Raw genomic sequence first — 72,089 nt, 5'->3', positions numbered from 1 at the left:
TCTTATCCAAGAAATATTAATAAGGCCATGTGCTTGTATTTCACCTGTAGAATTGGAGTGAAGAAGCTGCAAGAAATGCCAGAATGTTGTCAAAAGATTGTGAATTGGTAGAGAGCAATGCACTTAAGAGGCGAATTACAAGTAGGTATAAGCCACACCTTTCTGCTCAAAAGTTCTGAGGAATTGTTAAGTAACCTGGTATGGGAAAAGTTAAGTCATCTAGCCTGCATTTACATTTGACCCATAAATGGTAGGAACTGTGGCCACTGCACTGTTTCATTATTATTAATTTTTGAATTTGGAAATTCAAATTTTCAAATTCCTGATTCTGATCACCAGAAGAAAAGAATCAAAGCTCTCACTATCACAGAAGAATTCAGTAATATGAGGATGACTAGCTGGAAAGCTGTATAGCTAGAAGGTTTCCACTCTATATATTTATTTCAGCTTCTCACAATATTACCATGGGGCTATCCTTAGCTTTGGAACACGAATACAGTTGAGAAGTGAGTTATATCCAACTCTACTGAGCTGCCCATGAGGACAATTTTAGGTGCTCAAAAATGAGTCCCTCTCATGCCATGTATATTAGGTGGATCCCTGCTGGTTTCCAGAAAAGCCGTCAGTACCTCCTATACAAGTAGACATGAATAACATTTATAGGATACTTGTTTATTATAAATATTTTAAAATATTAATGAAACTTCCATATTTACAGATCACTGGGCATCTTTGCCCAATGTTGTTAAGCAGTGAATTAGCAATGTTGAGTCTTCCCTGCTCCAGAGAAGGGCGGTTTACTCCCAAATATCATATTTGATCAAGGCCCATGTCACAAGAGGATGGGTGGTTAAATGAGCACATATTTATTTCAAGGTCTATTCATGATGAATACCTCGTGTGGCTGCTTTCAAGCCATGGGCCTGGTTACAACGCATAGGTTATTCTGATTGGTTTCACCCTTCTCCATCAGCTTGGACATGGCAGAGACTGAAATGTTGCTTGATCTGATTCCCAAGCTTGCAGATCATCTCCTACCGTCAAACTCTCAGCAAACTTGAGCACCACAAGTTTATCCATCAGTGAGACAGAAAATTGTTAGCAGAGATAGAGCTGAGTTTGCTTCCTCTTATCAAACATTGCTTGGATGCCCAGTGAAACATTCGTAGAATAAAAGTACGAAAAGTATCCTTATAAAGTATTTCCAAATTTTGTAGAGTATGACCTAGCCCTTTTTCCTCCTTTCAGATACTTTTTGTGGAGAAAATATGCATCTGACATCTTATCCTATCTCATGGTCAAACGTAATCAGAATCTGGTACAGTGAGTCTAAGTATTTCAAGTATGGGGAATGGACCTCGACAGATGATGACATGATGATTGAGCATTACACTCAGGTAAACTGTGTGCTGGCAAATATACCCACTGGTTAAGTGACTATAAGCATGCGTGTAAAATAGGCGAACGAGAACCATGGAAAATCATTCTATCCATTTTTTGCAAACTTACACCCTTTAAAGATTTTTGTTTACTTTTAGTGGGAAATAATATTTGGAAACCAGTATCTGGGATCTGGGTATGTGCAAGGACAGAGAAAAAACTAGAGAAGGGGTTGGAAAAGGAGGCTGAAACTTGATAAATGCAAGAGTGGAAGGAGATGAACACAGAAGGGGAGTGGGACTATGTCACCGGAGCCTTATTAGCTATCATCAATTTTACATTGTATTTTAAATGCAGTAGAAGTCATTAAACAGGTGAATGATTTAACCCGATTCATGTTTTTAAAATACCATCGGGCTTCAGTGTAGACAATAAATTAATTCTACAAAAATGACTTTGAATATCTAAATCAGGTGAATTATTTCCCAGTAAAAAATAAATTAACAAAACTCATCCAGAATGGATAGATTTAAACATTGAACATGCAAGAAATACAAAAATGGAAAAACAGCTATTGTCCCCAAAGCAGAAGACTCAGATGTGACTGCAAAATCTATAATAAAATTTACTTTAAGTAAAGCCTACTTAAGATTAATGTTAAAAGCTGACAAAAATAGAACCTTTAAAACTCATAGACTTAAATCACTTATGTATAGCAATGCAGACATTGCTAAGTAAAAGATTAGCAAATAGCATTCTTCTTTTAAGATTGATATCCTTGGACAAAAGCAGTATGTGCCAGGAATCCAAGAATGTTATAGCATTAGACCATTTATTTATATAATTTACTTTATCAGACAGAGGATAAAAACCAAAATAATTACCAAGAGAGCTAAAAATATGACAAATGTGTAACGTCAATTCCTACTTTCCATTTCTTTTAGATAAAAGTAGACTAGCCCCACTATTTCCATCAAAAGAGCTCTATTACTTTGGAATACTAATTTAATATTTCCTCTTCCAAACACTTATAAGGTTTATTATTTAATCCCCACCATATAGCTATGATGTAAAAGATAATATTATTATATTCCATTTTAGGAATAGGAAAATGAAATTTCAAGACATAAAGCAAACTGGTAAATACCATCCCACCAGGAAGTGGTAGAGACAGACTTTGAACGTGACTCAATTTTTTCTCGAAAGTCAGCTCATTACTCTCCACCATGCCAGTTTTTTGATAATTAAGTAAAGTTCCTTCCATGCTTTGATTTTTATATAATCAACAAGCAACCTTCATCAGGTTATTCCATTTGGATTTGGTAAGAAGAAGAGAATGAGTCAGGGTCAGCGATGGCAAATGAATGTGCATATGTATGTGTGTTATCTAGACACATGGGAATCTTCCTGTTTCTAGGGCTTCCTAATAAGCCATGCTCAAAGCATCCTAAAAATGTGTGTTTATTTTCAATCAAGGATAACAATATTCAGAGAGTAATCATTTAGCAAAATACCTAATTGTTAATAAAATAACCTTATCTTTACAGGTTGTTTGGGCCACTTCTTACCTTATTGGCTGTGGCATATCATCATGTCGTAAAGGAATTCAGTATCTCTACATTTGTCACTATTGTCACGAGTATGTATTTTACAGCTTAGTTTCACATAGCTTTTAGAAATATATTTCCCTTATTAGTTTCCCTAATTTAGTTTCTCAACCATTATAAAATAAAACTCAAATAAATATTTCTTTTCAGTTAAGAACTTTAGGGATACAATGTCTTTTAGCCAACACCTAAAACACGACACCCACATACACATATTTTTATTTATATTTTTCTAAATAAATCCTTATCTCAATATAATGTTCAAGTGTTATTCCTTTTTCAAGGAGTATTAGTTAAGAGGAACAAATTTCACCTAGCTTAAGCAAAAAAAAAAAAGGATATTTATTTTAACAATGCTCTAAAGAGTATTTTTAGAATGTAAGGGCAAAAATGCAGTGGAGTATCAAGAATGAACAAATGAAAAATCCAAGTGTTTTTGTATTTAGCGTTTTAGTATTGGCATATGTATTTCCTTTAGAAATTAAATTTACATGTTACCAAAGGTGTAAGCAACAACTCCAAGAGATCATCTGACTGCTCTGGTTAGGGACAGCTGTATTCCTTTGTCTTGTCACCTCTGGTTATGAAGCAAGGTCAACTTCAGAAAAGGTAATTGCAAGAACCCACAGGAAGGGACCCACCTGTGTGGCTTGAGTGGCGATTATCAGAAAGCAGGGATTGTTCTGAGCTGGATAGAAACCTCCATTAGTTTACTACAAATGCCAGTTTAAATGTTATTCTGCTAAGGAAAGATGTTGGTCTGCATATGTCTCCTTCAGCTACCTGTGCTTACTTATTCAATACACAAGTCTTTCCTCCATAAGATGAGCTCCAAGTATGCTATTTATTGAACTCTCAGTTCCCATGTGTGTAGCACAATAAAAGGTATGCAATATGAATCAATGAAATTGATTTCTCTCATAGTAAGTTACCATATTTACACTTTAAACGAGGTCTCTACTATCCCAGTAGATTCAATAGATGTAACATATTCATACAATAGCTCTATGTGAGCTCTTTTCTGGTTTTATCATGTCTTGATTTCAGTACTTAATATTTGTTGTGATTTTATCCGTGTGATTAGTACTAAAGACAGTAAGGTCTCCTTGCATATACAATGCATAAATTGTACTAAATCCTTGCGGGAGCTCATGGTCTGCAGTTAACTTCTGACAACACAAAAAAGCAAAGTAGAATACATGGGGCTGAGATATGAGAATTTTCTCAGCCAAAGATGAGGCCAAGAGTCTGACAAAACCCTTTGCTGAATTAAGTAATGTTTCTTTTATAAATTCAAATTTTAACAATTCATTCAAGGAGAAATATATCAGATAGAATTGTTTCAATTAGAACATTTACTTTATTTTTTATGTAATATTAAGTGAAAATCAGGAGTTTGGGGTTTTTTGAGCATGCACAAGCCACTCATTCTCCTTTCTTGGCCCTGCAATAAACCTTCCTCTACTCCAAAAGAAAAATAAAATTAAGTGAAAATCAGCCATAATCCCCATTGTTTTCTTAGATATCTAGGGGAAGACCAACTTCTCTGAAATTTTAAATTGGCTCAAAACAGGAAATTTTCATCTATTCTCTCTCCCCAAACTCCAACACTTTGGCTTTATCCATGTTGTTGTACTTTCATCTTTTATAATAGTGCATGTGCTTCTACAAATGACACTGACATATATCAAAATTCTCATGACATAGGGCAAGATGAAGTTAGAATATCTCCAATTTGACTCACGTAAAAATTTTCTTGCATTATTAAGAACCATGCCCTTTTACATAAATGTTTATCAAGTCCTTATGGGTATAAATAAGGATAAGAGTCCTATCATAAATGTTTCTAAAGCTCCCTGCTGTTAGAACTTGACTGTCCAAAGGGATTGCAGATTGTCTCAAAATATTCTTAGCACCTCAAAGTTACCTGTGGTATATTCAAAAAGATAAATTATTCTCATTCTAAGGCTAGAAATCTTACATGTCTTAGAGATTACATACAAGTGGTTACAAGTGGTTTTCAAAAATTGTTTCATTATTTTAAATTATTTTAATTGATTTTCAATAGTGAGTAAAATTTTATATGCATTTTTCAAACATCAATTTTATTAGGCCCTTTTTCTTTATTCTTTTTTAAGGGGCAATGATCCTGACAAAAAGAATGTACCTTATAATAAGGGAACTCCATGCAGAGACTGTCCAAATAACTGTGAAGATAAACTTTGTAGTAAGTTTCACATCTCAGTGTGCTTACTGTTGACTGTTGATCTGGGAGCCATGTGTCCTTAAAATCAAGCATGTAACAATACTGTACTTTTCTACTATTACTTTTTCCTCAATCATTCCAAAGGAAAAAAATCAACATTAGCTGATTTCCCTTCCCCCACCCCCAGAGTGACCCAGAAGACCACTGATTAAATCTATTGGATTGGAAATTAGAATGTCCACGTCTAAACTCAAGTTTCCACCCTAAAGCTTAAAGTTCCCACCCTAATATGGGCACCTCGGATAACATGTTAATATAAGTAAAAATTTTTCTCTGCTCTATAAAAAGTTTCTTGGCTCTCTTATTGCAGCCCTGAAGTTAGACATCTTGCTTTCAGGTTACCAGTGTTCTCAGATTACTTGCTGGCTATAAACTCCCTAACCTGCCTGACCACTTATCATGGCCGGTAATTTCTTACTGAGTGACCCTTATGCTTTGAAGTTTCCGCTGACACATTGGAAGATATTAGATGACGATCACACTGTCCGTTTATCGCACTTCCTTTTATTTCCTAAGTAAATCTTACCTAAAATGTAGTATTAACCAAATGAGTTCCAATTACGTGTTCATTTCCTTAGATAGCAAAAGTTTCTTTTTATAGAGCTTCCTGCAGGCATAATTCCTTACTCCACAGGGATATGTTTACATCATAATTTTCAATACGTTTGTGAAGAAATAACAAACCTCCCCCCCAAAAAAATATCCTTTACCTTCAGATTAGTAAGACCAAAAAACTTATTTTCCTTCACCTGACCAGGTCATTCTATTTGCTTTTTATTTATTTATTTTTTTTGCGGTACGCGGGCCTCTCACTGTTGTGGCGTCTCCCGTTGCGGAGCACAGGCTCCGGACGCGCAGGCTCAGCGGCCACGGCTCACGGGCCCAGCCGCTACTGCGGTATGCGGGATCCTCCCGGACCGGGGCACGAACCCGTGTCCCCTGCATCAACAGGCGGACTCTCAACCACTACGCCACCAGGGAAGCCCTACTACATTGTTTCTTTCTTTTTTTTTTTTTGCGGTACGCGGGCCTCTCACCGCTGCGGCCTCTCCCGTTGCGGAGCACGGGCTCCGGACGCGCATGCTCAGCGGCCATGGGTCACGGGCTCAGCCGCTCCGCGGTATGCGGGATCCTCCCGGACCGGGGCACGAACCCGTGTCCCCTGCATCAACAGGCGGACTCTCAACCACTACGCCACCAGGGAAGCCCTACTACATTGTTTCTTTTTTTTTTTTTTTTTTTTTTTTTTTGCGGTACGTGGGCCTCTCACCGCTGCGGCCTCTCCCGTTGCGGAGCACGGGCTCCGGACGCGCATGCTCAGCGGCCATGGCTCACGGGCCCAGCCGCCCCGCGGCACGCGGGATACTCCCGGGCCGGGGCACGAACCCGTGTCCCCTGCATCGGCAGGCGGACTCCCAACCATGGCGCCACCAGGGAAGCCCCTGTTTGCTTTTAAAGCAAGGAAAATGTAACCCCTTTCCCTTTACCAATTTATCTCACTCTTGCTCTCTCTCTGTCTCCCTTCTCCTTCCCCTCTTCCTTCTCCACATCCTCTTCTTCTCCTATCACTTTCAGTAATTCATTTCTGAAAATAAATGTACTTGGAGAAAGATCAAATATCTACTAATTATCTTTGCTACAGGGAATGGGGTAGGTTTTTTTTATCCAAGAGACAAAAGCAATGTATATAATGGAATTGAAAAATGCAACAGAAATAAAATGAGAGTAGAAAAGAAAAAAAGTATTACTTAATAATATTGACTATATAACACAGAATATACATCTCTTAAGCCGTTTACTCACCTATAAATGCATGAGAAGATGAGAGATGAGCTTTTGAGTCAATATTGGGTAACCCTGCGTCTTCCTTTCAGCGAACCCTTGCATCTACTACGATGAATACAGTAATTGTAAGACACAGACACGAGGTCCTGCCTGCAGCCACCAGTCAGTTAAACGACTCTGCAAAGCTAGTTGCCTGTGTCCCACTGAGATAAAATAGCCTTTGTTATTTGCAGCTGTAACGTGCTGTTGAATCATACCTTTGACCTTACTTTGCTTCAGCAGTTTCCCCTGCATTTCATGTGGTTTTAATTACACCTGAGATCTTAATTTTCACTAATCAAATATGGGCAACAGTATGTTTACGACAGTGCCCCTCACTCCTGTTCTGATACATCGTGAAGTAACATTGTTTTAAACTTTCTTAAAGCTGGGGTGAATATGATTGATGAAATATGATTGAACTATGAAATATGATTTAAATATGAGGCAGTTCAACACCTGCCTCATATTTAAATCATGTGACGTCTCGTTCTCAGGTTGACAAGATTCAGTGGATTGGATAACTGATTCAGCAACCTGTGCTAAAGGAGGGTCTTTCCCTGTTTATCTCCTTCCCCTGCTTTCCCAGGTCTTCAACCGCCCTGATGTTTGTCTTTCCTGTACAATTTACATGCACGAATAATTCTTCACTTCTTAACTTTACTTCTACCTTAAATCAACCATTAAAGCAATCCACAAAGCAAACAAAGAGTCCAGTCTCATTACTTGAAAGGTAAACATTGGTTAATTGGAAATGATTTAAATGTCTCATTGTTTCATTGCAGTGTCTATACACATTTGTAAAGCAGGGCAAGAAAACCGCGTGAGTGCTTAATTTAACAAAAGATGTATTCATCATTGATTACATGCAAGGGGTAATCCATATATGGAGGATATTGTCTCCCTCATTTCAAACCGAATTGGAACATTAAAGAAACCTGTGAGGAGGGCTGTAGTAAACAAAGAGCCCATGGCTCTTCATTGGATGAGTCCTTGCCAAGAAAGAAGAGTCCTTCATCTTCCTGGGCTCTGCTATCCTCACAGGGCATGAGAGCTTCCCCTTCTGGTCTCCTGACTCTACTTCATTGAGGGTTCTGTTTATTAATCTTTCACGAGGGCAACTTTTTGAATACTTCCCAACCTCACTCCAATGACCACAGCTTATCAGGAGTGTTTGTGGACACAGCAGCATTCTTACTCCTAGACTTGAAATCTCATGGTATGTTCCAGGGTCACCGTCAGGGGGAGTGTCAAGACTGGACTCAGGAACCCAAATACATTGTTCTATTAAAAACAGATGTGTGTGGAGACAGCCCACACTCTGTCTGTGGAACATGTATCTCTCTAAATAAACCTGCTTCCAGTTTAAAAAAACCCACAGATGTGTGTGTGTGTGTGTGTGACATATATTAATGGATGTCCAGAAAACCTGTAAAACAAAGGTAGTAAAGAGCATCATTGAGGGCAAAAACCTGATTAGATTGTCGGGTTTGTAGTGGAGAGCAAATGGGCACAAAAATGGATCCAGATTACAGGGAAACTTGAAGGAAAGACAAACTGAATGACTTGGATCTGATGCCATAAGAAAAGGTAATACACCCTGATTCTCAATTTTAAAAGCTCTACAATAAAAACTCATTTCTCTGCAGATGTAAATGGAAGCATGTGTAATAAAATTATCCAAGATATGAAGATGGACAACTGCCTCTATTAGGGGTCATTGTTCTAAGCATTTGGTAACCTGGTCATAACAGCTAGATTTCTTTACTAGTGAGGGCATTAGTATTCCCTTTGCCAGAAGATCTTATGCCCTGATTGGGTATTTTCTGTCAGTTCTACTCCTTCAGGTACATATAATTTTACAGGAATATGTCTTTTGGTGTGAAATAATTAAAAGCTGTAGAACCATGGCTTTTTCTCTGTGCCTGGCTGAGTTACTTCATTCATCTCAGGGTTTAGAAAATTCATTCGCATGAAGGGTAATTCTAGAAAACGACCACGAGATGGCAGCATATACATATTATCGTTAAACTTGTTTTGAAGCCAAGGAAAATTAACTGTTAGATTGATATCCTAAAATTATTCTAAAGAGTAGCTAAACGATTTGCATCAAAAGATTATAATAAAAACAAAACAAGGCAACCTCCACACTTTGTTGGCAACAGGTCACAGTCCTTTAAGTGGATGTACACACTGAAAGGACAATAGTGTTAGGGAGGTAATTCGTCCCACACCTACTGATTACTTGTAGAATAACTGTTGCTGATAACGACCTGATAACATATCTGAGCCTCAGTTTCCTCATTGGCAAATGGGGATAATAATAGTCCCTCCCTTGTAGAGTTGCTGTGAGCGTAAAGTAAGGGGAAAATATATACAGAATTCCTAACAGATCCTGGCATGTTGTGTTAGCTATTAATTTTTATTATTTTTATAATTCACAATTTTCCATTGAGATGCCTGACACTATAGTGGCTTCTAATCAAAGCTGTCATTTATTCATTGGGCTCATAGTACAAAATTTAGTATATCACAATTGTATTGCACAGAGTATCTCATGGTAATAAAGGTAATACACGGCCTTCATTAAGGTGAGGTAGTTTCTTTCTATTCTAGTTGTTGAGTATATCACAAAAGGGTGTCAAATTTGTTCAAACACTTTTGAAACAACAATTGAGAAGATCATGTTTTTCCCCCCTTCCTTCTCTTAATGTGGTCTATTAAGTTGATTTATTTTTGTAGGTTAATCCATCCTTGATTCCAGGAATAAATCCCACTTGGTCATGGCATACAATCTATTTAATATATTCCTGAATTCAGTTTGCTAGTATTTTTGAGGATGTTTTCAGTAATAATCCTAAATTTTATTGTAGTTCCCTTTTCTTCTAATGTCTGTTTATGGCTCTGATGTTAGCATAACACTGGCTTTCCAGAATAAATTAGAAAGTTATCCCTCCTCTTCAACTTCTTTGTGTGTGTGTGTGTGTGTGTGTGTGTGTATGTCCTCACCGTTGTGGCCTCTCCCGCCACGCGCAGGCTCAGCGACCATGGCTCACGGGCCCAGCCGCTCCGCGGCATGTGGGATCCTCCCGGACCGGGGCACGAACCCGCGTCCCCTGCATCGGCAGGCGGACTCTCAATCACTGCGCCACCAGGGAGGCCCTCTCTTCAACTTCTTGAATGAGTTTGAGAAGGATTCATGTTAATTCTTCTGTAAATACTTAGTAGAATTCACCAGAGAAACGTCTGATTCTGGGCTATTCTTTGTTGGGAGATTTTGCTTACTAATTCATTCTCTTTATTATGTATAGGCCTACAGAACTTTTTTATTTGTTCATGACTTAATCTTGACAGGTTGTGTGTTTCCATGAATTTGCCCATTTCTTTTAGGTAATTCAATTTTTGGCATACTATTGTTCATAGCACTCTCATAATCCTTTTTCTTTCTGTGATTCTACTTATTTGTCATCTTTTTTCTTAGTCAAATCTAGCTGAATGTTTGTCAATTTTGTTGATGTTTTTGAAGAACCAGCTTGTTGATTTTCTCTACTGTTTTTCTATTCTCAAATTTATTTATCTCTGCTCTAATCTTTATTATTTCCTTTTTTCTACTACCTTTGGATTTAGTTTATTCTTTTTCTAGTTCCATCAAGTGTAAAGTTAGCTAGTTCACTTGAGGTGTTTCTTTTTTTAACGTAAACATTTACAATTATAAATTTTCATCTCTGTTTTTCTTTCTCTGCAAACCATAAATTTTTGGATATTGTGTGTTTCGTTTTCCATAATTTGAAGACATCCTGATTTCCCTTGTCCCATTGGTTGTTCAAGAGTTTTGTGTTTAATTTCCACATATCTGTGATTTTTTCACTTTTCTTTCTGCTGTTGATTTCTAGTTTTATTCCATGTAATCAGAAAAGATACTTTTAATTATTTCATTTTTTTAACATATTAAGATTAATTTTGTAGCCTAATGTGCGTTTTCTCCTGGGAAATATGCTGTGTGCACTGGAGTAAAATGTGTATTTTGCTATTGTTGGCTGGCGTGTTCTTTGTATTTCCCCATTGGTCTTATGTCTGGCTGTTTTATCCAATATTGAAAGTGGGGTGTTGAACTCCTACTATTACTGTAGGGCTGTGTTTCTCTCCCTTGATTTCCTTCAGTGTTTGCTTCAAGTATTTGAGAACTCTGATGTTTGGTGAATACATGTTTATAATTGTTATATCTTCCTAGTGAAGTGACCCTTTTGTCATTCTTTGCCTCTGGTAACAGTTTTTGAGAGTCTCTTTTGTATGATATTAATTTAGTCCTCTTTTTTTTTTTTTTTTTAATCTTTTTAATTTAGTCCTCTTGTTGTCACTATTTGCATGGATATCTTTTTCCATCCTTTCACTTCAACTTTTGTGGGTCTGGAGGTGTGAAATGAATGTCTTGTAGATGGCATATAATCAGATTCTATTTTTAATCCATTCTGCCAAATATATCTTATTGAGAGGAGTTAAATCCATTTACTTGTATTTAATATACTTAGTGACAAATAAGGACTAACCTTAGGTATTTTGTTATTTGTTTTCTGAATGTCTTTGTATCCCCTTTGTTCCTCGTTTCTCCATTAATGCCCTCTTTATTGCTCAGCTGATTTTTTGACAAGTTTTGATTCCTTTTTTATTTCCTTTTGTGTATATTTTATTATTTTTTGTGGTTACCATGGGGATTATGTAAAACACCCTAAAGTTTTTAAAATATATTTTAAACTGATTCCAACTTTGCTTCAATTGCATAAAATACTCCGTTGCAACTCTGCCCCGCCTCTGTTATTGATGTCACAAGTCACTTCTTTAAATATTATGCACCCATTAACAGAGATTTATAATTATTGTTATGCATTTGTATTTTAAATTATGTAGAAAATAAAAAATTAGCTACTTTTAGGGGTGTGAGTCTCAGCCTATCAATAGTGATGCTATGGGCTAGAATGTCTGTGGGGGACTCACCTGGGCTCATATTATACGTGGGTTCTCACAAACATTTCCCTGGCCAGAGCCAGTGTTGTGGCTGGACTGGCCCCTGGGGTTCATATTATGATTGCAAATGCACTTTAGCAACAGCCAGCAGGGAACTTCGAAAAGGCAAGTTTTATTACTCACAAGTTGTGAAGAATACACAGCAGGCCTAGGACCACAGAGTATGCCCACAGCTAGAAAGAGAGAAAGGGAGTAGACTCAGGATTATGCTTTTACTGGGGTCAAGGATGAATGCCTAGGGTCTTGCACATTCACTTTTTATTGGTGAATGTAAAATGGGAATTAAAGCATGGGAAGGGAAAAGCGAGCGTTCATCAGAGGGTCCGTCAACCAGAGGTTTCCAAAAAGGGAACCTCATGGCTGGGACAGTTTGGTTCTCTCTCTGGTTGTATTTCTGGCAATGTGCTTCTTCTACATAAATGTTTCTGAAGTGGATGCTTCAGCAATCCAAATGTTAATGTCAGGTACTTACATTACAATCAAAAAAGCTAACTGTCAGGCATTTACACTACAGTTACAAATCAAAAATTACAATGATATATAAAAAATCGTGTTAACCGTAATAAGTGTGCCGTTCAGTGGCATTAGGTACATTCACATTTTTTTGTGTAATCATCATCACTATCTATGTCCAAAATATTCATCTTTAAACTCTAAGACTCAGTAACTCAATTAATGGTCTAGCTCTCAGTCCCTGGCAACTACCATTCTACTCTTGTCTCTATAAATCTGACTACTCTAGGTACTTCATATAAAGAAAATCATACAATAGTTGTCCTTTTTGTGACTGGCTTATTTCACTCGGCCAAATATCTTCAAAACTCATCCATGTTGTAGCATGTGTCTGAGTTGCCTTCCTTTTTAAAGTTGAATAATATTCCCTTGTGTGGATGTACTAGATTTTCTGTATTCATTCACCTGTCAGTGGGCACTTTGTTTGCTTACACCTTTTGGCTTGTGTATAATGCTGCTAATAAACATGGGTGTACAAGTGCCTCTTTAAGTTCTTGTTTCAATTCTTTTTGGAATATACCCAAAAGTGGAACTGTTAGTTGATAAGGTAGTTCTATTTTATATTTCTGAGGAACTGCCATACTGTTTTCCCCATGATGGGCTGCATCATTTTACATTTCCACCAACAGTGCACAAGAGATCCAATTTATCCACATCCTCAACATTGTCAAGGTGTCAATTCTATTTAACTAGATCAAGAGAGCCAATGAAAGGTATAGAGTTAAAATCTCAGCAAGTTATTTTGTGAATTTAGACAAACTGATTATAAAGGCTATATGGAGAAGCAAATACCCAAAATAGTCAACACAATATTGAAGAGAAGACCAAAATCAGAGGGCTGACGTTCTCTGACTTCAAAACTTACTCTAAAGCTACAGGAATCAAAAACATGTGGTATTAGTGAAATAATAGACAAATAGATCATTGGAACAGAAGAGGAAGCCCAGAAATAGACCCACATAGAGAGTCAGTTAATCTCTGAAAAAGGAGCAAAGACACTACACGTAAGCAAAGACAGTCTTTTCAACAAATAGTGCTGGAACAATTGCAAAATTCTATAAACAGGCTTTACACTTTTTACAAAAATTAAATCAGAATGAATCGCAGACCTGAATGCAAAATGCAAAACTATAAAATTCCTAGAAGACAACATAGGAGGACACCTAGATGACCTTTGATGTGGCAATGCCTTTCGAGGTACAATACCAAAGGCATGATCCATGAAAGAAAGAATTGATAAGCTGATCTTTATTAAAAGTATAAACCTCTGCTCTTCACAAGATAATGTCAAGAGAATGAAATGACCAGCCACACACTGGGAGAAAATGTTTGCCAAAGATACACCCGATAAAGGACTATTATCCAAAATATACAAAGATCTCTTAAATAAGAAAACCCAATGAAAAACTGAACCGAAGACCTTAACAGACAACCTCACCAAAGAAAATAGAAGACAAAAAAGCATATGAAAAGACGTTCCACATGATATATCATCAGGGAAATACAAATTAAAACAACAATGGGATATCACTACACACCTGTTAGAATGGCCAAAATCTGGAACTCTGACAACAGCAAATACTGGCAAATATGTGGTTCAACAGGAACTCTCATTGGTTGCTGGTGGGAAAGTAAAATGGTACAGCCACTTTAGAAGACCGTTTGGCAGTTTCTTCTAAAACTAAACATTCTCTTATTATATGATATAGCAATACCACTTCTTGATACTTACCCACAGGCTATGAAAACTTATAACCACACAAAAATCTGCACATTGATGTTTACAGAAGGCTTTTTCATAATTGCCCAAACTGGGAAACGACCAAGGTGCAGTTCGGTAAGTGAATGGACAAATATACTGTGATACATCCAAACAACTAATATTATGTAGTGCAAAAAATGAAAACACATAGAGGACACTTAAATGTAGTGTCCAATGTAGTAGCCAATCTGAAAAGGCTACTTATTGGACGATTGCAACCATATGACATTCTGGAAAAGGCAGCACTATGGAGATAGTAAAATCATCAGTGGTTGCCAGGGGTTTGGAGGTAGGAGAAGGATAAATAGGCAGAACACAGAAGACTTTTAGGGCAGTGAAAATACTCTGCATGATTCCATAATAATAGATCCCTGTCATTATATAGCTGTCCAAACCCAGAGAATGTAGAACACCAAGAGTGAATCCTAATGTAAATATGGACTTTGGGTTATTATATTAAGATGGGTCAATGTAGGTTCATCAATTGTAACAAATGTATCACTCTGGTGGGGCATGTTGATAGTATGAGGGGATATGCATGTTTGGGGGCAAGGAATGTATGAGAAATTGTACCTTCCCCTCAGTTTTGCTGTGAACATAAAATTGCCCTAAAAATATAAACTCTTAGTTTATTCACACACATACACACGGGTATTTTTCTTTACATTATATTTTTGTAAATAAATAAATATGACATTTATAGAATGTAAAAATTCAGAACTATTGCCAGTAGTGTTGCTATGTGCTATTGAATTTTTTTTTTTTTGCCTTGCCTTGCCATGTGGCTTCAGGGATCACAGTTCCCCAACCAGGCATTGAACCCAGGCCACAGCAGTAAAAGCCTGGAATCCTAACCATTAGGCCACCAGGGAACTCCCTGCTATTGTTTCTTGAAGTTAGTATTATTTAAGGCAAAACAATCTGAGCTAGCTTAAGCATAGAAGCAATGAAATTTATTTCAAGAATACAGGATTATTTTTAGAACTCAATAATAGCAATGTGGTAGAGTATCAAAAAGAGAAAAATCCAAGGGCTCTTGTACTTTACTTCAAATATTGGTTTATGTCTTTAATTAAAAATTAAATTTACATGTTGCAGATTTCATCAGAGGTAAAAGTCCTAATTCCCAGAAAAGATAATCTGATTTTTTTTTTTTTTTTACCACGACACGTGGCATGTGGGATCTTAGTTCCGCGGAGTCTTAACCACTGGACTGCCAGGGAGTTCCCAAGGATAGTGTAATTCTTTCAGTAGGGGCAGGGATACTCCCTTGACTCCTCGACAGTGGTTATAGAGGGAGATCAAGTTAAGACAAAGATGATACAGGGACCCATCTCTGTTGCTCAGGTGGTGATTATTAGAAAGGAGGGATTGTTCTGAGCTGGATATGGCCCCCACCATAGCTGACTACAAATACCAGCTTAAGTATCACTTCTGCTAATGACAGCTGATGACTGATCTACATGTCTCATTCTGCTATTTGTATTTACTTGGCCAACACGTAAGTCTCCTCCCTAAGATGAACTTCAAGCATAATGTTTAACCGCTGTCTTCTGGGCGTGCGGCACAGTAAAAGATGTTCAATATAAATCAATAAAACTGATTGATCATCATTTAGATTTTTCATTTGCTTATTTCCCCTAAAGATATTTGTTGTGTTCATTTTAAGTTTGTATTGACTTTTCAATAGTTCAGCTTCCTTTGGTATGCTTTGTCCCATTTTTGGCTTTCTCACATAAATTTTAAATATATTGAATTTTTTTTTTTTTTTTTTTTTTTTTTTTTTTTTGCGGTATGCGGGCCTCTCACTGTTGTGGCCTCTCCCATTGAGGCGGAGCACAGGCTCCGGACGCGCAGGCTCAGCGGCCACGGCTCACGGGCCCAGCAGCTCCGCGGCATGTGGGATCTTCCCGGACCGGGGCACGAACCCGCGTCCCCTGCATCGGCAGGAGGACTCTCAACCACTGCGCCACCAGGGAAGCCCTATATTAAATTTTTCCCTATGAATACCGCTTTATTTTTTCCTTTGTGTGTTTGGTGAAGTTGGAGAATTTCATCAGTTCTGAGAGGCTTTACATTGCTATCGATGGTCCCAGGCTCTCTATCCTCCATCCCCCCAAATGGACATTTCTTGTCCTCAAGATAACATCTCTGCTGCTCAGTTTCATAACTGCTCTTCTTCTTAATGGCTGTGTCCCTTTAACTGCTAATGGCTAAAGGCTGCCAAAACTAAGTATATTTATTGTTCTAGGTTCTTGGCTCCCTTCTCTAACTGCTTCCAGCATTGTCCCAGCATTTCTCTATAACTGGCAAAGGAAGAGCAGTAGATATTTGGAATCTACTGCCAGGACTTGTTTTCAAAGTGAAGATACCATTTTCCCATTCCTTCTTTAATTTCATGTAGTTTCCTTATTTTGCTGAGTTCTTTGATTAATTTCCAGGCTTAGCCGATACCCATCAAAGTTCACACCTCATCCAACTGCTACCGCAATTAAGCCCTTCCTGATCTTAGTTATGGCTTTATCTAAAAGGCATGAAAAAGAGAAATAATGCAACAATTCTATCCAGCAACCTATCTCCTCTCCTTGGACTTTGGATACTTCCCACGGAGCCCATGTCTTTGCGTCCATCAAGAAAACATCCAGTTCCAACCATCTTAGGAACCATCAACATTATATCAGTTTTATAACTGCAGAAGTCTCTCTTAGAATTCCCGTCTCATTTCTGTCATCTCTGGGGCTAGATGAGGGGTGAAGAATAAGTATTTATAGCTTATGTCTCCAGCTTATAAGAAACTTAGTGTTGTCTGGCCGTGTTTTGGAATGTACATATTCTTAAGGAATATTTCTATTAAGGTTGTGAGAATCATTTCTCTTTCTCTCTTTAGTGAGTATATCTAATAACTTCTTTCAATCCTACTTAATGCTGAAGACACAAAGACACACATTCTCATTCTTTGTCTTCTGATTAGCTAGATATTACATTTAGAGAAATTTAAAAGATATAACATAACTGTACTGAAGGATGGAAGTTTTTTATGTGAAAACTGAGTGATTAACCACGCTAGTCACATTCTTCTATTTCCTATTGGAAGTTGTAAACTCCGCAGGAATAAAATTTGTGTTAAGTGCATGAGACCCCTGGATGCATTTTTTAGAAGACAATTATGAAGGCATATAGAAGGTGTTTTCAAGTTTTGATTAACCAGTATATTACTTTATCTCATGATTTTAAAAACCTTAAAGCTAAATTTTTGAAAAATCATAGCAGTTTAAGTATCATTAGAAAAATAACTCTGTTACCATGAATTTGAATACTCTAGCTCCTAATCACTGTTTTGTTAAAGTGTGAATTGAAGGGATCACTTTTGAAAAACTTTCAAATCAAAACTTTTAGAACACAATTTCCTTATTATTTGTGGGGGACTAAGCCACATTTTGGACTCTAGTGAATATGAAACACCACCTAATTTCAGCAGCACACTAATCCTTTCTTAGGATTAATTTGAGCTGAAGATGATTAGTCTTGTTTATTTTTAAATGATTCTTATTTACATTAGTTTAATAAAATTAAAATTCCCATCTTAATCCTCACAGCTTGGGTTCAGCCTATCCTGTGCTTATCTGAGTTAATAACAGAGTTCCACAGGAAGTCAATATGCAAAGACATTTCAGAATATATATATTTGTCATTTGGGTGGCTTAGTCATTTCATTCTGTCTGTATATTTATCTGATGCCTTTTGCATTTAGTAAAAAACCAAAAACATACTTAACAAATAAAATTTAAACAATACTAAATTGTGTTCATATTTAATAATTGGTCTTATTATTTATGTAATAGTACTATATTAGTGAAAAGTATAGGTAAATAGATAAATCAACAGTGAAGGAGCTAGATAAAACAGGTATTATAAAGTTTCAGCCATTTACTAGTAGAAGAAATAAGAAATTGTTTTCATTTCTTGTATAATATTTCCAGGCTGATTTTTTTTTATGCCATTCTCTGAATTTAACAACCTTTACTAATATCTTCCCCTCTTGAGTTCACTCATCAGTACAGGGAAATAGACCTAGACTAGAAGCTATTAAAGGACTTGCTAGAGAAGCAGTTAGGGGACATAGCCATTAAAACAAACAAACAAACAAAAAAACCCTAGAAAACCTGCCCAAGAATAGCCATTAAAACAAACAAACAAACAAAAAACCCCTAGAAAACCTGCCCAAGAACAACAGCAAAATATAGCAGAATATATCATTGTCTATACATGAAACATAGGAAAAAAAAAATTAATGATTTGTGGTCCAAAGAATTATAAGTCTTCAATGCTGAATGGCATCCTCAACAAGTGGTGCAAGAATTAGACTCAGGCTATATATGCCCTAAATAGGGAAACAAATCAGGCAATCATTTGTCCAGCTCTTTAGAGTGACATACACAACTACCCTATATTTCATTTATTTCCCCACAGAATTTTCAATAGCTAGAAATTGTACTTATCAAATCAGTAGAATAATGAGTATCATGAAGATAATCATATCCTGAAGACAAAAAAGTCTTGGTTTCTCTTTTCTGCTTTACTGCTGGGTCTTATCACTCCATATGGAGAGGATTGGAGAGCAACGCAGGAAGGGAAGTAAGCACTGGGGCCCACACAGGTACTGGGCTGGCTTGAGCACTCTTCCTGGATGGTACTGTGGACTCTTTTCCATCCCAGACACAGGAAGGGGCCTTAGAAATGTTCACTCCAAAGCACAGTGGCCCCCTGATATCCATATCATAGCACAAGGAATTATTTTAACAATGGATTTATAATAATACTGAGCTCATTTACAAGGAATCCTTACTTTCTTAATTGTTCAATTTGTCAGTCTTTCCTTTGTCTTGCTTTGTAATCCTGTTTAAGGTTATTTCCCCATTTCTCTTGTCTGGTCTTGAACTATCTTAATCCTATGTTTTCTGGTGTCCATCCACATCTCTGTCCTTTCATTTTCCTGTGCTTCCTGTACAGAATGGTTTGTGACATTCTTATTCTTTTCAATACAAATGTATTCATTAAAAGAAGCTGCAATCATCTGACAATTTCACCGAGTCTTCTGGCATTATTGTGCACCAAAATTTTTGTATTGAAATATATGTAATACATACAAATGTATGTTCCATAAAATCTATTTTCTCAGGGTTTTGTATACCCTAGGAGAGGTCCTAGATATATTATTCCCTGAATTTATTTTCATGATAGTAAAAGAGGCGTTAAAAATATTTGTGATAAAAAGGAAGCATTGGAACAAAAGGTACAAACTTCCAGTTATAAAAGAAAAAAGTCACGGGGATTGCAATGTCCAAAAGAAAAGGAAGCATCATATTTGATAGGGTTGAGAACCACTATATTAGACTAAGCATTGCTGAAATTTTTGTAGGGAGGTATTACTTCTTATTTCTGCAGTCTTATTAAGGATTTCAGGAGAGGTCAGAGACTAAAGAAGTTTCTGAGTGCAAAATCTCTAAGAAGAAGAACATAATCACTGTTCTTCCCTTCTTACCAAGAATACTAGCAATTCCCTTGCAAATGGAGTCAAGTCGTGGAAATGGACCAAGAGTTCTCTTTACTAAGTACCTCACTGACATCTGCCAGGAGACACTAATCTCTTGGTTGGGGATCTCTATATTCAAAATATAATTTGCATATTAATAAAATTCATGAGCAACATCAACTTTGGAACAATGTCAAGAGAAAAAAAGCAAACATACCCCCACTGAAACAAATTATGAAGAGTTACAAAACCTACACTGTATCAAATAACTCCAAGAGCAGGAAATTTCTAGTGTCTCTGTGTTTACTGTAAAGGGACACAAAGATAGTGTGTTCACACCCATGCTAGACATTGGGTTAGAAAGCAGATGAAATTTAATGTGCTTTCAATCACTGATATATTATGATTCTACTTAAGTTCTGATCTTATTCTTTTGTAACTTATAGTTACAGGTCAAATCCAGAAACAGTTAGATACACCCATTCTAGTATTTCCTGTTTAATGCTGGCTGGAACCTCAGAAGACAAGGGTCAGGGATCAAGCCACATTCATTAAAGGTCTAAAGATATAAAATAAAGAACTCTTCTTCCATGCAATTAATGATGGAAGTCCTAAAAAATTAATTACAAATAAGATGGTCACATATTTTATGCTTTTAGTGTTCTATTCAGAGGAGAGAAAATCTTTAGGAAAGATGTAAAATAATTTTAATAGCAACAATGACAAAAATCAGAATGACAGTTTTCACGTATTAAGCATTCTGTGACAAGCAATATTCTAAAGCTTTACGTGTAAGTAAACAGCTTAATTTTCACAACCACCCCAGGGAATATTTATCCCCACTTACAGAAGAAAAAACTAAAGCATAAAATTAACAGTTGGTGATACAACTAGGAAGAGGCTAAGCTGAAGTCAGCACACAGGGCTGCACATAAATTTTTTCTGCAGCAGGAAAGGTATTTGAATATCTGTAAAAGTGTCCAACTTGGGATAGTTGTCATTTACCTAATGTTGATATTTTGCCTGAAAATTCTATTCTCACAAATCTCAAATTTTAGTCAGGAGACTCCCACATGTCATGGAGAACAAAATACTAAATTTGGAAATAAGAATATATAGTTTAACTTTCAACTCTTCCTGTTTATTAGCTATATGATCTTGAGATGTTTAACTTTTCTAAGCCTCCATCCTTGTGAAATGAAAATAGTCATAGTTTTGTATAACAGAGCTTTCATTAAGAACTTCTGTGTGGATGGAGCATCCCCAGGAAGGAGGGATGTGACTTTTAAGGGAAGCACAGGTGCTATTAGCAGAAGAGAACCCTTTTGAGTTTGGAGCTGATAGAGGGAAAGTCAAAAAAACAGATTAAGCAATAAAATAAAATAATGGGTGAATTCACAGCTGGCTCCGAACTAATCTTGAGAGCCATGCCTATAGAAGTAGTATCCTACTTTCAAATGTTTCCTGAGGCGAAGGGTACCCTTCAAGCAGTAGAAACACATGGATAAACAATCTAGAATAGCTGGAGACCCAACTCAAGACAGAGGAAAATTTTGAAAACTGGAGGACAGCAGTGGTAATTACATCTAAAAAGTTTTCCAGCAGGCAGAAGAGAAGTTTCTTTACCCAATATAGGAAAGAAATTTGCCAAGGGCAATATCACTCGAGTAAATAACAGGCTCTCATACCACACAAAGGGATTAGCCCTAGTTATTCATAGGCACAAATCTATAATTATAGCCTGTTTTCTATTCCCGGGCAAGGATCCCGATGTTGTAAAAACTTGTTTTGCTCAAGATTAAAATGAAATGGACATAGGTCACTTTCAATTTTGTGTAACTTGGAGGAAATAATAAAATCCCAGGGTAGAACTGATTTAACCTGATGGAGGCTAGATTGCATTTACTCTGACTATGAGTATTTTAGGGAAAATTATTCATCTTAAAAAGTTAGAAATAATAATAGACAACCGTAGTTAATCTACACACTCCCTATTAAAGGCAGATGAGGTGTTTTCCTGAATGAGAAATAAGAAATACAGTTTCACAGCCACGAGATTGGCTTCTTTTGAGTCTTCAAACATCAGTGATTATTAAAATTAATATTAAAAAGTCAGATGCCAAAGAGTAAGGAACCAGCGCTGGGGCATAAATCACTGAATTGATTTCTTTATTCCTTGGGCCTTAAATCAAGGGAGATTAAGATTTGACAAAGAACCACATGCTTAAAGGACAATGAACCAGCAAGGCCCAAGCAGCCATCAGCTGACTTTTGAAAGGAGAAGAAGATGAGCTCAGGGAAGGTACAAGCACGGGAAGATTAGTTAATGCTTCACATGGATTTGCATCTTTCTGGGACACAAAAGGTGACATCGTATGGAGTTGGAACCAAGCCTCAGGGAAGCACAAACTGCCAACTGTTACAAACCCAAGGCTATTGTGAGGAGATAAAGCTTGGATTTACTGGTTCCAGTAGTGCAGCTCTGAACTCCTCAAACTGGCATAAAACGTATTGGGATAATTTTCTTACTTCTGTATCATTCATTTACTCATCCAAATGGCCCCTCTCCACTCACCTATGTACCCATTTCTCTCTTGTTTTTGGCCTCAGTGGGAATGGGAATCCCTTCATCCCCATTCCACCACATGTATTACTCCTTCAAAGTTCAGCTCAAAAGGTACTAACAGTGCTTCCCTGGTGGTGCAGCGGTTGAGAGTCCACCTGCCGATGCAGGGGACACGGGTTCGTGCCCCGGTCCGGGAAGATCCCACATGCCGCGGAGCGGCTGGGCCCGTGAGCCATGGCCGCTGAGCCTGCGCGTCCGGAGTCTGTGCTCCGCAACGGGGAGAGGCCACAACAGTGGAAGGCCCGCGTACCGCAAAAAAAAAAAAAAAAAAAAAAAAAAAAGGTATTAACATTCGTGAACCCCTCTCTGACTAATCTTAACCAACTTCCTTTTTTTAAGTATGAACTTTTTCAGATAAGCATTCTTGATTCATTATAGACTATCTCAATTTAAAAAAGAATGCACTCCAGCAGCCATGTTATCCTGTTCCTACTATTTCAATGGCCAATGCTGCGTATTAGTCACGTGACAGAATTATCAATGCTCCTGAGAACAAAGCCTGCTATTCAGTTCCACTTCACATGCTAACACCCCTCCCACTGAAAACCAACCTCAAGGTCCAGTCTACCAAAATCAAACGTTCAAACAACACATAACTCTGAAAAGGAAGAGGAAACAGGTAAAACATGGCATAGAAATTCTTCCCACTGTTTTAAGCATATTTACTTACTGATTTTTTAATGGAGAAACCGAATTTGAAATTTCATACTCAGATTCTTTAGACTAAGAATCTGGTCTTTAAAGATATACTTAAATCTATTAGGATATTTCCATGTTTTTCCTGTGAGCATAGGTTTTTGGAAACTGTCAGTTAAACCTGATAGATCGGGCAGTACCTTAATATGTGGCAAATCCTCCCCGCTTCAGGATGTGCAGGGACACTTTTTCATGGAATTACCAATAACTAAAGAAACTTTCACATTCCTTGATCCTTGAAGAACAGGAAGCATATTGCTTTTAACAACAACAACAAAATGCTAGTTTTCGCTAACATAAAAGATGTATTTTTCTCCATCTATCCGCAAAACTCCCCCAAAGAAACCAGAAAACCAGATGTCTCCGTACAAATTGGCCACTTTATGGATGAAAGGCCCAGCTCAGGGTAGCTCTGCTCCTGTTCTGAGACTCCTCTGACTTCTGAGCCAAGTGTCTAAGGCACTTTTTTGCCCTAAAAGTCTACAATCTTAGCATAGCTTGTTTGTTTATTTGTTTGTTTTGGCCACATCATGCACCTTGTGGGATCTCAGTTCCCCGACCAGGGATTGAACCCAGGCCACAGCAGTGAAAGCTCTGAATCCTAACCACTAGGCCACCAGGAAACTCCCAGCAGAGTCTGCATAAACAGTATCATTTGTTTTCATTAGAGTTTGTCTGTGGGATTACAAATGGTCATTTTTGTCTGAAGATTATAATGATTCAGTTTCTAATATAATTTATGCCATGGATTAAGCAAGCCATTTGGATTCCAACATGGCAATGAGAATTTAGTCTTTGGATATAATCTTCTCTCTTGCTCAGAAAATGATTTTTTGTGTTTTGTATATTAATGATAATTGTGAAGAAACTTACAATAATTTAGTTTTATTTTCCTGGCTTTTACATACCTAAGATGATCATCACTGTTAAATTTCATTCATTTCCTTTCACTGCTGTTCCTTGGAATTTATTATTTTCTATAACCAGGTTTAAATTTGAATTACTCTGACTACCTCTGTGGAATTCATTAAAATTTATTAAATCTTGCTACTCTCCTTCTACAGATGTTTTTTAATAAATTTACCTTGTTTGACTGTACAATGTATAAGTTGGTTCAAATTCAGATTAGATTGTGCCTGGCTTTTTAGTTACTGGTGACCCCTGAAATATATTAATAGTAATTGTTTCTACAGCACCATCTGTGTGACATGGTCCTTCATTTACCAGTAAATTTCCCATGATGTTTTTTGATGGCTCAATACCAAGTATTCAGTGATATCAACATATTTTCTTTTTTTCTAAGCAATTCTAATACAATTTTCAGGGCTAATAGAAGATTAACTACTTAATCATAATTTCTGAATTCCTAATGGTTTTCAGTGTCCCATAGTTACCTGACATAAAAATTTTTTCCTGTAAAATACCTTTACTATTTTGCCAAAGAATGTTCTTCTTTTTCTTATACAATGTGTAAGTTGGTTCAAAGAACGTTAGCAGCCCCCAAAAGCTGGAAGAGTCAAGGAATGGATTCTTTCCTAGAGCCTCTAGAAAAAAGCACAGCCCTGCTGACAACTTGATGTCAGACCAGTGATACTGTGTGGTGAGCATTGCCCTCTGAGGAAGGCGCCATTAAGACCCTCATAAGCCTCAGGGCCCGATTGTACTGTCCTTGGTACGCATCCTGGACTTTATGGTATGAACGTAAAAAAGGAGATGGCCTTTGGCCAAATCGCTCCAGGGACCTGCTCAGTTACTGGGAGTCCCTGGTTGTTCCCTAAAGCTAGGAAAAGCAACCCTGGAGGGGAAATTGGTGCCTTTGAGGGAGAAGCCGAGAAGCCAATCAACCAGCTGATGCCGATAAGGCGTGACTAAGCGAATTCCCTGCTTTAGGGGTATATATATGGCTATGCTTTGTTATTAAACTTGCCTTGCAACCATCAGTTGTCTGTGCCCTTCTGATCCCATACCTTGGTGCGTTCAGTTCCCTATCCCCTCTCGTCGATTGTTGCTGCACTTTGAGGACCCGCCGCGGCTGGCGGCAAGTGGCACCCGAACAGGGACCTGACGAGAGGGACATCTGAATCTCGGTAGGTGAATCCCCGGAGTGAAGAGTGAAAGTGTGGCCACATAGTAAAGTTGATAGTAACTCGGGGCAATAGTCAGAAGTAAAAAAATATCGGACAAGAAGTGACCTGAAATCACTGATCAAGAGAAGGAGTTGTCCACCAGTGATTTCCAGGCTTTTACAGCTGGAAATTATGATGTCTGTCTGCAACATCTTGCCTGCCTACAAGATATAAACAAATACGATTATAAAATAATTTTGAATACGGCAGTAGCTGAGTTTTTCAAAAGTAACCAGACAACAACAGATAGTTTAAGACAGACACTTAACCAGTTGAAGAATCAGGTGCACTCGGCTGTTGAAGAAATGGATGGACTAGATGATCTTGAAAATAGTATGTTGTATTACAGTCAAGCAGTCATCCTGTATCATGTCCGACAGTATACAGAAGCCATATCCGTTGGTGAAAAACTTTATCAGCTCATAGAACCTTTTGAAGAAAAATTGGCCCAAGCAGTGTGTTTTTTTGCTCGTAGACCTGTATATATTAACCTACCAAGCTGAGAAAGCTTTACATCTTCTTGCTGTTCTAGAAAAAATGATTTCACAGGGCAACAATAACAAAAATGGAAAGAATGAGACTGGTAATTACAGCAACAAAGATGGGTCTAATCATAAAGCTGAAAGTGGAGCTCTAATAGAAGCTGCAAAGTCAAAGATACTATTTTTGTGTTGAAGTATATGTAGGAGGACAAGGGACTTTACTGGCCGGCCATAGTTTAAAGCTAGTTAAAGCTGTTACAAGTTTGAAGTTTCCCTCCTTTTTTCCTTCTGATTTTCCCCAGTCTGATTTTGAATTCTCAAATCTGGTGCACCTTAAATTATAATAATGGTACCATTTTAATTTCTTCAGTTCCTGTAACTAATAATAGTTTGGTTTTTATAAGCATTGGGATTTTGGGAAGTTTGCTTGTCTTATTCTTATCAACCGGTTATTACTTGTGTTGCACCCCCATATGCTTTGCTAATAGGAGATTTACAGATTGAGTTTACTTCTGGTTCCTTAGGATATAATATAACTTGTCAGAATTGTATTTTTAGTACTTCCATTCTGCCTATGAAAGGAACTTTTTCTGTTATGATGTTAAAACAACCTTCCTATGTAATGCTGCCTGTAAATATTTCTGAACCATGGTATCATAGTACTAGCATGCAAGCTTGGCTAGAATTATCTGAAGCTTTAAAAAGACCTAAACGGGGCTTCCCTGGTGGCGCAGTGGTTGAGAGTCTGCCTGCCGATGCGGGGTACAAGGGTTCGTGCCCCGGTCCGGGAGGATCCCACGTGCCGCTGAGCGGCTGGGCCCGTGAGCCATGGCCGCTGGGCCTGTGCGTCCGGAGCCTGCGCTCCGCGGCGGGAGAGGCCGCGGCAGTGAGAGGCCCGCGTACCACAAAAAAAATAAAAATAAAAATAAAAAAGACCTAAATGATTCATTGGAATATTAATATGTAGCAAATTAGCCTTAGCCTCTTTAACAGCCACAGCCACTACTGCCAGTTTAGCATTAAGTAAAACTGTACAACAAGCGCATTATGTTAATCAATTGTCTAAAAATACCAGTATTGCATTAGCATTACAAAGTCATATTGATACTCAACTAAAAACTGAGGTTGATGAGTTAAAAAATGTTCTCATAGGTTTAGGAGACCAAATTATGGCTTTAAAGTTGAAAATGCGTTTGATTTGCCATGCTAAATATACTTGGATTTGTGTGACTCAACACGCTTATAATGAAACTGACTGGGATTGGAACAAAGTAAAAATGCACTTTTTAAGTGTATGGACTGATGGACACATTAGTTTGGACATACAAAAACTTAATGCGGAAATACAAGCAATTCAAGGAGCTCATATACAAGAAGACAGGCCCCAACAATTAATTCAAGGACTCTTGGATCAGCTTCAATGGTTAAACCCAATGCATTGGTTTCAAAATGGACTCACAGGATTGATTACCGTGGGGTCATGTGTATTGTTGATGTTAATTGCATTACCTTGTTTATTACGCTTTGTTGTTGGCCGTCTCGCTGCTCTTCGTCAGGAGGTGTATGGGTTGAAATTGCATTATCAAGCTTTAAAAAATAAAAGAGGGGGGATACGTGGCGAGCATTGCCCTCTGAGGAAGGCGCCATTAAGACCCTCATAAGCCTCAGGGCCCGATTGTACTGTCCTTGGTACGCATCCTGGACTTTATGGTATGAACGTAAAAAAGGAGATGGCCTTTGGCCAAATCGCTCCAGGGACCTGCTCAGTTACTGGGAGTCCCTGGTTGTTCCCTAAAGCTAGGAAAAGCAACCCTGGAGGGGAAATTGGTGCCTTTGAGGGAGAAGCCGAGAAGCCAATCAACCAGCTGATGCCTATAAGGCGTGACTAAGCCGAGAAGCCAATCAACCAGCTGATGCCGATAAGATGGTGACTAAGCGAATTCCCTGCTTTAGGGGTATATATATGGCTATGCTTTGTTATTAAACTTGCCTTGCAACCATCAGTTGTCTGTGCCCTTCTGATCCCATACCTTGGTGCGTTCAGTTCCCTACCCCCTCTCGTCGATTGTTGCTACACTTTGAGGACCCGCCGCGGCTGGCGCCAATACTGATTTTGGACTTCTGGTCTCCAGAACTGTGAGGTCATAAATTTCTGCTGTTTTAAGCCACAAAATCTGTGGTAATTTATTACAGCAGTCACAGAAAATGAATACAACAATCATCATTACTCAATAGTTGGGTTAGGCAAGACAAATCATAGATGGATTTTAGGGGGAGAATTCATCCATATTCTGTAATTTCGCTGGCGACGTTTCTTTATTATCTATCTTTTTGGCTTCAACACGGTTCATTTTCCTAGGTTACAAAGACAGGCTAGAAGTGCCGTCATAGGTATTTTAAATGGCAGATGGAAAGAAAGGATACCATATACAGTGACCACCAAAAGCATAAAACGTTGGAATTAACTTATCCAGAAACATTCAAATACTTCAGGAAAAATAAATAAACGGAAAGACACAACATGGCCTTGTATAGGAAATCTCAATAGCATAAACCTGTCAATGTTTCTGAAGTTAATTTATTCTTCTAATATGATCTCAATGAACAAGCCAAGAGTTTCCCCTCCTTACCAGGAAAATGCAGTTTATTCAGAAGTTCATATATTATATTCTAAATGAGTTTTTATAGTTTATTAATACTGCTGACAGAAAATTACCAAATGAATTAAGTTAATATATATCAATTTAAATTTTAGTTGTACTTCTCTTTAAAAGGTGTGGTAACAAAAGATACTGTGACTTTTAGTGAATATAGAAGACAGGATAACTCACCACACCATCTTCTGTCATGTATATATATTGACCACTAAAAGAAAAAACTTATCACCATTTGAATGGATAGAACAAGTACTTTCAACATCATTAAAGGATCAAGCACATGAGAATACACAAAAGATACTACTCTAAACATTTCAATTTATAGAAATCAACTGACAGGAGTTAAACTCATGCTACCAATACAAAAGTTGAGGGTGAAATTAACTTTTTTATGATAAATGTATCTTGGAATGTTGACTGAAGAGGGAAAGATGAATGAGACCAGAAAGTAACAGTTATTAAAGCATTCTTGTCACTTGCAGGATACAATGCTTTTTCACAGTCAAGGATATTCAGCCTGTCTTGTTAGGTAACAATAATCAAACACTGCATTAATAAATTTACACGTGGCCCTAGGGAGAATAGCAATACGAACACCTGTACAAGTTGGCTGTACAGACAGCCATCTTTATTGGAAAATATTGCTAAGATTCTCAAAAGAGCATCAACAAAAAGTTTCTTTGAAAATTATTTGCCCTTAATTTCTAAAGGTATGATGTGTCATCGTTACAAATCATGCCACTCATCTTTTAACTACTCACAAGATTCTCAGCCTATAGGGCTTCCCTGGTGGCGCAGTGGTTGAGAATCCGCCTGCCGATGCAGGAGACACGGGTTCGTGCCCTGGTCCGGGAAGATCCCACGTGCCGCGGAGCAACTAAGCCCGTGAGCCATGGCCGCTAGGCCTGCGCGTCCGGAGCCTGTGCTCTGCAACGGGAGAGGCCACAACAGTGAGAGGCCCGCATACCGCAAAAAAAAAAAAAAAAAAAAAAAAAAAAGATTCTCAGCCTATAAACTTCCTCTTAGGTAACAAAAGATATATTTTCCTTCCTCATAGTTTTTCAACAACAATGAAGAGTTTAATCTCTACCCACAAGTTGCATATACACATAAATATAATTACCTCCATATTTGAAGATAACACCATATGTGAAAGTAATTTCTGTATATCTAACCACTTGCTGCAAAACAAATTCTAATGAATGCTATATCCATACCAAGATTATGGGCAAAGTCCCATCACACAGGTCAAAATTTACAAAGGGTGAGCAAATTAATTTTCACTTGTCAGAAATTAAGACTTCAGGGCTTCCCTGGTGGCGCAGTGGTTGAGAGTCCGCCTGCCGATGCAGGGGACGCGGGTTCGTGCCCTGGTCTGGGAAGATCCCACGTGCCATGAAGTGGCTGGGCCCGTGAACCGTGGCCTCTGAGCCTGCACGTCCAGAGCCTGTGCTTGGCAATGGGAGAGGCCACAACAGTGAGAGGCCCGCATATAGGAAAAAAAAAAAAAAAAAAAAAAATTCCAGAAATTAAGACTTCAGTTGAATATTGCCCTTCAGATTCCTTAGTTCTTAAGACTCCACTATTTCTAGCAATTATTCAGTGCTCAGATTTTAAAACTTCGGTCTAGAGCATTGAGCATAAACATAGTTCTAATTTATAAAATGATGGGGTCATGCATGGTCCTATACAAGATAAGTAACATCAAGTCCATTTTAAATTAATATTTTATATAAGAAGGAAATTGTCATAGACTGCTTGATTAAACCCAATAAACATATAAACTGAATTATGTAATATAAAAGAAAGCCAAGAGATATGGTGCTTCTACTAGCTTAAAGTATGCTGAAATAAATTAATAAGGTAGGAAATATCATATTCTGTCATAAGGAAGCTGAATACAAGTAAATTCTCTATAGTAATAAAGACACATCTCTCCAGGGAAAATTAACATATAAAATCCAAGTTGTGTTGTTTGGTTTTGTTTTGATATGTCTGTTGCCTTGATTGTGGTGGTGGTACTACAGATGTTTGCATCTGTCCAAACTCATCAAATCCTATACATTAACTATGTGCCGTTCTTTGTATATCAACTATACATAAATAAAGCTATTTTTTTAAAACTCCAGCTTGGATTTGGTAACTTCATTAGTGCTCAAAAGCTTATCCATTCTTTAATGCCAACTCACCTTCAAATTTCTCCATGTATATATGTTTTATTTACCCACAAAGTATACTTCTTTTCTTGAATTCTTACAACCATTGCAATGAGCACTGCACATATTGTCACCAATCATGTGCACTATCATACTGTTCTGTATTTTTTCCAAATGCCAATCTTATCTCTTCCACAACTCAGGGACAACTTTTCACATTCCACTTAGCACTTACTTTATATACTGGGTATATCGTACATAATGAATGAATAATCGTTGAGTAACTGATCCAGTTTTCTAGTGATTCTATTTTTTAGAACAGTGGTTCTCGACCTTGACTTCAATTATAACAATCTGGGGAGATTTTAAAAGTCATCTTGAAGATGGCGGAGGAGTAAGACGTGGAGATCACCTTCCTCCCACAAATACATTAGAAATACATCTACATGGGGAACAACGCCTACAGAACACCTACTGAACGCTGGCAGATGACCTCAGACTGCACAAAAGGCAAGAAACTACCCACGTACCTGGGTAGGGCAAAAGAAAAAACAGAGACAAAAGAATAGGGTTGGTACCTGCACCTCTGGGAGGGAGCTGTGAAGGGGGAAATGTTTCCACACACTAGGAAGCCCCTTCACTGGTGGAGACAGGGTGTGTGTGTGGGGGGGAGCTTCGGAGCCGCGGAGGAGAGCGCAGCAATAGGGGTGCAGAGGGCTAAGCGGAGAGATTCCCGCAGAGGATCGGTGCCGACCAGCACTCACCAGCCCGAGAGGCTCGTCTGCTCACCGCCGGGGCGGGCGGGGGCTGGGGGCTGAGGCTCAGGCTTCGGAGGATCCCAGGGAGAGGACTGGGGTTGGCGGTGTGAACACAGCCTGAAGGGGGCTAGTGCGCCACAGCTAGCCAGGAGGGAGTCCGGGAAAAGTCTGGAGCTGCCGAAGAGGCAAGAGACCGTTGTTTCCGGGTGCGGGAGGAGAGGGGATTCAGAGCGCCACCTTAAACGAGCTCCAGAAACGGGCGCGAGCCGCGGCTATCAGCGCGGACACCAGAGACGGGCATGAGACGCTAAGGCTGCTGCTGCCGCCACCAAGAACCCTGTGTGCAAGCACAGGTCACTGTCCACACCTCCCCTCCCGGGAGCCTGTGCGGCCCGCCGCTGCCGGGGTCCCGTGATCCAGGGACAGCTTCCCCGGGAGAACGCGCGGCGCGCCTCAGGCTGGTGCAATGTCACATTGGCCTCTGCCGCCGCAGGCTCGCCCCGCGTCCGTACCCCTCCCTCTCCCCGGCCTGAGTGAGCCAGAGCCCCCTAATCACCCGCTCCTTAAACCCCGTCCTGTCTGAGCGAAGAGCAGGCGCCCTCAGGCGACCTACACGCAGAGGCAGGGCCAAATCCAAAGCTGAACCCCGGGAGCTGTGCGAACACAGGAGAGAAAGGGAAATCTCTCCCAGCAGCCACAGGAGCTGCGGATTAAATCTCCACAATCAACTTATTCCCAGTATGGTTGTTAATAGAGGTACAAAGCGTTAGTATTTTTGCTTAGTTTGCATATATCATTAAAATTATTATGAACAATACCATTGACCCATTAACTGAATTTTTGCCTTTTTAAAATATTCATTTATTTATTTTTGGCTGCATTGGGTCTTTGTTGCTGCGCACAGGCTTTCTCTAGTTGCTGTGAGCAGGGGCTACTCTTCGTTGCGGCACGTGGGCTTCTCATTGCGGTGGCTTCTCTTGTTGCGGAGCACGGGCTCTAGGCGTTTCAGTAGTTGTAGCACACAGGCTCAGTAGTTGTGGCTCGCGGGCTAGTTGCTCTGCGGCGTGTGGGATCTTCCCTGACCAGGGCTCGAACCCGTGTCCCCTGCATTGGCAGGCAGATTCTTAACCACTGCACCACCAGGGAAGCCCAGATTTTTGCTAAATGCATTCACCTGACTGAATTATAGCATTCTCTCTGAGAGAATTGCACAGCCATAATTCAGAATATTGATGATATCAAAGCTTTATATAAATCAACTACAGAAGAAAATACACCTCTGCTGAACACTATTTGTCAAGGAGTTTGGAATTTATCCTATTAGTAATGAGCAGCCAACTGAAAGATTTTAAACAGAAGAGTGATGAAATCAGAATGGTATTTTATAAAGAGCTCCTGACAGTAGGGTGAAAAAACAATTGGATGGTAAGCCAGCTTGGAGATTGTTGGAAAACATGGGTTTAAAAACAAATAGCTTTACTGCATGAGGGCAAAATGAATGAAGAGAAATGGACAGTGATAAGAAATAGGAAGAAAATTGAAGAGCCAGTGTTTGTTGCCTGGGCTTGTTGCGTGCTGATAAAAAATAGAGGGGAAAACAACATTGTTAATCAACTATACTTCAATTTTAAAAAAAAGAGAGAGAGAGAGAAACTAGAAAAATAGAAGGGAATGAGTTCAGGTTGATTCCTATTGCCTGGTTGAAATTATTTAGTATTTGAAGTGCCACTTCTCTGAGACCCGATGAATGGAGTCAAGTTGAGAAGGGATACCAAAAATTTGCCAAGCTTGTAGGTAGGATAATCCATTTGGTTTGAGATCTCTAGAGCATGTGGCCAGTGAGGGACATCCAAATGGAAATGCCCAACAATCATAGTGAAATTCCCTTCTGTGTTTACATCTTTACACCCACATCTTCACATAATGATTTCTTACTCCCAAAAGAAAGACTAGTGGCATTAGAGTCGAGGGCAACAGGGTCCAATATAACTTTTTGCATTCATGGAAATGTTCAATATTTGCACTGTCTTGTAAAGTAGCCCCTGGACACATTGACTACTGAGCACTTGGAATGTAACTAGTATCACAGAGGACCCGCAATTTTAATTTTATTCATTTTTAATTCAATTAGGTTTAAATTTAAACAACCACATGGCTAGTGACTATCATTTTGGATAGTGCAGTTCTAGAGAGATTCATTTAAATTCATCGTGCTCTGTTTTCTGAGGGAGGACAAGAGGTCAATTCATTTTAGAAACATTTCAAAAGGTTCAAATTTTAAAAGAAGTGATGGCTCAATCAGTGAGTTTAACTAAGAGACCTTATGTGTCCCTCAAGACATGAAACGCTCATCATAGTGTAATGATACTAACATGTTTGCTCAATTTTCTTCTCCTCACTCCCATTGTATTTACTGTTTGTGTTGCTTCTATGGAGGGAAATGATGATGCAGTGACTGATTTCTTTGCTTTTATTCCAGCCAACAGTTGTGAATATGATGATACCTATTCCAACTGTAAATATTTGAAGAAAACATGGGCCTGTAAATTTGATTTTGTGCAGAATAATTGCCAGGCTGCCTGCAAGTGTCCAGACAAAATATATTAAATGCCCAGTACAGACCAAGCAGGGCTAAGTGAAAGAGGGCCGCATCATCTACTCAGATTTGACATTTACTAACAAGGAAATCACAGACACGTTAGCTAACAAATTTGATTCCAAATAGTAATGAGTCTTTTTCTCCTGGATCTGCTTTTTATTTTACAGAATTTTTTTTCATACAGAAGGTTAAAAAGTGACCTAATCTACGGTAACAACTTTGGATTTTGACATTAAATTGGGTTATGTAAATTTAATGAATTTAATCCAGTTGAAGAGTATGAAAGTTGTATTCTCTTATGACTAAGATAACTAGAAAACTGAATTGAAATTGAGAACCATGTATAAAATAAGGAAACTACAAGGATATATTGTACAGCACAGGGGATATAGACAATATTCTATAATAAGTATAAATGGAGTATAACCTTTAAAAATTATGAATCACTATGTTGTACACCCGAAACTTTTATAATATTATTCATCAATTATACCTCAAAAAAGCCTAGGGAGGAGGTAAAGAGTTATAGCAGGAAACTAGGGAGCCCCAATGCCTGGGAGGGGAAATTGAGGAGGCTCCGATTTAGAACTCACTTTTCGGGCTTCCCTGGTGGCGCAGTGGTTGAGAATCTGCCTGCCAATGAAGGAGACACGGGTTCGAGCCCTGGTCTGGGAGAATCCCACATGCCGCGGAGCAACTAGGCCCGTGAGCCACAACTACTGAGCCTGCGCGTCTGGAGCCTGTGCTTCGCAACAAGAGAAGCCGCGACAGTGAGAGGCCCGCGCCCCGCGATGAGCGTGGCCCCCGCTTGCCGCAACTAGAGAAAGACCTCACACAGAAATGAAGACCCAACACAGAAAAAATTAATTAATTAATTAATAAACTCCTACCCCCAACATCTTCAAAAAAATTAAAAAAGATCCAGAGTCTCATGACAAAAAAAAAAAAAAAAAAACACACATTTTCTTAGAACTCACTTTTCAGCTCCTACAGGCAACACCCAGGACCAGCTGGCCTGCCAGCCTAGGGTGGTTCTCCCAGGCTCCCAGCCTCCCCCTCCTCCCCCATCTCTCAAAACCTGGCCTGGGGCTCTTGGCTGGAGGGTAACCCCACGCAGATGAAGGGCTGAGTCAAAAAAAAGAAAAGAAAGAAAAAGTTGAGAACCATGTTTCTAGAACAAGATATATAAAAAGGACAGGATGTAATATTGTCTCATGAATCCTGAACTACAGCTCTCATTCCTAGCCCCACTTTATAGCTAAACATCTTCAAAGACGTGTCCACATATGCTGTCTTTAATTCCTCCTCTCCCATTCACCCTCTCCCCATTGATCTGGCTCCCATCTTTACAATTAAAATCAAATTGTTCTTCCTGAGGTAGCCTCAATCTTCATTTTGCCAAAATCAAGGAAGACTTTTGAGTCTTCACCTGCATAAATTGTACAGTAGAATATGACCATGCCTTCCTTTTTAAACCTCTCTTCTTTTAGACAAATCTTCCTCAAAGGGCTTCCCTGGTGGCACAGTGGTTGACAGTCTGCCTGCCGATGCAGGGGACGCGGGTTCGTTCCCCGGTCCGGGAGGATCCCACATGCTGCGGAGCGGCTGGGCCCGTGAGCCATGGCCGCTGAGCCTGCGCGTCCGGAGCCTGTGCTCCGCAATGGGAGAGGCCACAGCAGTGAGAGGCCCGCGTACCGCAGAAAAAAAAGAAAAAAAAAAGAAAGAAATCTTCCTCACAGAAGAATTCAAAATAATATATGTCAATACTCTTCCTTCAGCAGGTAGAACTTAGTCCCCTCCCTTTTGAGTCTGGGCTGAACTTTGGGACTCACTTCCAAAGAGGGAAGTATAGAAAGAGAACAGTAGTAACTTTACAGTGGAGAAATCTGGCAAACACCCTCTTAACCAAGTGATCAAAATTAACATCATTACTGACTCATCAGTAATGAGTCATGTGTGGATTCATGTACTCCCCCCACCCCCCGTACATGATGTAATTAGAAGAGCATTTCACTTCTGTGGTGCTCTTTCTAAAAACTTGCAACCCCAGTTTCATCACGAGATAAAGCATCAGGTAAACCTAAATTGGGGGATATTCTACAAAATGCCCTGATGAGTATGCCTCAAAACTGTCAAGGGCTTCCCTGGTGGCGCAGTGGTTGAGAATCCGCCTGCCGATGCAGGAGACACGGGTTCGTGCCCTGGTCCGGGAAGATCCCACATGCCGCGGAGCAACTAAGCCCGTGAGCCATGGCCGCTGAGCCTGTGCGTCCGGAGCCTGTGCTCCGCAACGGGAGAGGGCACAACAGTGAGAGGCCCGCATACCGCAAAAAAAAAAAAAAAAAAAAAAAAAAAAAAAAAAAAAAAAAAAAACTGTCAAAATCATGAGCAATAGGAAATTCTGAGAAACCATTACAGACCAGAGGAGAATAAGGAGACAGGACAACTAAATGCAATGTGGTACCCTGGATCGGATCCTGGAACAGAAGGAGGTCGTTAATGGAAAAACTGGTGAAATCTGAAGAGTCTGGTGTATTTTGTGTGTGTGTGTGTGGTACGTGGGCCTCTCACTGCTGTGGCCTCTCCCGTTGCGGAGCACAGGCTCCGGACGCGCAGGCTCAGCGGCCACGGCTCACAGGCTCAGCCGCTCCACGGCATGTGGGATCCCCCCGGACCGGGGCACGAACCCGCGTCTCCTGCATCGGCAGGCGGACTCTCAACCACTGCGCCACCAGGGAAGCCCCGAGTCTGGTGTATTTTTAAGAGCAATGTTGATTTCTTAGTCTTGACAAATGTACCAGAGTAATGTAAGATGTTAATATTAGGGGAAACTGAAACTGGGTGAAGAGTATATGGGCATTCTCTGTACTATCTTAGCTAAATTTCTGTAAACTTTAAAGTATTCCAAAATAAATAAAAATTGCGTTACAAAATCCGTTTTTCCTTGGCTCCATGACACTTCATACTTTTTCTCCAGATTATCTGGTTATTCTTTCTCAGATTTCCCCCACCCCTGCCCCCCACCCCCCCATCCCCACTGCCAGCTATCAGGTTTCAATTCCTCTATTCCATTGCTAAATGTTTGATTTTGTATTTTTCATGGACCTTTCAGATACTACAGATGATTGGATTGTCAAATCGTACTCACTGGTTTATCCAGTGTCAAGCTTCACTTATCATTTCAAGGATAGGAGAGGCCATGAAGGAAAGGGACAGCAGGGAGATGTCCAAGGCCATCCAGACAGCTCCCTGATGCTGTTTGAAAGCACATTTCTTCATCTCTAAAGTGACAGACTTCTGGATTAGTCAACTTTGAAAACTTTTTTATAGACTTCTCAAATACTTAAGAAAATATTCATACTCTTAAACTGATCTGTAAGAAGCTGAATAATCTTTTTTACACTTAGCTTTCTAATCTCAGTTCATTCCACTCTGCACCTTATTTCTTATGTTCCAAGTACAATGATCTCATTAAATTCTTTTAAGCACCTCAAGATTTTTCTGACCTCGGGGCATTTTGTGTGCTATTAGCTTTGTCTAGAAGAGTCATCCCTCGATTATTTGCCTGAATAGTTCCTTCCTATTAAATGTCATTTCATCCAAGAGATTCCTTAGAGTAAATAATCTGAAGAACTTCCCTCATTGTCTCTCACAGCTCCGTGCACTTTTCACAGTAATCACCACGATGTGTAATCATTCATTCATGCATTCAACAAACATATATTGAAAACAGTTATGTCTCAGGTATTTAATTAGGTACTTTGAAACAGAGTGATAAACAAGACAGATCAAGTTCCAAACTTCAAGGAGTTCACACTCGAATAGGGGAGAGAGAAAGAAGGCTATTTTGCAAATAAATAATGTTAGAAGTGGTAAGTGCAATGAAATAAATTGGGCAAGAGAATAGAGAATCATGAGGATAGGCTGGAGGGGGAAATGTTTATTTAAATAGGACAGTCAGGTAAATCCTCTCTGAGGCGATGGCATTGGATTGAAAATGTAATGGAAGTGAGAGAACAACCAATAAGATGATTTGACTGAGAAAACTTTCATGCAAAGAGAATGGTGAGTGCAAAGTTGTTGAGAGAAGAATAAACCTGGCATATTTGAGGAAAGGCAAGAAGTCTAGAATGGCTGGAGCAGGGTGAGCGAGGTAAAGACCCTCTTGTTTTAACAACGGGGTCAGAGGCAGAATCTTAGTCAAATGGTGACTTCTGGGGCAAATAAAGAATTGGGATATTATTATAAGATGACAGGCCATGAGTGTATACTGAAGAAGAGATTGAAATGATGAGATGCATGTTGTAAAAAGACAGGAGGGGAGGGCTTCCCTGGTGGCGCAATGGTTGGGAGTCTGCCTGCCAATGCAGGGGACATGGGTTCGTGCCCGGGTCCGCGAAGATCCCACATGCCGCGGAGCGGCTGGGCCCGTGAGCCATGGCCGCTGAGCCTGCGCGTCCGGAGCCTGTGCTCCGCAACGGGAGAGGCCGCAACAGTGAGAGGCCCGCGTACCACAAAACAAAACAATAAAAAGTCAATTAATGTAATATACCATATTATTAAAATAAATACATCATATGATCTTCACAAAAGATGCCCCAAAATGCAAACGACACAATTCAACACCTTTAATGAAAACAACTGTCAGAAAACCAGGAATTAGAAGGTAACTTCCTCCCCTTAACGAGGAACATATTATGAAGTCCTCCAGCTAACTTTATACTGAGTAGTGGATGACTGAATGCTTTCTCATATTATTTTACAGGTGAAAATGTCATTGTAGTACTTTTCAATCTGGGATCCACTGTCAAGAAAAAGGCAAGGATGTCAGCTTGCACCGCTTTGTCCATGTATTAAGTTTACAGCTAATGCAATAAAATAATGGGAAAAAAAGTAAAGGCATATTAAGGTTAGAAAGGTAGAAACTTTCTTTGCAGATTAAAATAATACTTTTTTGGTAAAGATCCAAAGGAATCTATTAAAAAGAATTAATAACGAAGTTTAGCAAGGTCACACGATAACAGGGGGAGGGGGATAGAGAGGAACAGGATAAGAATTGCAGTGGATTTCCCATCAGAATCCATGCAAGAACGGAGTCCTCCCAATGCTCAGGCATTTTCAACACTGCTCCTATCAGCTCAGCACACACTGCTAACTTCTGGTTTCACAGGAATATTTAGAAGTGCCTGTACCATTCCTCTCAGTAATGGAGATGTGCTTTCCATATGTTCTCCAACAAGTGGAGCCTTCACACCTGGAAGGTTTCTTTGGTTCCGTACTTGCCCTCCATACCAAACTCATCATCAGCACAGCTTTATCATCTCTTCACATCCCAACCCTTTGTGCTATTTCTACTGCTCTAAAACTGAAAGGGAAATTGTCACCACACCCCTCTTTTTCCCATCACCAAATTCTCAGCTCTGTAAATCACCTGGCACAGTGATATCAGGTCATTTTCACAAAATAATATTTGATCATGTAATTTCCTAACTATCTCTAAACAGCAACTTTGCCAATGTTATACATGGAAGCAAATCTCGTTAGACTTCTATACAAAGTTTCCCCAACATTTTCAACAGCCTATCATTCTGACTTAAATATGCCTTTTGATGCATATTTCAGTTTCTGTTCTTCCAACCAACGCTTACAAAACTCTTTTTTTTCTTTCTGATCAAGTCATATATATTTTTCAAAGAAGTTCAAAATGTCACTCTACCATCTAATTTTTACCCAGATAAAATCAACGCACAGAACTCCCAATTACAATATATATTCTCTGTTCCAACTACTTAGCACTAAACTACACTACCTGGTAATGTTCATATACATGTATCTTTCCCTCAGTACTATAAGTCTTAGAAAAAAAGATGTGATGAGTCTTTCTCTCTGCACTCCCTAAGAATCTAGGCTAGGTCAGTACTTATTCACTCTACAAATATTTACAAATTGTCACCTATCTAACTGGTCGGTGCTAGGCTTTGGTAATACAGCAATAACCAAGAAAGACATAGTCAGTGGCTCAAATACATGCTCACTGACAGTATCTATCATTGTAACACTGAAGTTGCTCTCATTCTGACATAATCTGTGGGAACAAGTAATAATTATATGTATGGTGTCTCCAAGAATGAAAAATATGCTATTCACTGTAATTATAGACTATTGCTAGATGACAACGAATTGTTTTGCACTAAAAAAAAAGAACCAATGTACTAAGCAATTTTGTTTATTAAAAGTTGAGCAGCAATTCTGTGGATATAAGTATTTAAAATGTTAAATTAATAATTTAAGCAAGATAACGATGAAAATACAGTAGTGAGAAACAGAGATCCAGGGATGGATTTTAAAAACATTCAGAAGAAGGACAAACTGTCAGGAGTTAACTTGGATTGAATGTAACCATAAAAGTAAAGCAGTCTAGGATAAATTCTAAATTACAAGATAGCTTTAGTCAGCGGTACTGGAACTTGAACTAAAATAGCAGTAAAGGAAAACGAAAATAATGTCTGTGCTTTGGTCACTTGGAATTTTAACATTGCCAAGGGAACAGCACTCAGTCTCAGGAAACATGGCAGTTATATTTACAGTTGCCTTCATGCATCTAAGAGTTGGGATGAGAAATGTCAAGCCTCTTTGCATGGGGTACAGAGAGCTAGTTTGTGATGGATCTTAATCTTTGGTTCGACTTCTTTTGACCCAACCCATCCTCTTAGGTAATAGGTTAATTCATTCCTTTAAATCTTGAAAACAACTAAGCATAGAAGAAAATCATATAGTAATCATCTGACCGGTATGGAGACAGGCAACATGTCTTCAACCAATGCCTGCTGAACTTGAAGCCAGCAGCCTGGGATCAGGAATTCTGGGTATTTTTCTGAAACTTGTCCTGTTACTCTTCTTGAATTTCCTGACCACAAAACTGTTGTGGAAGGGAGGAGGAGGAACAAGAACATGCGTGTTTGTGAGCAAACCTTCAAAATGCCAACTTCATCTGAGTGCATTGTTGACACCGCACTGGTATTGGGCGGCAAACTCAAGTATCTATGGACTTTTCTTTTTTTCCAACATCTTTATTGGAGTATAACTCCTTTACAATGGTGTGTTAGTTTCTGCTTTATAACAAAGTGAATCAGCTATACATATACATATGTGCCCATATCTCCTCCCTCTTGCGTCTCCCTCCCTCCCACCCTCCCTATCCCACCCCTCTAGGTGGTCACAAAGCACCACCAAGCTGATCTCCCTGTGCTATGCGGCTGCTTCCCACTAGCTATCCACCCTACAGTTTGGTAGTGTCTATATGTCCATGCCACTCTCTCACTTCGTCACAGCTTACCCTTCCCCCTCCCCAATCAGCTGTTTACATTGTTAATTCAGGAGATCGTGTTGGGAAAGGAGGGCCTCCTTTTTTCAGCCACGCCCTGGGCATTTTGAATCCTGATATTATCTCCATCCTGCTCGTACTGTTCTGTTCATGTATGTGAGCATTTATTTTCCTCATCAAGTGATGGTGATGACGATCATGAGAAAATGTGTAGGGTTTTCACGGCGCATCGCTGGAGGGCGATGGGGGAGTTGGGCGAATAATTCAATTGGCTCAGGACTGCGCTGAGGTCATAAAGCCCAGTGACTTGGCCCGCACGTGGGCGGCGGGGTATTTTACACAAGTGGCCGGAGCGGTGAGCAGCACCCGGTCCCTGGCCGGAGCGGTGAGCAGCACCCGGTCCCTGGCCGCCGCCCCGCAGCAGAAAGATCTGGGCTCTAAGCCAGGGTAAGGATTAGAGCAGGCTGGTGTAGACTAATTCTATTCTCCTTTAACTCAGAAGTCTAAGAGCTCACATGACAGCTACCCAAGGGATTTTGTTTTGGTTTTTGTTTTAGTGAACTAGTAGTAAAACCCTAGCTTTCTGCTTCACAGTTCAAAGTAAATAATTTTATCTTAGACCATAAAACTATGATTTCTCCTGTACTATTCCTTCAGGTACATTTTAATCTAATAGAACCATTTTGCAAACATATGAAATGACAGGGCAGTCTTCTCCAAGTCGGATTTCAAGCGCAAATATATATGTAGAGCTCTACAATGCATAAATGCACACACGTACACACATGCACTTCTTTATTACCTCAGAATGAAAATGCAAATGCGTTTATTAGCCTAAGAGTGGCACCAAATGGAAATTTATGGACATACATTTAGATAACAGAACCCTTGAAAATAAAGCAGTTGCAGCTCTTAATTTTCCTCTGACAGTTTTTTAAATTCCTCAAAAAAAATGAAACGGCATGAACACTGTCAATATATCACAACAGCCACATTAGGTTTTGTGATATGCATCATAATATAAAGAGCACTATTAGAGCACAGCTTGGGAACCATTAGATCATTCTAAATCATTGTTATATTCCATTAGTGTCAATGGTGAAACCACGTAATAGGCTTTACTATAAACTTCACCTTGGTATGCCATTGTCTCTAATAACCACTTCTCTATGATGTGGTACCATAACCAGAAATCCAGGGAGAAAATAAAGTCTCCCTTATTTCTTTTTTATTGGATGGGTAAAGTTAAATTTAGCTGTAAGTAAAAAAAAAAAAATCCCGAAGCTTTGTTCACTAACTGCGAGTTGCTGCTACTTGTACAAAAAAAAAAAAAATTAGGCAGACTTTGGAAGAACAGTTTGAAATACATTTAAAACCTGGCAATGCTGAGGCCAGGGTAGGCTGGGCAGTGCCTGCAATTACGATGCCATTAAAAAGTCATTCGGGCACTTTGTTGAGGTGAGGCTGGTAAGGACTTCAGCTCAAACTGAGATCACTTTTCAAATGTTTCAGGGAGAATTGTTGTACAGTGTTCTGTGCCCCTCTTCTTTACAAATAGAACCATTTATTCCCCTCCCCCTACCACGAATTTAGTCACAATCCCTTCACTCTATTTCTTAGATACACTTACAAATATCATGCTCACTGCAAAGATTTCTACTACACGATAGACACCGTTGTTATTGGCTAAGGACGTTTTAGGATAGGATAAAATAAGTGAAAGTCGGATGCAATTGCATAAATGCATAATAATATAACGAATGACTGAAATAATTCATCACTTAGTAGACTACCAGATCAAAGACAAAATTCTTTATATTCTCTCTGTATTAACTTTGATAAATTGTAAAGTGTTTAAACAATTATTGACTGTAAATAAGTACTTTTTTTTAAACATCTTTATTGGAGTATACTTTCTTTACAAAAACAACAGTCTACCCTTTGTATGTGAGCTTTGAATAAAGCCAGTTTAGGGCATTGAAATAGATTATTACTCTAATGGCTCCACTTTGCTTTTGGTCCATTCTTTAGGAACAGACTTAAAAAAAACCAATAATACTACATGTATCCCTATGATAAAATGATGTTTTAAACTTAGGAAGAGAAAACAATAGGCAAAGAGGAACAAATAACAAATACATTAGGGAAGTAGAAATAAGTCACCAGGAGTTGAATACTTCAGAAGGATAAACAAATAAAAATCATAGTGAGGAATCTGGTAGATGTACGTTTATAAGAATTATCTAATAAAAGGGAAAAAAATAAATAAATTTGGAAATTATAAAGTAGATAAAGTATAAGAAATATAGAAATCCGATCTCATACCTGGTAGACTTATTTAAAGTGTCCTCATGCCACAAAACACTTTTAGCTATCTCTGTTAATAGTGTTAGATTTCTTTGTTAATTTGCTTACCCAAATCAGATGTACCAGATTGACATAAAAACATGTCTCTCCATCCCTCCAATTTATCTTCCCTTCCGTTTTCTTTTCTTCTTTCTCTCTGTCTCTATCTCTCTACCTGCCTCCCTCCCTCTCCTTTCCTTATCTTTTTCCCTCTGTCTCCCTCCCTTTCCCTCTTCTATCCCATCTCCCTCCTTTTAGCTCTCTTACCCTCTCTTCTTCTTTCTTTCCTTCTTTTTTAAAAAATTAAGTCTTTTTCAATGCTGGTTTATGCATAATATGTTTGGAAATAGCAATGCAGGACAGTATTAACATAGCACTTCATGGAAGAAAAATGAAAAATAAAAACCTGAGGTATTATGGCTTTTTAAAATGAGGATTCGAACAGAAAAAAGCATAAGCTTGATTTGCTGTCTCTGTTACCTAAAGAAAGTCTTTTAGCTAAAGCCTCACCTCTGACCTTGTTTTTTACTTTCAGGGTATATTGTATTTCTCTTTTTTGTTACATGTCTGGTTTTCAAGGTCATTGATGTTAATAGGAAAGAGAGAGAATTGCTGTTTGAAAAGTCCATGTTCTGCTTTATGAAGTCTAGCTTTATTTTCTATTTTTGTGATATTTTCTTTTTTTTGCTTTTGAAAAAAAAATCATGATAAAGGTCAACTCTTAAATACGTTGGAAAACGTACCTGAGTCAAAATTACAACATTTAAAAAATAATAGATGTTATCCTCTGATGTCAAATTGGCATATCAGATTTTATCACTTAAGAATTTAATCTCAAAGTGTCATGAATAAGCTGGTATCAGAATTAAAAGGAAAACGTTGATGTTTGTTCTAAAGCGCTGGTTATAGGCTTCAAATGGGGAACACACTAGATTTGATTTGCATCACACAGTTATCAGACGGAGTAGTTGTGTCTTCCAGATCAAAGGAAAAAAAAGAACAAACCCCAAGTCAAGCCATATATTTTTGCTTCTTAATTTCATTTACCTTCTGATTCCAGAGAAGATTTTGCTGAAGGCTTAGTAAGAGTAAGAATCTACAGGGAATGCTTCACTTGTGGCTTTGCCTAATTCTACATTCCTTCCAGATGGAAATGGTGATGGTCGGAAAGGTGTGGGGAAAACTTTGCAGTAGGATTACACTATGACTAATCTGCCAGGATCAAATAACCTACTTATTACTGAATACGCTAATCTATTTTCCATATTCTGTACATCCATTCCAATTTTAAGAAACAGTGCTTAAGGAATCTGGATTAACATGTTATCATAAAGCCTGCATGGAAAACCAAGAAAAGCAATGCCGCAATGCCATTAAATACTTTCATAGAAAAAAAAAAAAAAAGAATTAGAGCAGGCTGGGAAACTGGAAATGCCCAGCCCGGGGATGGGAGTGGGGAGGTAGGTAGGTGAAAAGTGGTGAGAGAAAGATCTGTGGGGTGAGGGGTCTTCTGATCCTCCATGCCTCTTCAGGCACTCAGGTTGGTACATGGCCTGATTCAGTTCAGACAGACGACAGAGTGGTCAGTTTTGTTGCTCAGCACCTAGCCCCCAGACTCAACATCCTGTCTAAGATATCTTATTGAAACTCGTTACCTATTGTACAAGACAAATCATTCTATTTATGTGAAACACTGAGTCATAGCAGAAACCTGAAGTCATTTCTAACTCTGGTTTTTCATGAGATCAAACTAAGAGTTTTAGTTTCTTATTTATGTTTTGAATAAACAGTTATTAGAAACTGTATACTACAAACAATTAGAACTGTGACTGAGGACTCTTCTGGACTTTATGTAATCTTCTGGCTTCCAGGAAAAGACATGAAGAGATATAGGTAGGACCCCCTAAATCCACTCTATACATGCCTGTCTATTTACAGAAATTACCTTCTAAAGAGTGTATGGGTTGGAGGCCTAGATAAGGAGTTGAGAGTCTTGAAATTGTGCTGTGATATTCCAAGGAAGTTGGTAAACCAACAGTTAACTGAGCTTCTTTAAGAAGCCCAGATCTTGGGACTTCATTGGTGGGGCAGTGGTTAAGAATCCACCTGCCAATGCAGGGGACACGGGTTCGATCCCTGGTCCGGGAAGATCCCAAATGCTGAGGAGCAGCCAAGCCCGTGCGCCACAACTACTGAGCCTGCGTGCCACAAGTAGTGAAGGCTGTGCACATACAGCCTGTGCTCCACAACAAGAGAAGCTGCCACAATGAGAAGCCTGCGCACCACAATGAAGAGTAGCCCCTGCTCACCACAACTGGAGAAAGCCTGTGTGCTACAACAAAGGCCGAACATAGCCAAAAATAAATAAATAAAATTTAAAAAAGAAAAAAAGAAGAAGCTCACGTCTTTGTTAGTGTTTAAAGGAAATAGCAGGACATCAAAACACAAAATGATGTCAGAAGGAGATTATGGTCTTAATGGTGAGATCAAATAAATGCAGTAAAGCATTAGAAAAACAATATGAAACAGCTGAGTCAAGTTTTAAGTTTGTGACAGGGATTATTGATACTACCTATCTCTTCTTCATGACTTTATTTTAAATATTCTCTTTTTCCCTATTCTAGGAGTATGAAACCATACACCATGCTCTTCTTGTAGACACCCTAGAAGAACCATGTCATCTTGGTTTTAAAACACCTGCAAGAAAGGGCACAGTGCTTTTCCATTAGTACTTTTCTTTAAATAAATGTCACCCAAAGTGTCATTGCCTTCACTGATACAACAAAAAATTAGGTTGGGTGAGTGAGGGAGTAGGGAGAGGAAAGTGTCAGGGAGGAGTATGTGGCATCTTTTGTCTATTAAATTATGGAATAATGGGTCATCTAATGCAAACCTGTGGCGTGATTAAGCTATACAAAATTGTCAGGCTCATGTGTATGTCTTTCAAAGAGCTGATGAGGATACAGCAGTCCAGGTATCAAGTTAGCCAAAAGGTCTCCAGTGGAACTGGGCCTTGAGCATTGGGATATATGATTAGATTATAGTGATTTTTTTCCCTATGACACCTGGAAGTAAAAACAGGTCTTATAAACACTTCTAAAACTAGCAGTTCAAACAACATGCATTTACAGAGAGATTGTATGAGCTCAGCTGACTGCTACTCATTGCGAAGGGTAATAATAAAATATTAATAATTTCCATTTATTGAGTATTATATGTCAGGCATCATAGTAGGTGTTTTATGTACATTATGCTGTTTTCAAAGCAAAATTATGATATGATAATCCACAGTTTACAGAAGAGAAATCTGTAGATCAGAGAAGATTTTTCAAGAACTGATGGTTTCCAAAGACTGTGTTCTTATCCAATAAGCTATAGAAAGTTGGCACCGGGAAGTAAAGGTCATAGAAAGCTGAGCCACAGAAGTTCAGCTATAAGGTAGGATCTTGGTTACCTTCACAGTGATTAGTCTTCAGTGGTTATTATAGAAATACTAGGTCAAAAAGGCAGCATCCAGATTTTAGTTTGCATCAGAAGAGTAGAGGGCTGGCCAGGGAGCGAGGGTATGCTTTACTTACTTGTGTTAAAAGCTACATGGGAACCAAATAATGTCAAAAACAATGTCGGATAACTGGCAATGAAACTGGAAGCTATTGGTGTGAAAAATTCTGGTTTGGAATTGTATTGACTTAGGTTTACTTGCACAACCAGAACTTGCTAAAACAGAAATAGTTGTAATATATATTGTGCTCTAACCTCCTCTGTACCTTTCTTCTTCCTACAGACAAAGCAGATACTTCACCCTGCTCTGAAAACAAACAGTAAGTGATAACTCATTTATTTAAATGTGAACATTTTATTTGTCAATCATTTTTATTTTGCCAAAGGTAAAATTATATATTTAACAAATGTACCCATGATTTTCAAACTTTATGGATAGTTATTGAGACAATGATCTTGAATTAATTCTACTCTCACTATGTCAAGTTGAAACAAATGAATTTTTAAAATATCATTCTAAAATGGATAATAGAAATAGTTCCCATGTTTATGATTTTGAAACAAGTATACTAGAACTATATTGAATAGAAAACAATGTAAAATATGACAATGTATATATTGTATATGCTTCCATGTTAGTGATTTTTACTATGAACATACTGTATACTGTTGTATATTAACACAGGAATTGTTAAAATAAGGATAGAGTGTCTCCACTGAGCTACAAAATGTTTGATTCTCCCAGTTGAAACTATGTTTTCCTTTCAATATTCATTGATTTGGACATCATATTTGGTTGAAGGTTAATTTCTGACATTACTTAAGAACTTACCAGGACTTCCCTGGTGGCACAGTGGTTAAAAATCTGCCTGCCAATGCAAGGGATATGGGTTCAAGCCCTGGTCCAGGAAGATCCCACATGCCGTGGAGCAACTAAGCCCGTGTGCCACAGCTACTGAGCCTGGGCTCTAGAGCCCGTGAGCCACAACTACTGAGTCTGTGTGCTACAACTATTGAAACGCCTAGAGCCGGTGCTCCACAACAAGAGAAGCCACCGCAATAAGAAGTTCGCGCACAGCAATGAAGAGTAGACCCCACTTGAGGCCACTAGAGAAAGGCCACACGCAGCAACAAAGACCCGATGCAGCCCAAATAAATAAATATAAACAAACAAACAAATAAATAAATAAAAGAACTTACCATTGGCATAGGTTAATTAACTCTGATAAGCCTCAATTCCTTCATTGGTAAAGCACCACCATACCTGCGAAGGTATGACAGTGAAATTAGACATTGTATTTTGTCCTACACTGTCAATAAATGTTCATTCCTCTCCCTTTGATAATCACACTATTGAGAAGAAAGGCAATACATGGAAGAGGTACCAATTGTCCACTATTTACAAATCAATAAGGCCTGAGAAGTACTGCAGATAAATAGTTTAGAATTTTCTTTTCCTCCAAGAATTTGGGAGTAGCAATTGCATAGGAAGACAGTTAATCTAGGCAGTATTCCTTTAATTTACAAAGTGAGTAATTTTTATATGATGAATGGTGGGGAAGAGAATATGAATGCTTCCTAAACTTCATGTTCTTGTTGCTTCATCTAAAGGACCAAGGATTTTTTGACACATTGAGAAAGCACACTGTGGGCAACCCAATGCTAAGTGTCTTTTAAAAAGTTAATGAAGATATTAAATAACCTTTGTACCCAATCATGGATTCAGCAAATTCGAACAGGCTAGATTTTCAATATATTAGTTCTATTTGTATTTTTTCTATACTGGGAAATTTGAAAATATAGACAAGTGTAAGGAATAAAATAAACATAACTTCTAATGCCTCCATTGGAGAAATAACTACTACTAAAGTATTTGTACATTTCTGTGTAATCACAACCCTGAAATCTTGATTAGAGTTGTGTATAAACAAAAGGACAAAAAAATCTACTTTTCATAGACAAGAGGAAAAAAAACTAAGAAATGGTATACACTAAAAATAAACTTTGTCCTAAAATTATAATGAATAATCAATGCAAGATCATAATTAACTGTGACGAAATCTGTTTTCTTCCATATTTTCTTTCTGATGGGCTTAGGAGCAATAGAAGTGGGCAGAAAGAAGTGGTATGTCCCTTGCCTTTATAGGTATAATTCAAGTGCAACAGTCAAGTTCTTCAGCTAATTTTTTATTGCCCCTATCAGAGACAAGGTTGGTTCTATTATGATTCTACTGGCACCATATGACAGTCCTCTCTTGTTACATTACTTATAAATTTGGGAAACATGGCTCCTTTGAGATAACCAAGATCATTACATTAGTTCTTCCTTACTAGTTAGAGGTCCATGTACTACATGTTTCAATGTAGACCTTTGTTCTCTTTGACTTACTTCCTAGCAATGGCTTTACTCCGCATTGTGCTGTTTCTGGCTGCTGTGCTGCTACCATCTTTCCCCACCGAAGCAAAGGTAAGGTTAAAGTGGAAAAATCTTTCCAGAGCTATCCAGGCAGCTCTGTGGGATGGCAAGGCACTTTGAGAGTGGAAGTAATGAGAGTGTCTAGTACATCACAGGGTACTCATTGGTAGCTCAGAGCACTTAACATAATTATCTAGATGAAAGTTTAAGGATGAGCAGTCCAGTACAGCAGCTACCTGTCACACATGGCTATTAAAGACTTGAAATGTGCCTTTTCCAAAACAAGATATACTGTAAGTATAAATTACACACCAGATTTCAAAGATTTAGTACAAAAAAAGAAAAATATTGCATTATTTTTATATCGAGTACATGATGGAATGATATTTTGGAAAATTAATGCATTCGGTCCTTAGGGCTGTTGTAAGAAATTAACACAAGTTTGGTGGCTTAGCCCAATAGAAATTTAATCTCTCACAGTTCTGGAGACCAGAAGTCTGAAATCAAGGTATCATCAGGGCCATGCTCCCTCTGGAGGATCTAAGAGGGAGCCTGTTACTTGTCTCTCTCCCGGCTTCTGGTGGCTTCCACCAATCCTTGGCTTGTGGCTGCATCACTGAAATCTCTGCCTGCATCTTCACATCACCTTCTCCTCTTGCATCTCTTATAAAGACACGTGCCATTGAATTTATTTTTCATTCAGTATTGGCCCCTGTCCTTAGGAACGTACAAGTAGGCAGGAGAAATGGATGCACAATGAGATCATGGTGATAAAATGTGGTCAGACCTATGTTCACAGTATTTGCAAAGCTTTGAAGGGGACTCAGTATTGGGGGAGCAGAGAATAACTTATCCCAAGACGTCAGGGGAAGATCAACCAAGGACTCTGTCTATTCAGACTTACACTTCAAAATCTTACTCATGCTGAGACTCCCCTGGTGGCACAGTGGTTAAGAATCCGCCTGCCAATGCAGGGGACGTGGGTTCAAGCCCTAGTCTGGGAAGATCCCACATGCCACAGAGAAACTAAGCCCGCGTGCCACAACTACTGAAGCCCGCACGCCTAGAGCCCGTGCTCCACAACAAGAGAATCTACCAAAATGAGAAGCCTGCACACTGCAACGAAGACCCAACACAGCCAAAAATTAAAAATAAATAAATTGATTTTTAAAAAGAAGCTTGCTCATGTAACATCAGCCTTTTGTGTAAATTTAGGCTATCAAATTGCTAGACCTTGTGGGAGCAATTCACACATCCTACTCCACCTCCAGGTTTAGGACCCGTCCCCCCCAACACACACACACACACACACACACACACACACACACAAAGATACACCAAAAATATCAGCACCTGATCTACTACCTTATCAATTATATTTCTGTTTCTAAAAGGAACAAAGTTAGCAATAGTCCATTCACTGGATGGCTTTGCTCCCTCCAAATGGCCTTGGAGATTTTTTTAATGGGGTCTTTTGAACGACCCTATAAAATCTACCTATAACAGGTAGAATCACCCATAGCCAACATCGTTCTCAACGGTGAAAAACTGAAACCATTTCCACTAAGATCAGGAACAAGACAGGTAGCCCACTCTCATCACTATTATTCAACATAGTTTTGGAAGTTTTAGCCATAGCAGTCAGAGAAGAAAAAGAAACAAAAGAAATCCAAATCGGAAAAGAGGTAAAACTGTTACTGTTTGCCGATGACGTGGTACCATACATAGAGAATCCTAAAGATGCTACCAGAAAACTACTACAGCTAATCAATGAATTTGGTAAAGTAGCAGGATACAAAATTAATGCACAGAAATCTCTTGCATTCCTATACACTAATGATGAAAAATCTGAAAGAGAAATTAAGGAAACACTCTCATTTACCATTGCAACAAAAAGAATAAAATATCTAGGAATAAACCTACCTAAGGAGACAAAAGACCTGTATGCAGAAAACTATAAGACACTGATGAGAGAAATTAAAGATGATACAAACAGATGGAGAGATATACCATGTTCTTGGATTGGAAGAATCAACATAGTGAAAATGACTCTACTACCCAAAGCAATCTACAGATTCAATGCAATCCCTATCAAACTGCCAATGGCATTTTTCACAGAACTAGAACAAAAATTGCACAATTTGTATGGAAACACAAAAGATCCCAAATAGCCAAAGCAATCTTGAGAAAGAAAAACAGAGCTGGAGGAATCAGCCTCCCTGACTTCAGACTATACTACAAAGCTAGAGTAATGAAGACAGTATGCTACTGGCACAAAAACAGAAATACAGATCAATGGAAGAGGATAGAAAGCCCAGAGATAAACCCACAGATATATGGTCACCTTATCTTTGATAAAAGAGGCAAGAATATACTATGCAGAAAAGACAGCCTCTTCAATAAGTGGTGCTGGGAAAACTGGACAGCTACATGTAAAAGAAAGAAATTAGAACACTCCCTAACGCCATACACAAAAATAAACTCAAAATGGATTAAAGTACTAAATGTAAGGCCAGACACTATCAAACTCTTAGAGGAAAACACAGGCAGAACATGCTATGACATAAATCACAGCAAGATCCTTTTTGACCTACCTCCTAGAGAAATGGAAATAAAAACAAAAATAAACAAATGGGACCTAATGAAACTTAAAAGCTTTGCACAGCAAAGGAAACCATAAATAAGACGAAAAGACAACCCTCAGTATGGGAGAAAATATTTGCAAATGAAGCAACTAACAAAGGATCAGTCTCCAAAATTTACAAGCAGCTCATGCAGCTCAATAACAAAAAAACAAACAACTCAATCCAAAAATGGCAGAAGACCTAAATAGACATTTCTCCAAAGAAGATATACAGATTGCCAACAAATACATGAAAGGATGCTCAACATCACTAATCATTAGAGAAATACACATCAAAACTACAATGAGGTATCACCTCACACCAGTCAGAAAGGCCATAATCAAAAAATCTACAAACAATAAATGCTGGAGAGAGTGTGGAGAAAAGGGAACCCTCTTGCACTGTTGGTGGGAATGTAAATTGATACAGCCACTATGGAGAACAGTATGGAGATTCCTTATAAAACTAAAAATAGAACTACCATATGACCCAGCAATCCCACTACTGGGCATATACCCTAAGAAAACTATAATTCAAAAAGAGACATGTACCATAATGTTCATTGCAGCTCTATTTACAATAGCTAGGACATGGAAGCAACCTTAGTGTCCATCGACAGATGAATGAATAAAGAAGATGTGGCACATATATACAATGGAATATTACTCACCCATAAAAGAAATGAAATTGAGTTACTTATAGTGAGGTGGATGGACCTAGAGTCTGTCATACAGAGTGAAGTCAGAAAGAGAAAAACAAATACTGTATGCTAACACATATATATATGGAACCTAAAAAAAAAATGGTTCTGAAGAACCTAGGGCCAGGACAGGAATAAAGACACAGATATAGAGAATGGACTTGAGGACACAGGGAGGGGGAAGGGTAAGCTGGGATGAAGTTAGAGAGTGGCATGGACATATATACACTACCAAATAAAACAGTTAGCTATTGAGAAGCAGCCCCATAGCACAGGAAGATCAGCTCTGTGCTTTGTGACCACTTAGAGGGGTGGAATAGGGAGGGTGGGAGGGAGATGCAAGAGGGAGGGGATATGGGGATATATGTATACACATAACTGATTCACTTTGTTATACAGCAGCAACTAACACAACAATGTAAAGCAATTGTACTCCAATAAAGATGTTAAAAAAATAATACAGGTAGAATCATTTTACTAGAATACTGAATGCACTTCAACTGAACCTCAACATTCTTTCTCTAAATACATTCTAAATATATTCTTTCTCTAAAAACAGATACCATGTCAGGTCAAAGTTTCCCTTAAAGTCTAGGATGAGTCTTGAGGTCCGCTCTTACCCCACTGCTGCAGCCTGATTGAATGTGGATGAATCTGTCTTCATGTTCTTATCGTATACCTTTGTACACATCATTATAAAATATAAAACATTATCATTTGTATGTCTAGAAAAATCACACCGAGAGTTCCCTTGAAACTAGAAATTGGCATTTGCGGCCTCAGAGGAGTTTTTAATTTGTCATGCTGTGAATTCCATTCCCGTTGTCAAAACTTCAAACTACTTCTTTCCTATTTGTCATTGCCTTGGTTCAATTCATTGACAGTGCTTAACAACTCACAGTGGCTTGAACTGAACACTTTGTAAAGTCATCTCAGAGCCCTTGAATTAACTTATTCACTCTTAAATGCAATTTTCAAAAATGTTTAAAAAAAAACCCCTAATTTTATTTCCCTGTAGGATCCACGCTTTACTGCGCTGTCAACCACTGAAACGCAAGTCCAAAGAGAGATTGTAAATAAACACAATGAACTAAGGAAATCAGTCTCTCCACCTGCCAGCAACATGCTAAAGATGGTAAGAAGTAAGAACATAAAGTGTTGTGAGCCAGCAGTGGTAAGAGCAGGCAGCTTACTGGCATCTCTTAAGACTTTTGTGGCTTACAAAGTTCTGTCTCTATTTTTCTATTTCATTTAGCTCTGTCATGGGCAGGGCAGAAATGAACTTTCCTTTATAATGGTTAAATAACTTGTCAAGATTACAGGGCTCTTAAGTTGGGAAGGCAGAATTTAGAAGCCAGATCTTCAGACATCAAATGTGAAGGTGTTACATTTTTGGTTCACTATCTTCCCTGGTGAAAAATAAGAAATCTCCTATCCTTCAGGATCAATGCCATTTAGGGTAAATAACGGCCCATTTCCCAGGGAATAGTCCATAAAAGCTAGACATCTCTCACGTGAACACAGTGGGCTACAAATGGAATTCGCAATAAACTAGGTCAGCTTAGTACTATTGAAATGTAGTCAGACTATCTCACATGTTAATTAGTATTTAGAGCAGCACCAGGATTAAAAATCTTAGGTATGGCTGCTATGCTAGCATAGTCAGATAATATTGTATTAGTTATTTCTCTCATTAGACATACCTGTGGACTTGTCTTTGTGGGGAAACTGGCACTGGGACAGATAAAGACACACACACACACACACACACACACACACACACACACACAAAGGTACTTTTTAATACCAATGGCAATTAGATAATACATCTACAGAAGTTTTAAAGTAATGCAAATCAGCCTACCAATCAGATTTTAAAGCATATACTTCATTGGAGTTGAATCTTTGTGTATTTTGTTTTTCTTGTGACATTTAGGAATGGGACACAGAAGCAACAGCAAATGCCCAGAAGTGGGCAAACAAGTGCACTTTACAACACAGTAATCCAGATGACCGGAAGACCAGTATGTAAATGTGTCAATGTTTGTTGAATAAATGAGCAAATAAAATATTAGACAAATAAAATAGGATAGACCATTCTGGGGCACTGTATTCAGAAGACTTTGTGAATAAATGTTGCTTATATGGCTGTATTTTTAAAATTAAAGTACCTGTATATATAGAGAGATACGATAAGTATTATTTCATGCTTGTTGATTATTTACATTATGCAAATTATTTCTTAAGCAGCATCTCATTTGTTCCTCTTGATCAGCTCATGGTGAACAGGTCATGTATAATCATTTTCCCAATTTTAAAGATTGAAAAATAAGGATGTGGAAGGAATGAATTATGCAAGAACACAACTGGAAGAAGTATCATATACTGAAAGTTAACCAGGCTTCCTGATTTCTCACCCATTGCCCTTTTTGTGATATTGTGTAGCTGTATGGTGTTTTGAAATCGGATTATTTTGCATTCACAAAATATGTTGAAATATGTTGAACTGTTCCTGAATTTTACTCTAAAAATATTTAAGCTTTTTTTAATCAGGATAAATATGTTGGGTGTGTTGATTCATTTTTTAAAGTTTTGATAACAAATTGTCAAGTATTTTGTATAGACTGTGTGCCTATAATGCATAGAATAATATATTAGACTCAAAAAAACTTTAAGACATATCTTACCAAGGATCATAAAAGCCATGAGAGAAAAAAAACTTGTATTCACAAACCTTACATAAAATGTTTTACATTATCAAGCATGATATACACATAGGTAAGCCCAATTTAAAGGTAGTGAATAACTTACCTGTTATTTCAGTAGAATTATTCTTGTTTATATTGATGATGCAAACATTATGATGAAATTACAACAGGAGGCAACTGTGTTCAGAAGAACATTGGAGCAAATGGCCTTAAAGATCCAAGTCTACTGTTAGTTTCTTAGTTTCTGTCTTTCCTTATTAAAGGAGATATCCAAAAACATTTTAGACTCTCTTTAAGCAGCAGGTAAACATTATAGTTCAAGTCACCAAAATGTAAATCTTAAGAGAGGGCTGAAAAGGGTAGAGAAAAGTTTCTGGACCTCAAGGCACTTCTCTCTTCTTTAAATTAATTTTACTGTGGTAAGAACACCTACTTTTGGGGGTTATTTTTAGTTTTAAAAAAATTTTATGCTGCTAAGAACACTTAACATGAAATCTACCCTCTCAAGAAATGTTTAAGTGTATGATACAATATTGTTGATTGTAGGTGCCATGCTGTCCATCAGATATCTAGAAATTATCTTGCTTACCAGAAAGTTTATGCCCATTGATTAGTAACTCCCCATTCCTTTTTCCCCCAGCCCAGCAACCACCATTCCACTCTTTGATTCTATGAATTTGACTATTTGAGATACTTCATATTGATAGAATCAGGAACTAGTTTTCTTTCTGTGACTAGCTTATTTCACTTAGCAAAATATCCTCAAGCTTCATTCATCTTGCTGCATGTTGCAGAATTTCCTTCTTTTCTAAGGATGGATGATATTCCATTGTGTGTATATACCACATTTTGTTTATCCGTTCATCTTGGCTATCATGAATAGTGCTGCAGTGAACATGAGAATGCAAATATCTCTTCAAGATCCTGATTTCAATTCTTTTGGATAAATACTCAGAAGTGGGATTGCTGGATCATTTGGTAGCTCTACTTTTAATTTTTTGAGGAACCTCCCTACAGTTGCCTACAACAGCTACACCATGTTTTATTCTCACCAACAGCATACAAGAATTCCAGTTTCTCCACATCCTCACCATCACTTGCTGTCTTTTGTTTTTTGATAACAGACATCCTGACAGGTGTAAGGTTATATCTCATTGTGGTCTTGATCTGCGTTTTTCTGATGATTAGTGACATTGAGCACCTTTTCATATACCTGTTGGTCATTTGTACATCTTTTTTGGAGAAATGCTGTTCAAGTCCATTTTGCTCAAGAAAGATTCTTAGTCATTTCCTCAGGCAGCCCCCAGAAAAGATGGATCTCTGACAGTCCATCCAATTCTCTCCCTCCCCAGGGAGAGGCTAAGAGCTGGAGTATTTTGTTTGTTCACTCTGTGCTGAGCCAGGAAGGGGGGCTATGGCAACTGCCAGCCCAAATATCTGTCTCTGTTCTCACTAGCCGCAGGCAGCGAGTTTATGCTAGGTCTTGATAGCATTCCAAGACAGGCAAGTCAGGAGCCAGTCCTTCAGGCAGCCTCTGGAAAATGTGTGGCATCAGATGACCAAACCAGCTTCTTCCCTCCCCAGGGAGAAGCAGGCAGCTGCGGTTTTTGTCGGCTGCTCTGTGCTGAGCTGGGGAGAAGGGCTATGGCATCTACCAATCCAAACTGCCATCTCTGTTCCCCCCCAGGGAACAAGATTGTGCTCCAGGACTGGCAAGAAAGATGCCAGTTCTTTGGGTAGCCCCAGAGAAACTGGAGCACTGGACACATTGATCAACTCTGCCTCCCAGGGCAGAAAGGAAAAAAAATGAAAGGATTTTTCATTTGCTTGCTCTGTGCTGAGCCAGAGGGAGGAGTTATGGTGTCTAGCAGCCCAAACACCATCTCCATTCACCACCTCCAAGACCAGCAAGACAGAAGCCAGCCCTCTCGGGCATCCCCTTGGAAACGTTGGGTTGCTGGACACATGAGCCAACTCTTTCCCTCCCCCGGGAGAAGCTGGGAGTTAGAGGGTCTCTTCCTGATTGTATGGCACGGTGCTGAGGGTAGGGATTCTCGCAAGAGGGTTTTCCAATCTCCCTAGAGGCTTCAGTGAGTCTGGTTTCATATCCCTCAGGGTAAGGAAGCCTTTAGTTTTGTTTTTGGATTTCTGACAAGGGCAATTTGTTCATGAATTGTTGCTGAATCAGTGTGTTTATTGGGGAAAGGAGAGAGTCCAGGGCTTCCTACCTCACCATTCTGCTGATGTCACCCTCTGCAAGGTCCTTCCTGCCTAACTCTCTGAGGAGAATTTGGCCTTGTGACATTATGATTCATGGATTAAGGGAAGATCTACAAGTTTTGAACATCTTCCTGATGTCAGTTGACTCTTGTTTGGGACTCTTAAAGACTGCCCGTAAACCTTTTCTTTTTTCAAAGTTTATGCAAATTAATAATCATAAATATTTATTCTGGCTCCTATATGTGAAAAATCTCTGCTGAGGGTGGGTAAGAGGAGAGAAAAAATAAAATTTGGTTGTTGCCTTTTGTAAGCTAACAATACAAAGCTGAGAGCACACACATTATACCTGTAAAGAATTTAGCATGAAAAAGAATGCATCTTTGACAATCCAGAGGGAGAAGGATTTTGTTTGGTTTGGTTTGGTTTTAATTTTTATTGAAATATAGTTAAGTTACAATGTTGTGTTTCAGGTGTACAGCAAAGTGATTCAAATATACATATATATATATATATATATTTTACATTCACTTCCATTATAGTTTATTACAAGATATTGAGTATAGTTCCCTGTGCTATACAGTAGGTCCTTGTTAGAATAAAGTCTTCTCAACCTATTCAAAGTTTGCATATTGTGGCCAGCCTCAGTGGGCTAGGTAGATCTATCTTCTGTTCAGCTTTACAGTTGATAAGGAATGGAAGCATCTTTTTCATGTATTAACAGTTAGCAAATACAGGCACTGAGTTTGAAGGGCAACATCCTTGTGTTCATATAGTTGACTTTTCTTGCCACGGCATGCTTTTTTGTTTCCTTCATGAATGATTTGTTCACACTTAGGTACAAAATGTGGTGAGAATCTCTACATGTCAAGTTACCCTGCTGCCTGGTCAGATGCAATCCAAAGCTGGTTTGAAGAGCATCACAATTTTGTCTATGGTGCAGGACCAAAGAGTTCCAGTGCAATTGTTGGACATTATACCCAGGTAACCGGAACAAATGAAAAACTTCTGCCACAAATGTTCTAACAGAGAAAGCTTCTCCAAATGATGACCAATTCCAATGTTCAATCTGGGGGAAGGGCTTGAGTATAATAGAGTCCTGGCATTTGGCTGGTAGTTCATCTAGAACTGTCATTTTTTTTTTGCCATGGGCTGCAAAATTCTTGGCAGGGAAGTACACTCTGTACTTTTCCAACATTATAAATGGATACATGAAATTTAATATTTTTAAAGTTTGTGACTTTGTTTCAGTAATTTAGATATTTCCATAAGGTATATGACTACAAACTATAAGAGTCACTCTTTTTTCTTTTTTAAAAAATATTTGGCTGCGTTGGGTCTTTGTTGGTGCACGCAGGCTTTCTCTAGTTGCCGTGAGTGGGAGCTACTCTTCGTTGCAGTGTGCGGGCTTCTCATTGCAGTGGATTCTCTTGTTGTGGAGCATGGGCTCTAGGCACGTGGGCTTCAGTAGTTGTAGCATCCAGGCTCAGTAGTCGTGGCACGTGGGCTTAGTTGCCCCGAGGCGTGTGGAATCTTCCCGGACCAGGGATGGAACCCGTGTCCCCTGCATTGGCAGATGGATTCTTAACCACTGCACCACCAAGGAAGTCCCAAGAATCACTTTTTTGTTTTACATTTGCTATTATTTGTTTTCTCAATATTTTCCCGTCTTCTTTAATGTACTCTTATATATTCCCTTATGCATCTGTAGCTTGTTTGGTACTCATCTTTCCGTGTTGGATGTGGAATTGCCTACTGTCCCAATCAGAAGAGTCTAAAATACTACTATGTTTGCCAGTACTGTCCTGCGTAAGTATATACTTTAAAGTTTAATGCCAATAATTCTATAGGCAATTTAATATTTTAAAATACTCTTACATTTAACCAATCAAAATAAAAAAGCATATTTTAATAAAGAGAAGGGATAAACCTTTGGAAATACTGCTTAAGGTAAGATACATTCAACTTATCAGAGAAGAGACCAAGTTCTCATTTCCAAGAGTAAAATCTGAAACTCTCTTTCCTCAATTATGAAGTCATGTCTTTTCTCTCAATTGCCTTTCCCCAGGGCTCAAGGTTATTCTCTGGGCACGTGTAGTATGCATTTCTCTAGACTTGATGTCATCAGTTCTCACTAATTTCACACCCTAGGTGGGTGGAAGCTTGATGGTTAGGCAAGAGGCAGTAGTGGAATGGAAAATAAGGGATAGTAAATTGTGATTTCAGCCCTTTCTGCTGAAACATTCCTATTCTTACTTATCTTGAAAACCATATATGTTATTATCATTAGAAATGATTCATTCTTCTGGGTCTCTAAGGTTTTTCAAGAGATCTTTAATATATTTCAGAGTCCAGAAAAAGGAAACATCTTAAGCTCTTGTTTCTCAGAAGTTTTCACCAAAAACTTCATAATGAACAATTCCTTACAGTCTTTATTTGTAACAGGAAACATGCTCTTTCATTAAGAAAAATGTTTGAAGTTCTCCACAACAAATCCTCTGGATAAACTAAAGACCTAACCTCAACATATCTGCTAGTCTTAATTTCTTTTAAAATTTGAAGTTCTTTACCACTACAGGCAGGGAGGCCTCAAACCAAGCCTCATACAGGATTTATTTGATACTATATATGACCCAGGGATATGGGTCTCCAGTTTGAGAAATATGACCTCATTTTCCTGAAAACAGCTATTAGAGTTTAGTAGAAAGAATAGATACGTCATTTGGGGAAGGACAACATGGGCCTAGGAAGACCCTGAGCTCACCTCCTCCCACGTACACACTGAATCTACACCTACGTATAAAGAAATTGCTCCTGAAGACCTGAAGGCTGATTTAACAGCTTCTGTAGATAGAAGGACCACATAGAAATTAGTAGGAAAGATGGAGACACTGTATCCATGGGAACCCCACCCCCATTTTAATGATCTGCGGTAGGAGGGATATAGCTGAGGGGCCTGAGAACAGACTCACCTGCCCTGGGACACAGCAAAAGAACCCCAGCAATTTAAAAAGCACTCCGACTACACAGAAGGAAAATCCATCTACTAACCTGAGAGCTTCTTCCAAATGAACAGGGAACTCCTGGAGCCCTCTCCAGAGACGGAGGCACCAGTGAGCACCATTGTTTGGTCCCCCTGGGACTCCCCCAAGTCCACACCTTCCCCATCTGTAGCCCTAGCCATCCCACCAAGGCAGCCTTAAGTACAGTGCACCCCAGGGACTTCCTCTAGCCTGGCTCATTCCAGCTCAAGCTGGTCTGCTAAAGCCACCAGTCACAAGCAGTCACAGGGGATGCTTGTGGCCTTACACAAGGACACTCCTTCAAGACCACGAGCGGTAGCTGTTTAGCTTAAATCATAGAAAAAAACCCCAAATTTAGCAACTATACTCCAATAAAAAATTATAAAAACAAAATTCAAACAAAATGAGGAGACAGGAATATGTTCCAAATGAAAGAACAGAATATAACCGCAGGAAAAAACTTTAATGAAACGGAGATAAGTAATTTACCTGATAGAGTTCAAAGAAATGGTTATAGGATGCTCACTGAACTAGAAAGAATAATGGAAGAACACAATAAGAATTTCAGCAAAGACTTAAAAAATAAAAGAACCAATTAGAAATGAAGAATATAGGAACTGAAATAAAAAATACACTCGAGAGAATCAATAGCAGATTATATGATACAGAAGAACAGATAAGCGATCTGGAAGATAGAATAGTGAAAAATCACGCAATCAGAACAGCAAAAAGAAGAAAGAATTTTTTTTTTTTAATGAGGAGAATTTAAGGTACCTCTGGGACAACAGCAAGCTACCAACAGCTAGGGGTCCCAGAAAGATAAGAGAGAGAGAAAGGAACAGAAAACATTAAAAAAAAATAATGCCTGAAATCTTCCCTAACCTGAAAAAGGAAACAGATATCCAGGTACAGGGAGCTAAGAGAGTCCCAAACAAACTGAACCTAGAGTTATACCAAGACATAATTAAAATGGCAAAAGTTAAAGAGGAAATTTTTAAGGCAACAAGAGAAAATCAACTAATCACACAAAAGAGAAACCCCATAAGACTATCAGCTGATTTCCAGGAGAAACGTTATAGGCTGGAAGGGAGTGGTAGGATATATTTAAAGTTCTGAAAAAACAAAAACAAAAAAAGCTTACAACCTAGAATATCCTGTTCAGCAAGATTATCATTCAGAATTGAAGGATAAAGAGTTTCCCAGACAAGCAAAACTAAAGAAGTTCATCATCACTAAACTGGCCTTACAAGAAATGTTAGAGGGTCTTCTTTAAGCAGAAAAGAAAAGGCCACAACTAGAAACAGAAAATACATATGAAAGAAAAAATCTCACTGGTAAAGGCAAATATATAGTAATGGCAGTGGATCAACCACTTAAAAAGCTAGTATGAAGTTTAAAAGACAAAAGTGCTACTATCAATTGTAACTGCAACAAGTAGTGAAGGGCTACACAAGGTAAAAACATGTAAAATATGACATAAAAGTCATAAAACGGAGGTAGTAAAAATTTAGTGCTTTTAGAAAGCCTTCGAACTTAAGTTGACTATCAGCTTAAAACAGACAGCTATAGATACAGGCTGATATATATGAACCTCACGTTAAGTACAAAACAAAAACCTACAATGGATACACAGAAAATAATGAAAAAAGTCCAAAGATAACACTAAAGGAATCCATCAAACCACAAGCGATGTACAGATGGTAACTGGAATTATTGTGGTGATTTCATAATGTATAAAAATATCAAAGCACTATGTTGTACACATGAAACTAATAGAATATTGTGTGTCAAGTATAACTTAATAAAAAAATTGATAGATCCCTGGAGAATGCATCCAAACTCACTGCCTGGCTGTGAGAGGGGAGGCATCGGGAACCAGGCATCTGAAGTGAGAGCTGAAGTGAATAATGAGGAAAGCGGGAGTGAGAGAATGTCCAGAACACTTTTGTATCTATGTCACAATTTTTCTAAGGGCTACCACATGGACAGCCATGTTCTGTGCAGGAAGACAGATTCAAATACATCACTTTGGGCCCTTGGCTCCCTTGACACTACTGAGATTTGCATTCCCATGTATTTTCCAATGAATTAGATAAATTTAACAGCCAATAGGATAATCATCATCAATGAGTTACAAGTTAGTCACTGTAATTGACTACACCCAGGCTATTGGCGTTTATCAAAACTTTTTAATCTAACGTTCCTTTTTCGGTAAACATAAAAATCTCTCACGCACTACCTCTGGAAACTCACAGACCTTCCCCAGCTCTCCCTGACCTGCAAACACACACACCACCAACTACTTAAATAGCACAATGCCATCTCGAAATTAAAAATATATATATTGGAGCTTTACTGTCCCTAGTTCATATTAGAGGAATTAGGGTATTTATCCTCTTTCAAATATAAAATTATATTGCAATATTGAGTATTCTTTTTCATACTGCAAACTCCTGCCCCCAGGATCTTTCCCTGTCTCTCAAAGTGATATATTTATCCCTAGCCAGCTCTTTGTGGGGCATGGCCTTACCAATCTGACCAAGTCTACTGGGAGATTAAAAGTGTATTGCTGCAAAAATGTTATCTGAATGCTTTAGACTACTTATGCCAATGTAGCTGCCCAGCCTCAAGGAGATGGGTCCATGTGTGTGAAGTATTTCTTTAATTTGGATGTTATGTAAATTACATGTTGGGAATTGTAATTTTTCAGTTTTGTTTTGTTGGGTTTTTGTTTTTGTTTTTGTTTTTGGTCCGGCGGTGCAGGTTGTGGGATCTTAGTTCCCTGACCAGGGTCAAACCTGGGACCACAGCAGTGAAAGGGCAGAATCCTAGCCATTGGACCGCCAGGGAATTCCCCTCAGTTTTGTTAACAGAACTAACAACATTACATATATACTTATATATATTTAGTGATTGATGTTGCCCTTGGCAACTAAACGGTAAAGTGAAAAATATTTGACAGTGTGTATTTTACATTACAGTGGTAATATTGTGAGTAAAATGAATACCCCTTACCAACAAGGAACACCTTGTGCCAGTTGCCCTGGTAACTGTGACAGTGGACTATGCAGTAAGTTTGAAGTGATTAACTTGCTATTATAATCAAGAATTGATGTTTAATTTTCTTTTTATGGATAAAGAAATCTCCCAAAGTAACCAATTTAAATAACATCTTTATGGCAAGACAAAAAGATTACCCAACAGAGTGTGTTTAAGTAAACATTTTACACATTTCAATAACCTACATATTCTCTGTAATGAAAAGAATACAGGCATACCCTCAGAGATGTTGTTACAGATCATTGCAAGAAAGAAAATATGGCTATTAAGTGAGTCACACAAATATTTTGGTTTCCCAGTGCACGTAAAACTATGTTTACACTATACTGTAGTCTATGAAGTGTGCAATAGTATTATGTCTAAAAAAAAAACAATGTACATTAAATTAAAAATAATGCTTTTGGAAAAATTGCACCAATAGGCTTGCTCAATGTAGGGTTGCCACAAACCTTCAATTGTAAAAAACACAATATCTGCAAAGTACCATAAAGTGAAATGCGATACAGTGAGGTATGCCTGTATTACCATATGTAAGATAATGAAACATCTAGCATCCATTTGTTTCTGTGACCTCGCAGAGCTCATTAATAACTATACATTCATGCTTGTGATAAATAATTTCATCAACGTTAGTATCATTACACCAAAGGTAGTATTTTGAAAGAATAAAAATGTATAAATCTAAGGATGTGAGACCACATTGTGTCTCAGTCTATACAGGCAAACTGAATGCTTCTTTTGTGCAAATGAGTTCCTCATGCTGATTACTGCATTTTTTTTCTATAGTATAATTGGAAGCATGGTGATTAACATAATAAATGATCACTTGCCCTATAATTTAATCATGGTTTTGTGCACATTTTTAATGACAAAATCCAACCTGTATATGATATGGGTTCATAGAATCCATAAAGATATTGTTGCAAAAGGAGGGAATAAAATAAATGTCATATGTGTCATTTCTAAAGTTGTCATGATCCGAAGTAAAAATAGCTGTTGGTTTTTTATAGTTGGAATACTTTTATTAAAATTATTATGAACAATAGAGTTGACTCATTCCCTGAGATTTTTACCTTTCAAATGCCTTCAGCATTCTTTCTTACTGAATTATAGAGCTATAATTCAGAATATTGATGATGTCAAAACTATAAATTAACTAAAGGAAAAAAATCAACTAAAATAACATGGAATGTTTCTAACTCTGCTGAATGCTATATTAGCTAAGGAGCTTGGAATTTATCCTATTAGCAATAAGCACTCAATTGAAAGGTTTTCAGCAAAAGAGTGACAAGGTCAGAAACATGTTTGATAAAGAGCTTTCTAGCAATGGTATGTAGAAACTACTGGATGGAAGTCAGCAAGAAAGCTATTGAAAAACGTGGGTTAAAAAGAAATTGAATGTCTTGACCTCATTACTGAGAAAATGAATGAAGAACAATGGACAGTGCTGAGAGACAAGAGGTAGAATAGCCAGTGTTTGTTACCAGTGCTGGTTGGTGCTGGTCAGAAGTAGAAAAGGAGTTCAGATTGATTCAGTTCCTGGCCTGAATGACTGAGTAGTCAGGGAGCCACTCCCCTGGGATTGTGGGAGGAGAATAGTCACCTTGGATCCATTGTGAGTAGGAGGATGAGTTTAGTTTGAGATTTGTTGGGTTTGGGGTCCCTGAAGAACATCCAAAAAAGAAATATTAGAAAGAAAGAAGGCATATTATCATTGTTTTACACCTCTATCTTCCCACTGGAATCACTTTCTCCTGAAAGAAAGCATTGGTGTTTGAGGCAGTGTGTCCAATAGGATGAAATGATAAGGATGTTCTCTATCAGCATGTATCTTACAAGTAGCCGCTAGTCACACGTGGTCATTGGCTGGTAAGATTAAGGAACTAAATTTTTAATTTCGACTAATTTAAAATAATTTAAGTTTAAATAGCTCTATGTGTCTAGTAGCTCCTCCCATATTAGATTCTGTAGGTATTTTCATTTTACTCTCTTTGCTAAGGGAGAAAAATAGGTCAATTCACTTTAGAAACATGTCACCAAGTTCAAAATAAAAAGTGATGGATTAATCAGTGAGCTCAACTAAGGCACCTCGTTTGTCCCTCAAGAAGTGAAAGGCCTGTTGTGGTGTAAGTGACAGCTGACTTGTTTGTCCAATCTTACCCACTCATACGCTTTGAATATGTGGATTGTTTTGTCGCTACTGAGAAAAATGATAATGAGGTAACTCATCTGTTTTTGTTACAGCCAATTCTTGTGAGTATGAAGATCTCCTTAGTAACTGTGATTCCTTGAAGAAAACAGCTGGCTGTGAACACAAATTGCTCAAGGAAAAGTGCAAGGCTACTTGCCTATGTGAAGGCAAAATTTACTGAAATTTACTGCACAATCTGCATTGTGCAGGACTAAGTGGAGGAAATCTGCATCATTTAGTTGACACCTACCAAGAGGGAAATTGTAGGCACGTTAGTTACAAATCTGATTCCTAACAGTAAGGAACCTTTTTCTCCAGGATATTTACAGAGATCTCTTTCATACAACGATTTACAAAAGTAAGCTAGTCTATGACAACAACTTTGGACTGATACAAATTTGTCACCTTACATTTAATTAACTGAATCGAGTTGAGAATTTTTAAAGTTGTACAACCACAGGACTTAGGCACTAGAACTTTGGGTTAAAATAAGAATTACATGTTTCCTGAAACAACATGCCAAAAAAAAAAAAAGACTAAAATTGTCATTCCTACTCCAAGAATTGTCATTCCTACCTTTTGTCTTATGTTTGCTTTTAAATAAAAGTAAACAGCTTTTAAAATAAAGAATTTATCTAAGCAAACACATGATGTCATTCTTGAGTCATATTTTATAATATTAATATATAACCCCAGCTAGACTAGCCCAAATATATAATTAAACAGAGCAAAATTTCCAAAAACATTTACATATAAAATTAAATTTCGGGAATTCCCTGGCAATCCATTGGTTAGGACTCTGCACTGCCACTGCAGGGGGTCAGGGTCGATCCCTGGTCAGGGAACTAAGATCCCACAAGCTGTGTGGCACGGCCAAAAAATTAAAAAAAATTTTAAATTTAAAAATTAAATTTTAACAATAACAAAAAGGAATCAGTTGTATTGTCATTTTGCTTTTTGACATTTTGCTCACTGGTTTGATATCCTACCTTTTGTGTAAAAAGAATAGTTAAAAACAAAAATACACATGTAATTTCACATTTATGCAAAATGTACATGAAACATGGGGAAAGTATACCAGAAACTAATGAGATTGGTTATATAGAGTGGGTGGGTGAGAATGGGTTGTGCAGGATGGAGGGTGTCAAAAGGCTAGGAGAAAATGGGTGGGGCGTGACACTTCTCTATTTCTTTTTATATAGTTTTAGCTTGTGAATTTTGTTTCACATACTCTTCAAAATAAAATATAATCAACCAGGGTGGGGAGAAAAATCCAAAATGAAATAGAAACAAGAATAAAATAAACTGTATTGCACATAGATAAAATAATCACCATAAAGGGTGGGAAAAAAGAATCAATTCAACTAATGTTGAATGTCATATTTGGACTGTATGTCTTCTATATTTATATGAACAAATGTTCAACTCTAGTGAATAAGATTTTGTTTTGTTTGTTTTTAACACAGACACATGGGTTAGTAATTCTGAAACTACTATGTATCCTACAAACACACAAATAAATAATTATAAATAATGGAAGACAGGTTTCTCACTGTTGGAGAAAGGCTTTACACACATGGAAAGAAGGAATACAGGATTAAACCCTGTGTTGTTGCATTGGAATTGGAGGTATTAGTGAATTTGTAGTTTTTCACATATACATAGAGGTGTTAGAGAAATAGTGAACAGAACAGAAGGAATTCCTGCCCTCATGCATGGATAATTTTTGAAACTGGAGGATAAGAACATAAGGGTTCCCAGAGCCACTAGGGACACAAACCATTCTTTGGGATGACAAAAATTATTCGTAAAATGTAACAACAAAATGTAGTCTTAACCACTTTTAAATGAAACACAGTGGCTTTGAGTTAAAGAAAGTTCCAGGGACTTCCCTTCTGGCGCAGTGGTTAAGAACCCGCCTGCCTATTCAGGGGACATGGGTAAGCCCGGGAGCTACAACTACCGAGCCTGCTCTCTAGAGCCTGCGAACCAGAACTACTGAGCCTGCGAGCCACAACTACTGAAGCCCGCGCACCTAGAGCCCGTGCTCCGCAACAAGAGAAGCCACCACAATGAGAAGCCCGCGCAACGCACCGAAGAGCAGCCCCCGCCCGCCGCAACTAGAGAAAGCCCGTGTGCAGCAATGGAGACCCAACGCAGCCAAAATATAAAATGCATAAATAAATAAATTTAAATCGATGTGATGCTAATTAGAAATTTTTTTTTTAAGTTCCAGAAAAAAACGGTTTCACGTTGGTCACATGAAGTATTAATCCTTATCCCGGCAATGTTGGCAGCCAGAAACAAAGACGGTCGGAGCTGATGAGCGGTCACTTCAGTGGCGTCCGGAAGACAAACTCATCTTTGAGATCTGGAGCTATTGGAAACTTGTTCACTGAGAGTCCCCAAGCATCAGAATCCTTAGTCCCAGATCTGTGAAAGAAGGTGGGGTAGAAGAGTAGAAAAAGAGCAGATGCTATGGGGGAGGTAACAGGATCTGTTAGCACACATGAGAAAATCACTGGGGGCACCCAGTAGCAGTTGGGTGAAAAGTGTAGGGTTTATGGCTCTTTCAACAGCAGGCAGAAGGGAACACTCTCTTCCCTGTCACATACATGCACACACATACGTGAAAACAACTGATGGAAACTGTCTTAAAACCAAACCCCCTAGTACTGGGAAATACGATTATAAAATGTACTCTGGATCTATATATAGAATATTTAAATGTCATCAGGTACTGATTTCGCTATTTCAAATTGAGATAATGTTTCTCTTTTGTAAGTGAAATAAGGCATGTAAGAGATTTAGGAGTAAGAGAGACTAACGGTGCTCAGTAAATTCTAATTTACTTCTCTGTTTCACCTTGGTCCTACCAAAGTTAATTAGAAGACATTCTACATTCCAGGTGATATGCTGATTTTTTCTACATTCATTTTTTGCACTTTATCCTCACAATAGTCCTTTGTCTGCATTTTGCAGGTGAGTGAACAGGGACAGGAGGGTTAAGTACTTTGTCCTGATATGGACTGCCAGCCAACATCAGAGCACAGACTCAACCCTCATGCTTTTAGGGAATACACAATGCTGTTTCCTGATCTAGACTGAAATTAATTGACAGTTTGGATTAAAAATGCATTCAGACGGAGGATTTAATGGGAAATGAAATAAAGTTTTATACAAAGTTCTTCGGCTCTTTGTTCTATATTCATGGAGGTGTGTTTACTTTTGACAATGTGACATTTAAGACTTGTATTAATAGTTCAGTGGTAGTCAGGCATGGAATACCTCCTTAGAATTTTATAAAATTATATCATGACTCAAGCCTGTTGACTTCCATTTCTATTATCTTAAAAACCTGTTCTATAGTTATATAAAAGGTGACAAGAAATAAATTAAAACTTGAAGAGAACTAATTAGGCTGGGTGAGGGCATGAAGGAGACTTCTGGAATTAGTATAGCTGGTTTCATAGCTATACACATATGTAAAAATTAAATTGGCTATATACCCTTAAGATTTTGTGCATTTATTGTATATTAGTTATGCTTCAATTTTTTTAAAAAAAGATGCAGGGAGAGAGCAGAGGGAGGTAGGAAGGAAGGAAAAAAAAGGAAAAGGCAAAAAAAATAAAAGAAAATAGGTTACTATGATATGACAAGGAACACAGGTTTGGGAAGAAAATCTGGTTTTTGTTTGGGGCATATTATGAGTGGAGGGTATAGAGTGGCAGTTGAATATACGAGTCTGGGATTCAGTCTAGAATGGAAATAAAAATTTAGAAATCATCTCTGTATAGCTGATACCTACAGTCATGATATTAGATCAGATTTCTAGGAAGTGATTGAAGGAATGTGCTAAATCCCAGAATATGCTGAAGCTTGGAAAATATATAAATGTTCACCAAAAGTGTCAAAACAGGAGAAGAAGTGGAAAGGACTGAAGAGTATAATGTAAATGAATGTCAGAGAGACAGATTACTGTGTAACTCCTATCATTTTTTTCAATCAAAGAAATGAATCTTTAAATTCTCTATGCCTGTGCAATTACCTGAAGGAGGAAAGGAATAATTCAGTCTCTAAGGAGACACAAATGGATCATCCAGATGCTTGGGGAATATTGAAAACCTTTTGGAAATGATCATGAAATTACTGTCAGTTGGTAGCTATCAGTTAACCCTGAAAAATGATGAGGAAGGAGAGCTGTATAAGGTGACTGACATGACAAATGGAAAGAACGAGAAAATCTTGAAAGCTTGATATTATAACCTGTGGGAAATTCCTATGATTTAAAATATTTTTCTTATTTCTTATATTTAAAATATTTGACTTATCAACCCAATCAGGTCATACAAGCTCCTTGGAGTTATGGGCGACTTTTCTCTTATGTCCCCTAAACACTCAACACCCTGTAGAACAATATTTGATGTTCAAGGGATGTTCGTTGTGTTAAGTTGTTTCTAAACTCCTTTTCTATTTCTTATGTTATTATTTTTATTTTTAAATTCCGGATGGATTTTTTGGTATATTCACCCTGCAAATATGAAGAGCCAGAGCTTAAAAGGACCTTCAGAGCATCTATGGCCTACACTGTTTTTAGAGATGAGAACACTGAAACCCTGAAAGAGGTTACAGAAGTAATTAGTGCAAGTTACAGGTCTAACATTGATTCTAAACCCAGGTTCCCTGAGTCCAATTTCAGTAAGTGTCTCACTAAAACTACACTTATTCTTAAATATCATCGTTGCTTACCTCTCTACCATAATCATATTTGCCTTCATTACCTATTTCCTTATTCAGTATCAATCCCTCAAAAGATTATCTGCTTTGATTTCTTGGCATTTCCTCAAGTATATCTTTATTCATTGTTAAATTTGGCCTATGTTTAACTAGAACTCTGTTCTGTAACCCACACCCAGTACTCTGCTCAACATTAGCTACCGAGTAACAATTTAATAAATGGATACATGAACAAATAAGTAAATGAATGAAAAAAATAACTCATTAATGGCTACAGGGATGTATTCTGTGAGACTGACACAGATTTTTTCAGAAGCCAAAGGGTTCTTTACCAAGAAGGATGTGTTGCCAAAGAATTCCTTAATGTACTTCTTGCTAAAATTGTACGTGAAAGAACACTACCTGCTCTCTAATTTAACAAAAGAAAGAGAAGAGAATAGTGTCGGCTCCACCTTTTTGGTAAACATGAACCATCGCTACTGTTTCTGTGGGGAAGAGGAAATAAGAGCCAGCTGCCCCTTGAAATATAGTAAATACAAGGAAGAAACATACATAAAGGAATATTGAAAGTTTAGTTGATTCCCAAGTCCCCTCTCTCTCCTTAATACGATGTTTATTGTTTTAAAATGTTAAGTTGATATATTGGTTGTTTGGTGCCTATAAAATTGAAAGATAAAGTACGAGTGTCTAAAAATATAGCATAAAGGAACATACGACAATATATTTATTTGATGGAAGAAGAACATTGAAGTTAAAAGGCAACTCTGAGCATTGATATACATCATTATATTTATAATTGAATATCCAACTGACTATCCAACACCATTATGCATATCTCTGGTAAAAAAAAAGAAAAAAGGATAGTCTTTCATTCAAAAATATATTAAATATATATTGAGGATCTACTATGTCCCATATGTACTGATTAGTTGCATTGGGAAAGCCTGACTTTATGGAAGGTATGGATCTCCTCAACATCTTAAAACAATGTGGGCAGGTTTTATAACGTTTTCTAAATATAAAGAACTCCAGGACAGGAGGTCATCATTATTATCAGGGATGCACATTTGATTCAGCATTTTTATTGGCAACTTGGAGTTGTGATTTAGGATGCTGACTTGCCAAGTTTTAGGTTGAACTAGAGCTGGAGAGGATAACAAACTCAAAGGCAACATGAAAGTCATCAGTGGGGTCAAGTCAAACCAATGTACAAAAAGAAAGGAAGGAAAGAAGGA

General features: G+C 38.3%; 2 protein-coding genes across 3 annotated transcripts in view; both read left to right on the top strand.

Moving 5' to 3' along the window:
- Positions 1 to 7,255, top strand: part of CRISP1 (cysteine rich secretory protein 1) — a 13,547-nt gene extending 6,292 nt beyond the window's left edge. Inside the window, exons 3-7 of the mRNA XM_059076570.2 lie at positions 51 to 141; positions 1,249 to 1,397; positions 2,928 to 3,019; positions 5,126 to 5,214; positions 7,128 to 7,255. Of these exons, the coding sequence (XP_058932553.2) occupies positions 51 to 141; positions 1,249 to 1,397; positions 2,928 to 3,019; positions 5,126 to 5,214; positions 7,128 to 7,255 (549 nt within the window). The remainder of the gene's footprint in view (positions 1 to 50; positions 142 to 1,248; positions 1,398 to 2,927; positions 3,020 to 5,125; positions 5,215 to 7,127) is intronic.
- Positions 7,256 to 31,020: 23,765 nt separating this feature from the next.
- Positions 31,021 to 66,758, top strand: CRISP2 (cysteine rich secretory protein 2). Of its 2 annotated transcripts, none has more exons than XM_067043151.1 (9): positions 31,021 to 31,160; positions 47,462 to 47,498; positions 49,575 to 49,645; positions 53,937 to 54,053; positions 54,855 to 54,942; positions 58,682 to 58,827; positions 59,555 to 59,652; positions 63,848 to 63,936; positions 66,171 to 66,758. In XM_067043151.1, exons 3-9 carry the CDS (start codon positions 49,577 to 49,579, stop codon positions 66,296 to 66,298), a joined length of 735 nt encoding a protein of 244 aa, XP_066899252.1. In that variant the 5' UTR covers positions 31,021 to 31,160; positions 47,462 to 47,498; positions 49,575 to 49,576; the 3' UTR covers positions 66,299 to 66,758. The 2 variants fall into 2 exon arrangements, with proteins under 2 accessions (XP_066899252.1, XP_066899253.1); XM_067043152.1 differs by having other exon boundaries at positions 31,046 to 31,184; positions 66,171 to 66,470.
- Positions 66,759 to 72,089: the final 5,331 nt, after the last annotated feature.

The sequence above is a fragment of the Kogia breviceps genome, chromosome 10 (assembly GCF_026419965.1).
Source record: "Kogia breviceps isolate mKogBre1 chromosome 10, mKogBre1 haplotype 1, whole genome shotgun sequence".
Taxonomy (NCBI): domain Eukaryota; kingdom Metazoa; phylum Chordata; class Mammalia; order Artiodactyla; family Physeteridae; genus Kogia; species Kogia breviceps.
This window is presented reverse-complemented; position numbering and strand designations above follow the sequence as displayed.

Excerpts from the sequence above, each read along its gene's own strand:
- CRISP2 (XM_067043151.1), top strand. The coding sequence starts at position 49,577 with ATGGCTTTACTCCGCATTGTGCTGTTTCTGGCTGCTGTGCTGCTACCA. Across the intron at positions 54,943-58,681 it reads TCCAGATGACCGGAAGACCA|GTACAAAATGTGGTGAGAAT; the intron begins GTATGTAAATGT and ends GTTCACACTTAG. Across the intron at positions 63,937-66,170 it reads CTGTGACAGTGGACTATGCA|CCAATTCTTGTGAGTATGAA; the intron begins GTAAGTTTGAAG and ends TTTTTGTTACAG.